The sequence below is a fragment of the Callithrix jacchus genome, chromosome 18 (genome assembly GCF_049354715.1).
Source record: "Callithrix jacchus isolate 240 chromosome 18, calJac240_pri, whole genome shotgun sequence".
In the NCBI taxonomy this organism is placed as follows: domain Eukaryota; kingdom Metazoa; phylum Chordata; class Mammalia; order Primates; family Cebidae; genus Callithrix; species Callithrix jacchus.
The window spans coordinates 17,574,375-17,646,463 of NC_133519.1; the positions used below are offsets into that span (position 1 = coordinate 17,574,375).

Here is a 72,089-nt window from a genome sequence, read left to right on the forward strand (position 1 = left end):
AGGCTGAGCAGTTCAGCCAACGCCAGCAGATGCGCTCTCTCTCGACTTCTCGTGGGAGAAAAATAACCCCCTACTTGCCTAAGCCTTTGAAAATCATGTTTTATGCTGGAACGTTTAAGAGTGATTGGGTCATAAGAATTCTGCCCTCATGATGAATGGATTGGTTCATTCATGGATGAGTGGATCAGAGTTTTGGTCTATCACAGACGGTCAACTGCTCAAACTGTGTTCAAACAAGTAGGCATTAAGCTGCTTCTTTGAACAGGATAGGTGAACAGCATAAACAATCCAGCTGTTTCTGTACCTCACTTACATTCTCTGTCTGTCACTTTCCTTTTTTGGTCCATAAATATTATCTGACCATCTGACAGTCCCAGAGTAGCTCTGTACCTATTCTGGTTCTGGGAGCTGATTGTCAATTGTTCCTTGCTCAGTTAAATTCTATTACGTGTAATTTGTCTACAGTTTTCTTTTACGATGGGTTAGTGGATTAATGGATGATTATGGGAGTAGAACTGATTGCTTTATAAGAGAAAGAGAGAGCTGAGCAAGTACACTAGTGTGCTCACTCAGGCTCCTTAGACTAAGACTCCCCTTTCTCCCTAGGGTATCTAAAGCCCCCACATCCTCCCAGCTTCATAGCTGGTTGTCCTTCCTGCCTTTACTCTCATAGCAAGTCCTTCACCAAGTGAGGCGGCTGCAGGGAGAATCGCCATGTGATAGCCTGCGCCACCTCAGGACCTGATACAGGATCCCACCAGCAAGAAGGCTCTCACTCCATGTGCCTCATCAACCTTGGACTTCTAAGCCTCCATAAGAGAATAAATTTCTCTTCTCCACAAATTACCTAGTTTCAGGTGTTCTGTTAAGAGTAACATCCTGACAAGAGGAAGGCGGGCGTCTTAGTTCATTTTCTGCTGCTTTTAACACTATGGACTGATGAGGGAGATCAAATATATGGGTAACTAGTGTCCCCAAAAAGGAGATCAAAAGTAAGGAGAGGAGAAGATACAGCAATCAGTACCATCAATTTCTTCCCCCAGTGCCATTTCTTTTCTTACGGATAGAACCCTGGCTGGTTCAGGTGTCAGGAAGAGACACCTGGTGTTAGGGTTGAGGTGTGCATGTAACACTCGTCTGACTAATGATAAGAAAAAGTTTACTCAGTGCTGCTTTGAGCACTTGCAAATGCCAGCACCACCCTAAGTGTATTAACTCATTGTCTGGTTCAACAACTGTATGCAGGAAGGCATTCTAGTTACACCCATTTTCATGGATAAAGACACTGAGGTGCTGAGAGGCTAAGTCCCTGTTCAAGAGCCTGCACAGTCAGAAAGTGAGTTAGGGTTGTAACCCAGACAGCTTGGCCCCAAAGCCAAATATCTTACCGTTAAGCTATAAGCCTCACATTAATTTGCCCAGAGGTCAATTCATCTAAAACCAATTTGTCGAAAGACAGTTTGCCAGAGAATCCATTTCACGAATGAGCAAATCACTGAATGACCAATTTGCTAAATTTATAAAATATTTATTTGTATCAATTATTGATAAAGTTTGGAATGATTTGAATCAGATACATTATAAGATCTTTGGGAAGAAAAGGTTCTGGCCTCAGACTTCTCTGGCTGCCATTCATCCCACCTTCTTGCTGTCAGTCTCCTTCTCCCTCTGATCCTCAATTTCCCACTTTCAGGAATCAGCAACTCTACCTTCTTATGAACTGACTTGTCTGTCTTTCTCTTAGCAGGGAGCTGGGTAGAGAAAATTCAAAGTGCTTAAGGTGCTTTTAGAAAGAAACAGTGAAAACCTGTCAACTAAAATGACACAGAAATATTTAAAAGCTGTTAAAACCATTCCATACAGTGTGAGTTGCTTCAAGCTTTATTCATAAAGGACAGACTTTTTGGTAAATGGATAGCTTTGAATCTGATGACTTGATCAGTTACTGACTTGGTGCCTGGGAAGTTGCCTCACTTCTGTCCTACAGCACCGCTAACACAGGCATGTCAAACCGGAAAGTCCCAGCTCCATAGCTGTCAGGAACACATCTGACTTTCAAGCAGAGGTATGGGATTATGTTTTTGTGGAATCCACTTGAAATAGTTCATTAGCAGGAACTCAGTAAATACTCACTATAGTAGCAAACACCCAGGGAATAAGGTTTTTGATTTTAATAATAAGCAGATAATATGCATTGATTGGAGATATCAATAATGCTGAAAGGTAATTTTTTTTCAGTTAAAAAAAAAAAACAACCAATTTTACAGATCTATTAGTCGTTACCTGGCAACATTTTGGGTAAGAATAAGGTTATCTGTCTTGAACTAGTGAACAAAGACTTTAATCGAATGTTGTACAGTAAATGTATGTAAATTACCATTCTTCGTATTAAAGTTTTTTTTGAAAGTTTATAGAACCTGATGTAAAGCTTGTTTTTTATCTTAATCTCAAATCAATTATTTAGTTTCAGAAAACAAAAACACCCATCACATTACGTTACATTTGTAGGGTTGAATGTTAGTGTAAATAATCATTGGTTCCTTGTTTTACTGTTTTGTTTTTATTTGTATTATATACATTTTTTTGGTTTATAATAAAAAACCTATAGGCATAAGACATTTATACATAGTTTTATGTTTGTAGGTCTTTAAGTAACATTTTCGTAAAAATAATTTAAATCAACAGTAACGAAAATGCTTTTCTTTAAAAGAATGTTTTTTACTATAGAAAATTTTTATTGAATTACTGTAAGAAATAAACATAAATCCTTAATAAGTAGATTCTTAATAAACAAAACACAAGTACCAAACTGACAGAGTAAAGCATAAAAACTACAGGAGAATGCCACTTACAAATAATGATGGACAATTCACAGATAAAAATATGATCCAACGGTAGCACATTAAAGAAATAATCCACCAACTGAGGCGTATCCCAATGTTAGGAGAGGTTCAATAATAGGAAATCTATTAATGTATTATTAATACATAAAAAAGCAAAGAAAAGGCCGGGCGCGGTGGCTCAAGCCTGCAATCCCAGCACTTTGGGAGGCCGAGGCGGGTGGATCAGGAGGTCAAGAGATTGAGACCATTCTGGTCAACATGGTGAAACCCCGTCTCTACTAAAAATACAAAAAATTAGCTGGGCATGGTGGCGCGCGCCTGTAGTCCCAGCTACTCAGGAGGCTGAGGCAGGAGAATTGCCTGAACCGAGATTGCGCCATTGCACTCCAGCCTGGGTAACAAGAGCGAAACTCCGTCTCAAAAGAAAAGCAAAAAAAAAAAAAAAAAAAAAGCAAAACGTGTTACATTTACAAATGTCGAAAGGGAGAGAATAACATTTGACATTTTGTTTTTGATAAGACTTTTGATAAAATTAGATTAAGTACATACTTTCTTTTTTAAGTTCCAGGGTACATGTGCACCTGCAGGTTAGTTACATAAGTAAATGTGTGCCATGGTGGTTTGCTGTACCTGTCAACTCATACATCACCTACCTATTAGGCCCAGCATGCATTAGCTATTTTTGCTAATGTTCTTCCTCCCTCAACCCCATTCCCTGACAGATTTTAATTTTCTACATATGGCTAGCCAGTTCTCCCAGCACCATTTATTAAATAGGGAATCCTTTCCCTATTGCTTGTTTTTGTCAGATTTGTCAAAGATTAGATGGTTGTAGATGTGTGGTCTTATTTATCAGTTCTCTATTCTGTTCCATTGGTCTGTGTGTCTGTTTTTGTACCAGTACCAATCGGTTTTGGTTATTGTAGCCTTGTAGTATAGTTTGAAGTCTGGTAGTGTGATGTGTCCAGTTTTGTTCTTTTTGCTTAGGATTGTCTTGGCTATATGAGCCTTTTTTTGTTCCATGTGAATTTTAAAATGGTTTCTTCTAGTTCTGTAAAGAACGACAATCCCAAAGTGCTGGGATTACAGGCATGAGCCACCATGCCTGGCCCTTCCTAGCTTTTTGATGTGAGCATTTAGTGCTATAAATTTTCCTCTGAACTCTGCTTTAGCTGTGTTCCAGAGATATTGGTACCCTGTCTCTTTGTTCTCATTGGTTTCAAATAACTTCTTGATTCCTGCCTTAATTTCATTCTTTACCCAGGTGTCATCCAGGAGAAGTTGCTCGATTTTCATGTAGTTGTGTGGTTTTGAGTGAGTTTCTTAAATTTGAGTTCTAATTTGATTGTGCTGTGATCTCAGAGACGGTTTGTTATGATTTCAGTTCCTTTGCATTAGGTGATTAGTGATTTACTTCCAATTAGGTGATCAGAGTGAGACTGTGTCTCAAAAAAGAGAAAAAAAAAAGATCTGCTTGCTTAATGAATGGCTTGCTTAATGGTGTCAAGATGAGAAGGTGCGTTCCATTTGGGAGGGTGCCACTTTTGTCGAAGAAGGTAAAAATAAATCAGCTCAGGGGTGTCAGTAGTGTGTGGCACGTTTGATGGTACAAATGTAGAATAGTATGTGCAGTTTGACACTGCCATTCAAAAACGGTATTCTAAGCTCTCCAACTGACTGAATGGACCCTTCTCACCCTTGCTTGACCAAGGAAACCTGCAAAACTAGGTCAGGCTCTGAGGGGAAGGGAGGTGGGACACGTCTCATTATATACCCTCCCTCTAGTGTTTTGACACAACTGACTAGCATTCTCATTAAAACAGAGATCATAAAACGGACAAAACAGACTTTTTGTAGCAATAAGATACCAAATTCCAACCTGACTCTGGTATAGCCTCACATGACAGATAGCAGGGTGTGAAGAAAATCAGTCTTTTGTCCCAGTACATTCTTTGAAATGGCCCTGCAAAGTCCTCTCTTGTGAAGGAAATTTGCATTTTGTAGAGACTCTCCTTTCCTTTCTAGGTCTTTTCCCAATCCAGGAAGGTTGAGTCTGACACATTTTAAGGTCCAAAAAGTGGCATTTACCATCTCCGAAGCCTACTAAGAGGTTTCATCTGTACAGCAAGAATCTTGGCCTCCACAACCCACCCTTACCTTAACTCAAGCATTTTTTGTTGCTGACTTCAACTCTTTAGGCAAGGCTTAACTTTTGCAACCAATCACCAATCAGAAATCCACCTATGACCTATAAGCTCCCCCACTTTCAGACGTCCCATCTATTTAGGCCAAACCAAGACACACCTTACATGTATTGATTTGAGTCTTTGCCTGTAACTTGTCTCCCTCTAAATATTTTACAAAGTTTGGCTTTTTTTTAATTTCCGCAACAGCAACCTGAGTCTCCATGACCAGAGTTATTATTTGGGCTCCATCATGTAGGCATGCTTAATTGTCCACATGGCTAACTTCAGGCATTCTGGAAGTCATCTGATAGCAGGTGAACCAGAGTTTCCACTTTAAATCACATTATTGGTCTTTTGGCATGGCCAGCTATCCTAAGTCTATCTGGTGTGGACAGCATCCACCCTAAATCATATTATTAGGTGGTCCAGTGATCCAAGGCCTCCAATGAATCAGAGTAATTCCTATCAGGCATGACATTGCAAGGAATGGAAGATTATCTCCCAGCCAAGTGCAAAACCGGACTTCACTTTGGGCAAGGTTAAATCCTTTTTCTATACACACCTTGAACTAATTATTATCTCAGTGTAAACCAAAAATAAAATACAAAGCCCTCCACTGAAGCCGCCTTTGCAAAAATCATCACTGAGTAAATTATGTCAGTGAAAGAGATCAGACCTAACCTACCCCATCTTCCTTCTAATCTGTAAACTGTCTTTGTTAATTCCTGGGCATAGGCCAAATTAGCCTTGAGAAGGAATTCAGTTTATAGTTTAAACTCTTAAACAAAATGGATAATAGCCCTTTCCTGAAAATCCCCTTTTTGCCTGGAGACCAGTCTGCCTTCATAGGACTAGCAACTTAGCTGCAAGATTTATTTATCATGGTTTAGGGGCCAGGCAGCCTCTGGTTGCAAGACTCGGAAGCTCCCCAAATTGCTCCTGGGAATAATGTCACTGTTGTAAAACCTAAGATCAGTGCTTGAGATATTTTGCAGACCCTGCATTTCCAGGCAGCAGATGACACCACCCAGACTGATGATCTGGCTCAACCAGTTCTGGGATCCCACCCAGGAACAGAAGTCAGCAAGAACTCACTTTGACCCCTTATGATTTTATCTTCAACCCAACCAATCAGCACTCCCCACTTTCCGAGCCCATACTGGCCAAATTATCCTTAAAAACTCTGATCCCCGAATGCTCAGGGAGACTGACTGATTAATAATAAAATTGCGGTCTCTTGCACAGCTGGCTCTGTATGAATTACTCTTTGGCCAGTGCAATTCCTCTGTCTTGATAAATTGGCCCTGTGTAGGCAGCGGGCAAGATGAACCCAATGGGCGATTACACCACCCCAAACCATCTGAATGGACTGCTTTCTCTAGGCCAGAGCACTCCAAATTTGACCTCAAAAACTACTTCAGGCCATGACAAGCAGTGAGGGTCAGACATGCCACATAATGCCCTCCTCTGTTTTGGAATTCAGAAAAAGCCGATCAGCATTTTTGTAGACCTTAAGTCTGATAAGAGACATTTACAATCTCTTCTCTCCAAAGCCTGCCACCTGGAAATTTCATCTGCATGATACAGCTTTGGTCTCCACAACCTGTTATCCTAACCTGGACATTCCTTTCTATTGACAGTAACTCAACCCATTGCCAATCAGAAATTTGCTGAATCTACCTAGAACCTGGAGGTCCCTGCTTTGAGTTGTCCTGCCTTTTTAAATCAAATCAACGTATATCTTAAATGTCTCATGTCTCCCTAACTGGGTATATACCCACAGGACTATAAATCGTTCTACTATAAGGACACATGCACACGAATGTTCATTGCAGCACTGTTTACAATAGCAAAGACCTGGAACCAACTCAAATGCCCATCGATGATAGACTGGACTGGGAAAATGTGGCACATATACACCATGGGATATTATGCAGCAATCAGAAATGATGAGTTCGTGTCGTTTGTAGGGACATGGATGAATCTGGAGAACATCATTCTCAGCAAACTGACACAAGAACAGAAAATGAAATACTGCATATTCTCACTCATAGGTGGCGGGTGTTGAACAATGAGAACACATGGACACAGGGAGGGGAGCACTACACACTGGGGTCTATTGGGGGGAATAGGGGAGGGACAGTCGGGGGGGAGCTGGGGATAAATGCCAGATGTGGGTGAAGGGGAGGAAGGCAGCAAATCACACTGCCACGTGTGTACCTGTGCAGCTACCTTGCATGTTCTGCACATGTACCCAAAACCTAAAATGCAATAAAAAAAATGAAGCTGCACCCTGAGCACTTTGGGCACATGTTCTCAGGGGCTCCTAAGGGCTGTGTCACTCATATTTGGCTCAAATATTTTACTGAGTTTGACTCTTTTTGTTGACACCAGTCATTGCTGAGACAAACCAAGTGCATGCCGGGGCATATTTTCAATAAACAGCTGAATAATCCATTGCAACCACCCATTATTTGGTTATTTTCTGAAATTTTCTCTCTAATATGTTTTAATTTAAATATTAGTATTAGCATTAGTATTATTTACCAGAAAATAGGCAGTCGGTTCTAGAGGAGAGAAGGAAGAACAGATATTCACGGAGCATCTTGAGAGAGAGTTTTAATTGTAAGCCTGCAGAATGAGGAGATAGGAGCAAATCTCAACTATACCTCCCTGAAAAGTTTGGCGGTAGGGATTTTAAGGGGTTTGGAATGGGCCGAGGCATAGGGATCATTGATTGCTCTGAGTGCAGAATGAAGTCATGGCATGGGGAGATGAAGAAACCGCATTCTAATGCTGATTTACTGTCTCTGTTTTTTTTTTTTTTTGAGACAGAGTTTCACTCTTTGCCCAGGCTGAAGTGCAGAGGTGCGATCTCAACTCACTGCAACTTCTGCTCCCCAGGTTCAAGCAATTCTCCTGCCTCAGCCTCCTAAGTAGCTGGGATTACAGAAACCCTCCAACACACCTGGCTAATTTTTGTATTTTTAGTAGAGATGGGGTTTTGCCATGATGGACAGGCTGGTGTTAAACTCCTGAGCTAAAGAGATCTGCCCATCTTGGCCTTCTGAAGTGCTGTGATTACAGGCGTGAGCGGCGCCCAGCCTCTTTGGGAGTCTTAAAACTGGTTGGTGTTGGCTGGATATCAGAATCTTAAAATGTCTTAATTATTAATGAAAGCCTTATGATTCTAACAACAGTGATTCTATCTGTAGGAACAAAAAGAATGCGAATGGTCAGCATCTAGGGCTACGCGACTTTCACTTACAAGGAAGCTGGTCAAAGTGCACCTGAGTAATGCTTCATTGTGACTACATTTCTGTCCAGAACCCCATACATCATTCTTATTAACGCCGTGAGGATGTGGTTTTGTTGACAGGTGTGCGCCCTGCCACTTACCATCGGTGTGTACTTGAGTGAGTTACTTAATCTCTCTGGACATCTAGGATGCTGTATCACCTAGAAGGTACAGCTAAGGCTTAGACAACAGGGCTATTTTGAGGATTGATTTAATGAATATTGTGGATTAATTTAAATAAGTCATATAAAGCCACAGGATACAGCAAATATTCAGTAATTACATTCTTTGTGTAACCTAGTACTCATCTGGCACTTCTTATGGTTTGGGTTTCAAATAAAATAGACATGACCACCCACCCCATATCACAGAGACATCCAGAGCCTTTCCCAGGATTTCTCTGAATTCCAGGGATTTAGGTTCTCAGGGTCACTAAGTCCTGCAGACCTCTTATTCTTCCTAGACTCCATCGTATCTGGATCAACATTTCTCTCCCACGCGGCACTTCCCCGCTGCTGCACACACGCTCTGCTGCCGCAGATCCAGATCTGTCTTCCTTTAATTCCCCAAAACATTACCAGCAAGCACTGCTCGTGGTGGCAGAGAGCCCAGTTACCCGGAGTGAGCAGTGGGAGGGACTTCAGGCCCTACCTCCTCAGAGGAAAGAACTGGACTGAGGGGCATGACGCAGGGAAAGGGACTGAGGCAAGTTTCAGAGTCAGAGTGGGAGTTTACTGAAAAAAGCTTTAGAACAGGAAAGAAAGGAAAATTCACCTGGAAGAGACGGGAGTGGGCACCTGAAGATCCGAGAGAGAGAAAGGGAGCACAAAAGGGGCCTTTAACCTCGATCCTGGGACTTTATAGGCTGGGCTCTTTCCCATGACTGTTCCCCTAGGGCGGGCTTGCTGCGCGGGCCGTGCTCTCCTTACCCTTTGGAACTGAGCTCACCGCAGTGTGTGTGGGGAGTTATATGCATGCACGTCTGAGGCTTTCTTCCTTTTTTTACTGCAGTGGACCTGGAATATTATCCTTCCCTCATTTTTGTCTCTTAACAAGCAAGCCCAGAAAGTTGCTTCTCCCTGGGGCCTGCATTCAATCAACACTTTTAATGTTAACAGGTATGGACCATCAGATTTTCTCTCCCTGGCTGCTGAAATACTATTTTTAGAAAGGCAGTGTGATAATTGTGGAACCATCACCTGACACTCCTAGCTGGTGGGGCAAGAGCCCTCTCCTGCCCTGCTCCTGCCTCTCTAAGTACCTGTAACAGCACCAAGAAGTTATCGAAGTAAACTCTTACACAGGACATGTGGTTGGTGTGTGTGAAAGTGCATTTGATATGCCTGAGAAAGGAAAAAAAACCTCTTATCTGAGGAATGCAAGTCCTTTTACGTTATCAGGCACGGAGAAACATTAGAATAAGATGCCATTCACGTCCCACTCCCCACCTTAAGCTATGTATTCATCTCTTGAAACTGCTTGTTATTGGCACAAGTAGCCATAAATTAACCCAACAATGCCACACCAGACACTGTAACTCATACCTTATAGGTAAACGGTGCATGAGCAATCACTGAACAATGGTATTTCTGTAAACCATGGAGAATTTCTGACAAGTAACTTTGGATCAGCCCATCCCTGTCGACCCTTTTGACTTTAAAAAGCTGCTTGTTACAAAGGCTGAACAGAGCGCACGTCCAGCGTTGCTTGGGTCTGAGTCTTTCAGGCCGCTGTCCTCACTTTGTCTTAGGTACAGGCTTTCAATGACATGTTGTGCCTCGGCCTCCTCCTCTTAGGTTGACATGCCTCAGTACAGAACGGAAGGGGTGCTGGAAGACAGATCAGTCTTCTGGATGTTTTTTGTCAGTTCCTGGTGTTTCGCCAGCTTGGAGTGTATATTGTCTGACTCTCTCTTCCTGTCTCCAGACTAAGCTATGTCTCCAGTTCCCTCTCTCCATGCTTCTCCTCCCTACTCTCACGAAATGATTTCCATTGCGAACAGTTCCCCGTAAAGGAGACCTTTCAGGAGGTCAAACAAGAATTAACTTGTGTGAGCCAAAAATAAAATTCTAAGCCACCAAATGACTGAATGGACCCCACCCCCCAGCCAAGGGGATTCCAAAAAATTCTGAAAAACTAGTTTAGGCCATGATGGGAAGTGGGGGTCAGATATGCCTCATTGTACTCCTCTCCATTGGGAATGCAGCCACAACTAACCAGCATCAACCTTAAAACAGAGATCTTAAGAGTGACAAACTGACTCTGTAGCAATAAGAAACATAGGGCCGGGTGCGGTGGCTCACGCCTGTAATCCCAGCACTTTGGGAGGCTGAGGCGGGTGGATCATGAGGTCAAGAGATCGAGATCATCCTGGTCAACGTGGCGAAACCCCATCTCTATTAAAAATACAAAAAATTAGTTGGGCATGGTGTGTGCCTGTAATCCCAGCTACTCAGAAGGCTGAGGCAGGAGAATTGCCTGAACCCAGGAGGCGGAGGTTGCGGTGAGCTGAGATCGCGCCATTGCACTCCAGCCTGGGTAACAAGAGCGAAACTCTGTCTCAAAAAAAAAAAAAAAAGAAACATAACAAAATGACAGATAGCAGGCCCTGAAAGAAATAAAAATATCTTATCCCAAAGTATATTTCTTTGATGCACTTTGAAATGGCCCTGTAATGCTGTTCCTTATGGGGGAAACTTACATTCTCTAGAGAACCCCCTTCGCTTTCCAGGTGTCTTGCTGATCCTGAAGAGATTAGCCGAGAGTCTAGCACCTTTCATAGGTCTGAATAGGAAACACTTGCCATTTATTAGCTCCAAGGGTGGCTACCTATGAGATTTCCTCAACATAATAAGAACCTTGGTCTCCACAACCCGTTTTCTTAACCCAGATACTCCTTGCTATTGTTTCCAGGTCTTCAGATAATAATCTAAGTCTTTCAACCAGTTGTCAATCAGAAAAAATCTTTGAATTCACCTATGACCTGTAAGCCCTTGCTTCGAGTTGTTTCACCTTTCTGGACCAAGCCAATGTACTGAACCAATATACCTCACATGTACTGATTGGTGTCTGCCTGCAACTTCTGTTCCCCTAAAATGTTTACAATCCAGCTGTACTCCAACCACTTTGGGCCTTGTTTTCAGGACCTTCTCTGGCTGTGTAATGGGTCGTGGGCCTCACATTTGGCTCGGAATAAACCTCTTCAAATATTTTTCAAAGTTTGACTTTTTTTTTTTTTTTTTTGGTCAATTATTGCTAGTTCCATCCTGGAATACTGTGTAAGGCCTCCTAGGCTCAAACTTTTCTTCTTGTCTTACCTTGCCCCTTCCTGCTGTTTCCTCTGGAACAGGCGGGGGGCGGCCTGCCATGGGGTCCTGCTCTGGGGACCCGCCTCTCGCTGGGTCCCCCAACTCCTGGGATTCATCTGCCTCCTCTTCAGTGACTGGTGGGGTCCCTGGGAAGGGAGGGCATTGGGTGGGGCTGGGCTAGCTGGGTGCAGACCACTGGGTGGGCTGTTTGGGTTCTGATGTCTTTGGGGAACAAAAGGAAAAGAGCGCTCTGTTATGATTGACGAATGCAGTGTATTTGCTTGGAAATGGCCTTTTGGTGATGAGGAGGCTGGGGACCCTGAGCCAGGGCAGACTTGGCTGCATTAAGGGCACATTACTAGGGAGGTGCCACATCTGCTTCGTTAGCAGGGAAGGTAAGAGAGCCTGGAGTGTCCCTGCATCTGCTGCAGGGAGCCAGAGAAGAAAGTCCCTGCCATTACGGGCTCCAGACAGAGACGTGGAGACAGTGAAGACAGCACCAGGGAGAAGAGTTTCAGTGTCATGCATGAGTTGAGAGAAACCTACTGCCGGTTTTCCCTTGTGATGACAGGAAGGAAGTGTCAGAAAAGTGGACACAACTCTGTTACGTGTGAGAGTTACAGTTTATATTATTTAAACAAAATTTTAATTCCACCTGGATTACAACCAGATCCTGCCTGGCTTGTTTTCTCTTCTTCAAGATTAGCGTCTCTGTAGATCAGAGAACTCTTGCTGCCTTCCTTCTCTCTCTCTCTTTCTCTGAGTCTTTTTTCATCTTCCTCCCTGCTGTGCTCACCATCCAGTTTCTGGGACAGATCCTCGCTGGCAGCCTGAGGGCTGAGCCTTGTTTCCTCTTTCAGGAAGTGGGGTCTGTCGGGGCTGCCTATTCAACCCTCAGCTAACCGGAAGTCCCTGCTCTGCTCAGCCACTCCAGGTGGCTGCTTCTCCTTCCCAGGAGAGGGCCAGGCCTACTCAGTGCCCTGCATCCTATCCCGCATCTTCTGCCTTCACCTTGTGACTATCAACAAGGTGACTTGTTCCCGTTATGTCTGCGGCTCCTCTTGGACCAGACTTTCTCTGCACTTGGCTACTTCAGTGACACTCCCTACAAATTCTTCTTTCCAGTATTCTGATTTTTTTTTTCAATCTTTACTGAATTATTTTCATTAGCATGAAAACATAAAATAATCCTACAAACTCACACTTTCTCCAGTACTGTACAATTTTTAGCATCATTTGGTACCAATTTTTCTTGAAGCAATAATCTGTATTTCCTGGTTCCAACCCCCTCCTTTCCTGCCTTTATTTCTTTTATAAATCGAGATCTAATTCACAAACCATAAAATTCATGAGTATAAAGGGTACGATGCAGTTCTTTTTTTTTTTTTTTTTTTTTTGAGACGGAGTTTCGCTCTTGTTACCCAGGCTGGAGTGCAATGGCGCAATCTCGGCTCACCGCAACCTCTGCCTCCTGGGTTCAAGCAATTCTCCTGCCTCAGCCTCCTGAGTAGCTGGGACTACAGGCACGCACCACCATGCCCAGCTAATTTTTTGTATTTTTAGTAGAGACGGGGTTTCACCATGTTGACCAAGATGGTCTCGATCTCTTGACCTCATGATCCACCCGCCTCGGCTTCCCAAAGTGCTGGGATTACAGGCGTGAGCCACCGCGCCCAGCCGCAGTTCTTTTCAGTATATTTGCAAGGCTGTACAATCATTATCACTATTTAATTTCAGAACGTTTTCATCATCCCAAAAGGAACCCCACCTCCATTAGTAGTCGCTTTCACCTTCCCTCTCCTACATCACCTGGCAACTATTCATCTCCTTTTTGTGTCTGTGGATCTGCCTTTGGTGGACACTTCGTATAAACAGAATCACACAATATGTGACCTCTCAGGTATCATAATATTCTTCAGATTTATTCATGTTGCAGCACGTATCAGTGCTTCATTCCTTTTTGTGGATGAATAATATTCTGTTGTATAGATATACCACAACTTGTTTCTTGAATTTTTAAAATTGTTGTTTTGAATAAAGACGAGGTCTCACTAAGGTGCCCAGGTTGGTTGTGAACTCCTGGGCTCATGTGAACCTCCCACCTTGGCTTCCCAAAGTGCTGGGATTACAGGAATGAGCCACCATACCCAGTCTACAACTGTTTCTTCAGGGATCAGTTGGTGAAATCTGGATTGTATCTAATTTTAGGCTATTACAGATAACTCTGCTATGAGCATTCATGTACATGTACATTTTGCACAGACGTAGGTTTTATTTGTTTTCATTTTTCTTAGATATATACCTAGGATGGAATTGCTGGGTCATGTAGCCATCATCACTCTCACAGTCTTGCAGTAGCCTCACAGTCTTCTTGCTTCTGTTTTTAGCCTCTTAAATTTATTCTCAAAATAGAATCTAGAGTAATTCTTAGAAAAATATAGGTTATCCATATTACTTAGTCCTTAGCTCATGGCTATAATCTACATGTAGGTTATCTCATATTACTTACTCCTTAGCTCATGGCTGTAACCTACATGTAGGTTATCTCATATTACTTACTCCTTAGCTCATGGCTATAATCTACATGATTCCTTCCATGGCTTCCGTTTTACCTGCAAGGCCCTGCACCCTCTCACCAGATCCCCCACATTCTCCTCTGCCCTGATTACACTCTGCTATTATTTCGACAGACAAGGCATGTTCCTGCCTCAGGGCCTTTGCTTCTATCTGGAACTTTCTTTCTCCAGGTATTTGCTTGTCTCATTTCCTGACTTTCTTCAGGTTTTTGCACAAACGTTTTCTTAGTGTAGTCTACCTGACCACCGTATTTAAAATTGTAACCTCCTCCTGGTGCCCTTCTCCCTCCTCCTGGATCTACGTTCATTCACAGCACTTATTATAGGAAGATGAAGCCGAGTGTACTTAGTCTGGGTTGTTCACCTAAGACCTGAAACTATAAAAATTCTAGAAGATAACATTGAAAAAAACCCTTCTTGACATTGGCTTAGGCAAGGATTTAATAACCAAGAACCCAAATGCAAATGCAATAAAAACAGAGATAAATAGCTGGGACCTAATTAAACTAAAGAGCTTTTGCATGGCAAAAGGAACAGTCAGCAGAATAAACAGAGAACCCACAGAGCGGGAGAAAAATCTTCACCATCTGTACATCTGACAAAGAACTACTATCCAGAACCTCAATGAACTCAAACAAATCAGTAACAAAACAAACAAACAAACACATCAAAAAGTGGGTAAAGGACATGAATGAACAATTCTCAAAAGAAGACATACAAAAGGCCAACAAACATATGAAAAAATCCTCAACATCACTAACGATCAGTGAAATGCTAATCAAAACCACAGTGCGATACCACCTTACTCCTGCAAGAATGGCCATGATAGAAAACAAATCAATAAAAGGTGGATTTCGGCATGGATGTGCTGAACAGGGAGCCCTTCTCCACTGCTGGGGGGACTAGTACAGTCACTACGGCAAACAGTGTGGAGATTCCTTAAAGATCTAAAAGTAGAATTACCATTTGATCTAGCAATCTCTCTACTGGGTATCTACCCAGAAGAAAAGAAGTCCTTATTAGAGAAAGAAAGTTGCATGCTCATGTTTATAGCAGCACAATTCACAACTGCAAAATCGTGAAACCAACCCAAATGCCCATCAGTCAATGAGTGGATAAAAAAAAACTGTGACAAATATATAAATGATGGAATAGTACACAGCCATAAAAAGGAATGAATTAACAGCATTTGCAGTGAGCTGGATGAGATTGGAGACTATTATTCTAAGTGAAGTAACTCAGGAATGGAAAACCAAACATTGTATGTTCTCACTGACATGTGGGAGCTAAGCTATGAGGATGCAAAGGCATAAGAATGATACAGTGGACTTTAGGGACTTAGTGGGAAGAGTGGGAGAGGAGTGAGGGATAAAAGACCACAAATAGGGTGCAGTGTACACTGCTTGGGTGATGGGTGCATCAAAATCTCACAAATCACCACTAAAGGCCTACTCATATACCCAAATATCACTTGCATCCCAATAACTTATGGAAAACAAAATAATGCACACACAAAAAACCAAAAATAAATGAGCCCCAATGAGGGCTCAAAGAGTGAGCTGTAAATCCTAGTATGTAGATATCATTGTTATTTTCAGGAAACTGCAATAGTGGTGAGCCAGTGAACCCATCCAACACCTGGGATGAGTGACAGAGCTGGGATTCAGACTAAAGCCTGGCTCCTCACTACCACATTATGTAGTCTTTCCACATGACGGTGGACTGTTTGGGTATAAAAAGGATAAATTACATCTTAGCATATGTAAATGGGAAGGTGTCCATGAAATATTATGTGTTATGAAACAGCATGTAGAATATCCTGGTATTATAAATTATACTCACATCTGTTTTCGTGGGCATAAAGGAGGTCTAAAAGTTGTAAAACCGTCCACAGTGGCTATCTTCTGGGATCTGCCTCTTTCTGTGTATCGTTAGATTGTCTGTAACTGTTAGAAAAAAGATCTATTAAAATTTTTGGGAAAGGCGGTGTTGTGTTGAAATGACCCATTCATAGTCTTTACTGAAATCACTGCAAAATATCTCTGGGTCTGTCTAAACAGTACCAGCAGAGTGGAAAATGTGGTCTAACTGCTCCAAATGGGAAATTCCCATGAATGGCTCACAAGACTGGCTGCTCATTAGACCACCTGCAGAACTCTTAAAAACAAATGCCTGGGCCCTATCCCCAAACTAGGTATCATCTGTAATTGTTTTAAATGTCAGAAGATAGATCTGACACACAGGCAAGATTGAGAAGTGAAAGCACTGGCCTATTGGAAGTATTTGTGAAATTCAAATGGCCACATTCTTGGCAAGGAGAAGTTTGTCTTCCAAGGTCGTCCTTGGTGTGTCCAGTAAATGTTGGTTGAGTCAAGGACAGAGTGAATGATGAAAGCCCACAGATTGGCATTTCTGTAATATATTTACCATGATTGAGAGTCTGAGCCTCAGACTGTGAGTCTGATCCCCAGAAGCTGTATCTCATCTAGTTTTCACAACTAATGAAACTTGGAGAAACAAAATCTTGCTAACAAATGTCATAAGACACAGATTAACAAAACCACATTACTTATTTATTAATTTACAGTAAGAAGTATACTTGTTGGCCGGGCGCGGTGGCTCAAGCCTGTAATCCCAGCACTTTGGGAGGCCGAGGCGGGTGGATCACGAGGTCAAAAGATCGAGACCATCCTGGTCAACATGGTGAAACCCCGTCTCTACTAAAAATTACAAAAAATTAGCTGGGCATGGTGGCGTGTGCCTGTAATCCCAGCTACTCAGGAGGCTGAGGCAGGAGAATTGCCTGAACCCAGGAGGCGGAGGTTGCGGTGAGCCGAGATCGCGCCATTGCACTCCAGCCTGGGTAACAAGAGCGAAACTCCGTCTCAAAAGAAAAGAAGTATACTTGTCAGCTGGGCAGTAAGAAATTCTCATTAGCCTGACGAGAATGTCCTGTTCCCAAAGGCAGGCCACATGGGAAACCAAGACATCGATGGGCTACTTGGGGAGCTGCGAGTCAGGGCAGGTGAGAAGATGCAGGTGGTGTTGATTCCATCAGCTTTCTAGACTCTGAGCTCTCGATTCTATTGTAGGATTTACCTGCCTGGGGCCTGGAATTCTCTTTCAGCTATCTCTGTTATTCACCTTTCTTTACGCTCCATTTCTGACTAACCCCCGACCCTGACCCTGAGATCGATATATTGTTTCTTTGGTCATGTTCCTCTGTGAGACTGAGCTGAGCCTTGGTGTGTGAGCTGGAATCTCTATACCTATTCTGTGATCGAAGTACGTGGCTTTATATTTACTTCCCAGAAACAAAATAACCCACTCACTTTATCTCCCTCATTTCCAAGTTCTAGCAGAGGGTGTGGAGGGAGAGGACATCCCTCAGTATGCTGCGTCTCACCAGCTGAACCACCAAACTGCACTGGTAGACAGACTCTGAGACAAACTGGACGGTCGAATGGGATTCGATAACTCACGATGTCGGAATCTTCACCTAGTTTATCATTTAGCATTTCAGCAAGATCCTCTCATATTTAAAACAGAAAAACAAAAACAGTCAAACTCTAGAAAAATGTAATATGTAATGTCTGTTCAAGTTAAGAATCATCATGAAATGACCCATTTCTAGAAAAATTACTAAAATTGATTTATCACACAAAAACAACACAGAAGTTATAAAACTTATGTAAGTATCCTATTACTGGTGCATTGCTTCAAATCTTTGAAGAGTTGGTAGTTTTTGCCAACAAATATGTTTTAAAAGTTGTCAGAAGATAGAAAGGTTTATTTGTATCTCGGAAAACCTGAGAAATCACACACACACAAAAGGAATAAAGTCCCATCGAATTTTCTGGGTCATTGTGTCCAGATTTATGGTCAAACGTTGTTCTGGATGTTTCTGTTGGATGTTTGGGGATGAGATTAGCATTTAAATCAGTGGACTTTGAATAGAACAGATTGTCTTCCGCATTGTTGGGAGGCCTCATTCAGTCAACTAAAGCCCTTGATAAAACAAGGCTGATCACCCTGAGCAAGAAAAGTCTAGGAGATTGCCTTCAGACTCGTCCGCAACACCACCTCTTCTGGCCTTCTAGCCCACTGCCTTTACACTCAAACATCAAGCATTTCCTGACTCTGCAGCCTCATGGCCTCCCATGACATATTTTGAACTCACCAAGCCTGTGTGTGTGTGTGTGTGTGTGTGTGTCTACTCTTGATTCTGTTTCTCTAGAGAACCTAATACAGGGATTTTTTAAAATCTAAGACTGTGTTATTGGAAGAAACTTCTTCAGGAGTTCTACCTTCTCCTGCACTTCAAGCACCCCTACCAAGTGGCTGTGCCTCTGTGTATGCTCCACCACTGACAGGAAACTCACTGTGTCCCAAAGGTTTTCTTTTTTTGTTATTTTGGATGACTCAGGCTATAGAAAGCTGTCTTTAATATGAGTCAAAACCCTCCTCCCTCTGTCTTCTTCTTCTGATACTAGTATACTTATACATATACATACACTTCCAACTGAAGGTCACTTCTTACAAATGGGAGTCCTCATTCACTGAATGGCTCCTCAAGGGCTATTCAGAGCAGAGCACAGATAAGTGCCTGGTATCACTGTTCTTTCCTTGTTTGAAAACCCTGATTTTTCTCCCTCTACGTAGTTTCCTGGTGCATGTGCCAACTGTGGTGTCTGGAGCTCCTAACCTTGAATCTTCCTAGGGGCTGTGATATGGTTTGGCTGTGTCCGCACCCAACTCTGATCTTGAATTGTAGTTCTCATATCCCCATGTGTCATGGGAGGGACCCGGTGGGAGGTAATTCAATCATCGGCGTGGTTACCCCCATGCTGTTGAGTCTTTTCTGCCTGATGTGAATGTGATTCCCTGTGGTATGGATCACATCTGACTTCCTGGCATGTCCCCAGGGCCTTGCTCCTAGTAGAGGCTTGGTTGAGTGCATTAATTAATAAGTAAGAAGAACCGATTTGACAGGTCCTGCCCTTGAAGCCATGGCATAATTCATTCTCTGCCCCCAGTGAAGGCAAGGAACTGTCCAATTTAAGTTAAGCAGGAGGGAGGCAGGTCAGATACAAGGAAGAACTTTCAGACTCAGTAAGCTGTTACACTAACAGGCAGCAGCAAACCAAACAAAGCCTGCCACTTCGAAAGGAGAGAGGAGGTAGCTTCTGTGGTGCCTTCCCCTGGTCGAGCACTGATCTGAGAGATGAGCAGAATGAGGACGGAGAGTTCAGTAAGCTCCCTGGGCCTGATCAGAGGCCTAGGATGGTGGCTGCGGGGCAGGTCAGGGCTCAGATGAGGCTCGGATGCAGTTCATGGTCACAGCTCTGCAGTAGGAGCAAGTGAGGGAGCCTGGATGACACCCTGGCTGGGATTGTTTAGGGTGCTGCTCCCAAGAAGGAGAAACCATGGATCCAGCACTTCCTAGGTGCCAGACATGGCACTAGATGCTTGTGACTTTATAGTGTTTCATCAGAGCAGCAGCATAGTGAGGGAAGTCTTGCTAGCCCCGGTTTATAGAAGAAGCTGTGGCTTACATTTGAAATTTGAACACAGGTCTACTTCAGTTTTACTATACTCGGTTACTTTTCTAGAATCAATGGGGTAGAAGGGTTTCATTTAAAAAGGAAAGTTCTGTGGTTCTCTCATTTGTTCTTACTGAGAAAATGCTCCTTTTTCCTGTTTCAGATGCCCTAGGTGTCGGCAGCTGTACAGCTGACATTTCTGGGTCACATGGCTCTGGAGTGAAGGATTCTGAAGCCCACATTCTTGTAAAGAGAATGCAAGGGGGTTCTTTCTTGTTTCATGTGATCAAAAAGCCAGAATTAGCTCTAGGAGCCAAGCTGGAGGAGGTCTTGTGCAGCACTGAGCCTTAGTCAGACTACACAGTTGTGCTGCCAGTCCCCAAGGGTGGCAACTCTCAACCTGCTTCAGCTTCCAGGATAATTTCTTTTTTTTTTTTTTTTTTGAGACGGAGTTTCGCTCTTGTTACCCAGGCTGGAGTGCAATGGCGCAATCTCGGCTCACCGCAACCTCCGCTCCCTGGGTTCAGGCAATTCTTCTGCCTCAGCCTCCTGAGTAGCTGGGATTACAGGCACGCGCCACCGTGCCCAGCTAATTTTTTGTAATTTTTAGTAGAGACGGGGTTTCACCATGTTGACCAGGATGGTCTCGATCTGTTGACCTCGTGATCCACCTGCCTCGGCCTCCCAAAGTGCTGGGATTACAGACTTGAGCTACCGCGCCCGGCCTCCAGGATAATTTCAAGCAGAGGGTCCGTATACCCAGCATGGCATCCCTAAGCATTGAGAACCTGGTCCCCGAGGACAGTGGGCAGTACCAGGCTCAGGTCAGCTTACCTGAAGAGAGAGTGCTTACCCAGGCTTCACTTCTCACCATTTTTGGAAAGTGGCAGCCCATGCTATCATCATCTTGACACACCTCCTACTCTACCCTCCCCAGTTCAGACACGGACTAGGCCTTGCAGGGCTGAGCACACCTCAGCTGGCTTCCTCTACTGCTGTTGCCCCCTCTTTTCCTTCTGCATTGCAGCATGATGAGCTCAGGCCAACCCTCTCTCTCTCCAACTCTCTCTCTCTCTCACACACACACACACACACGCACACACACACGCACGCGTGCACACAGATACGCACACGCACACGTGCACGCGCGCACACACACACACACACACACACACACACTCTTTGACTTGCTGCAGCATCCTGTTTTCCTATTTTGCCTGCCAGAAGCTGAACATTTCTGTTCTTTCCATTTCTTCTATATCAAGTCCTAATCTCCCCAAGGCGCAAGTTTGGCTCAAGCCTATTAGGTAAAGACCATGTATTCAATACATTCAGAAAAGTCAAAAAGAACAAACCATCAATAATTTAAAAAATATTACTCCATTGATGTGTAAAAAGAAATATCACTTAAACATTTAAAATAACTCAACCTTTAAAAGTACAATAAAAAAAGAGAGAGAGCAAAATAAAAAAAAATCACTCAGTAACCTAACCTAGCACAGAGCTGTTCAATAGCATTTTCAGCCGGGCGCGGTGGCTCAAGCCTGTAATCCCAGCACTTTGGGAGGCCGAGGCGGGTGGATCACGAGGTCAAGAGATCGAGACCATCCTGGTCAACATGGTGAAACCCCGTCTCTACTAAAAATACAAAAAATTAGCTGGGCATGGTGGCGCGTGCCTGTAATCCCAGCTACTCAGGAGGCTGAGGCAGGGGAATTGCATGAACCCAGGAGGCGGAGGTTGCGGTGAGCCGAGATCGCGCCATTGCACTCCAGCATGGGTAAGGAGAGCGAAACTCTGTCTCAAAAAAAAAAAAAATAATAACATTTTCAATAGTGATAGAAATGTTCTACATCTGTGCTGCACCAGTACAGTAGCCACCAGCCATCTATATATTTAAAATGGGACTAACAGAATGAGAAACTGAATGTTTAATTTTAGTTTATTTAAAATTAGCCATTCTTTCATTCTATACCTAATACATTCAATTCAATGTAGTTAATGTCTTTGAGACCCCATTCCTCATCTTAAGAACAAACCTCATAGCTCAGGACCTTCCTACATGGGAGACAAGATACGGAGCTACACAAATAAGAGAACAGTGGCCAAACCTGTAAGTCTCCCTTGGAACCCACAAGTAAACTGCAGAAGCTAGAAGGTATGTGCCGCACTCCAACAACATGAACAGCTCCACTTCGGGTAAGAGGGGATGTGATGGGAGTGCACAGCTTCGCCTCTTCCTAGGTCGGTACGTAAACTGCGGTCATGTGGCAAACTTTTACATTTTTCTTTTGTTTTCTTCTTCCTTTTAACTGTTTTCATAGCAATTTCTTCCAATAGGAAATTGTAATTTTTCTGTGGTCGTATCTATTGAACCCTTGTCTTTATTATTTCTGGCTTTGGAGATGAGCTTAAAAAACTATTTTCCACTCATGACTATGAAAATATTAATCAATTACTTTCATCATATTTATTCTTTTCTTTTTTAGAATAAATATTATACATACTTATTCTAATTTTTCTAATCAGTGATGTGGTCAAAACACTCACGTGTTCTCACAGAAATTTTCTTTCTTTCATTTTTTCTTTCTCTTTCATTTTCTTCTTCTTCTTCTTCTTCTTCTTCATCTTCTTCTTCTTCCTCCTCCTCCTCCTCCTTCCTCTTGTGATTATACCGAGCCCACCCAGATAGTCCAGGATAATTTGCATCTCAAGACCCTTGCACTTGATGACACCTGCAAAGTCCCTTTTCTGTAAGGCTATACTGGCATAGGGCCCAGGAATCAGTGCACAGCCACAATCTCAGAAAGAAAATGAGAGTGGAAAATGAAGACAGATCATCTTGGTCTAAACCCAGGGATATTCTAGAAAACAGAGATTAGAGACATAAGAAAGAAACTAATAAAGGAAACTAAGGAGAGAGAAAAGAATGGTGCGGGGTGATTGGAGGTGCAGACAGTTCCAAGGAAGGATATATTCATTGCTGCTGACACATCAAGGAAAATGAGGACTGATCGTTGACCATTGGCTTTAGCAACATGGACTCTCCCGCTGATCTGGACCTGAGCAGTTTTAATGGAGAAGTGGAGGCAATGCATGACAGGAAGAATTCAAGACGGAAAAGACTTTTCCAAAAAAAGGCATACCAATGGTTAATGTGCAACGTGCAAAGATGTTCAATGATATGAGTCATTTGGGAAATGGAAATCAAAAGCACAATGAGTTACCACTTCACACACACTCAGAAGGCAATAATCAAAGAAATGGACAATAACAAGACTTGGGAAGGATGTGGAGACGTCCTCCCACATTGCTGGTGGGGTGTAAAAATGATGAAGGTGAAGGTGAAAAGATGGAAATGAAATAGCGAGAGGAAGGTGGACTACAAGAAGCTTCTGACAGATAACCCAAGGGAACAAACTGACTGACAAAGGACCGAAATGAGTGATAAGGAGTCAAAAATGAGCGAAATTATGCTTCTCTGAGGATGCAAACCGTATCTCCACTACTTACACTCAGGAGAACATGCAGGAAGTAGTTAGCTTCTCTGGGTTTCAGCTTTCTCATGTGTACAGTGCAGACATATGCCTCACAGAATTGTAGAACTCGGAATGAGAGACTTAGGCAAAGCCTACTGAATGACACTATGAATAATATCATCAGTGGAAGGTGATTTGAGGATGTAATGCTGTATCCCTCACATGGACATGAGGGAGCTTGAATAAAGATCAAGGAAGAAAATTTCTCTTCTCTGAATGCCTTGTCTACATTTGATGGCACTGTACCTTATTCCATGTCTCCCACCCAATCAGGGTCCTACTGCCCCTTAAGGGGTAATTTCTTTTTCAATCATTAGTTGTTCCAGCACCAAGGATCCCAGCCTGAGTTGAGGCTCGTGAGTTGGAGGCCAATATCCTTGGGAGATTGACAACAGGAGGATACTCCCATCTGAATACTCCAGGATTCCAAGGGTGTCTTAGTCTATTGGCTACTATAACAAAATACTTTAGATGCATAAATCACTTGGCAATTTATATATAATAGAAATTTATTTCTCACAGTCTTGAGGCTGAGAAGTCTAATATCAAGGTGCCGGCAGATTCGGCATCCGGTAAGGCAGATTCAGTGTCTCTTCAGCTCAGTTTCAGCTCCATAGTCGGATCTTACCGTGGCATCATCACATGGCAGAGGGGGAACACTGTGCACTCCGTGGAGAAAGGGGAGAACACCAAGTCCTCATATGATGGAAGGTGGGGACACAGGGCCCTTACGTGGTGGAAGTGGGAACCAGGGAACACCGTGTCCTCACATTATGAAAGCGGGCAACACCGTGTCCGCACATGATGGAAGGCAGGAGCGCCATGTCCTCACATGGTGGAAGGGGCAACACTCTGTCCTCACATGGTGGAAGGGGCAACACTCTGTCCTCACATGGTGGAAGGGGCAACACTCTGTCCTCACATGGTGGAAGGGGCAACACTCTGTCCTCACATGGTGGAAGGAGAGACACTCTGTCCTCACATGGTGGAAGGGGCAACACTCTGTCCTCACATGGTGGAAGGGGCAACACTCTGTCCTCACATGATGGAAGGGGCAACACTGTCCTCACATGATGAAAGGGGCAACACTCTGTCCTCACATGGTGGAAGGGGCAACACTCTGTCCTCACATGGTGGAAGGGGCAACACTCTGTCCTCACATGGTGGAAGGGGCAACACTCTGTCCTCACATGGTGGAAGGGGCAACACTCTGTCCTCATATGATGGAAGGGGCAACACTCTGTCCTCACATGGTGGAAGGGGAAACACTCTGTCCTCACATGGTGGAAGGGGCAACACTGTCCTCACATGATGGAAGGGGCAACACTCTGTCCTCACATGGTGGAAGGGGCAACACTCTGTCCTCACATGGTGGAAGGGGCAACACTCTGTCCTCATATGATGGAAGGGGCAACACTCTGTCCTCACATGGTGGAAGGGGAAACACTCTGTCCTCACATGGTGGAAGGGGCAACACTGTCCTCACATGATGGAAGGGGCAACACTCTGTCCTCACATGGTGGAAGGGGCAACACTGTCCTCACATGATGGAAGGGGCGACACTCTGTCCTCACAAGATGGAAGGAGAGACACCATGTTCTCATATGGTGGCAGTGGGGAACATCGGGTCCTCATAGGGTGGAAGGTGGTAAGACTACGTCCTCCCATGGTAAAAGGCAGGAGCACCATGTCCTCACATGGTGGAAGGGGGAAACACAATGTCTTTGCATGATCAAAGGTGGGAACACTGTGCCCTCACGTAGTGGAAGTGACAGAAGGGCAAAAGGGGTGACGCTGTCCTCAAACCATTTTATAAAAGTACTAGCCCCATTCATGGCCCCTAATCACCTCCTACATGCCCACTCTCCTTCATGCTTCTGTATTGGGGATTAGGTTCCAACAAGAAACATCCAAACCAGAGCAAGGGTCTTCAGTCACCCTCGTCATGAGGGGAAGAGTTAGGAGCTCTGGAATCAGCCAGGGGTGGATCTCAGGCTTTGCTTTGCCACCAACTAGTTATGAATGCTGTTGGTCAATATCAACTCTAGCAGGTTCTTAGAATTAGAAGGATAATATGAGTGAAATGTGTATAACGTCATGTTTTAAACGAGAAGAAAATATAAAAACATTTACTGGATCCTTGGAATGCAGAGGACTTTTAAGTTTGATATCATTGGAAGAAATCATAAGAAGAGCAAAACATTTAGCATTTTAAAATTAAAAATGTATTTAAAAATAATTAAAAAGAATAATATTTGCAAAGTGCCTGGGACAAAAACTGGTTCAAAACAGCCTGAAAAGCCTTGTTCTTCTTTTGTGTTTGTTTGTTTGTGCCTTCGATGAGGTGGGAAGGTCTGTTGGATGATCACATCTTCCGCTGCCCCAGGGCTAACGTGCACTGATACCTCGTCAAGTCCAGCCACCTGGGAAGCCAGTGAGGAGACTGGCACTGTCAGCTTTACGCTCAGCCTAAACTGGAAGATGGCAAAAATGAAGCCCTACTATGGCTCCTCTCCCTCCTGCCTCACTCGTCCACCGTCCGGCAGGCACCTAGCATTATGTCCTAGTGCTCAATCTCTTAGCAGGGACTCTGTTCAGATCTTTGTTTTCTGTGGGTGGCAATGAGGAAATGAGTTCACCTGAGCCGTGGGGGAAACTAAGAGACCCAAGGATCTAGGCCACCAGACGTGCCACAGCACCTTGTGGCGCTAGAGTTAGCCTAGCTCTGCATAAAAGCCGGGACTCAAACAGGAGGCAGAGGCTGCAAGAAGCTGAAGACCCCTCAGGAGGGAAGAAACACTCACATACTGTGGTGGAAGCATGGCCGGGTTCACAATAAGTGGTGGATAAGGGAGTAAGGAAGTCTCCAATTAGGACCTCAGGCTGAGTATAGTCAAGGAGGTCATTGTGTCCATCCGTTTCCAGGTAGAGCCACGCCAGAGAGTCTGTCAGCAGCTCTTGTGCTGCATCTCCCTCTGCTGACCCCATGGGATGGGAAAAGGTTGGCCCAGACCCTTTGCTCCAAGAAGTGCTTGTCTCCTCAGCCCTCTTCTCCCACAGCCCCACATCCTCCTGAGAGAGCCCAGGTTAGCCCTGCAGGAAGACTCATGATCATCCCAGGACAAACTGTGGCAGGGATCCTACATAGTGTCCAAGGTGTTCAGAAAAGTCAGATGTGGGAAGAGATCATGTTTAAACCTTTGAGATCCAGAGTTCCATGGAACAAGCATCTTGGGAAGGGCTTTGAGTAGCACAGTGGATTTCAGCAGGTGGGAGTGAGGGTGAGAAACAGGGAGAGGGAAATTTCATTTCGGGCAGAGGGATGCAAGTTAGCAAAGAAGTGGATGACCTAGGGTTTGGGGCCAGCATAGCTACTGGGGCACGGAGGGTCAGAATAAGAAGAGGCTGGAGAGGGCTGGGTCAGACCTTCTCAACAGCTTCACCCATCAGAGCCCAAGTAGTCCTCTCCAAGGGGGCGTGGAAGAATACCACAGCTCTGTTCTTATAGCTAAGTGCTCTATCCTAGGCAAAGGAAAGAGCTGAAGCTGTTTTCCTAAGACAACCCCAAACTGTGGCCTGTTAGGGTCATTCTCTGAGACACAGAGGCTAGGAAGCTTTTGAGATAACACAAATTTCTCTTTCTACTCTATAGGAAGTTGAGTTTGGATCCACAGGCTAAGACTGAAGATTAGGTTCAGATTAGCACAGGAGAAAAGAAAGGTGGCTTTAGTTCAGTTGTATCATATGTACTAGACACCTGCCCCAACATTCATGTACACACACACTGCCTGATGCCCCCAAGGGAGCCCTATATAAAATCTGCAGAGAAAGCCTCAGCCTGTTCCTTTGTGGGCTCCTACCCACCCATGCTGTCCTCCAACTCAGCATCCAGAAGCCAAGTCCTACCTCCCTCCTCTCTGCACCGTTCCCACGCCTGGGCTTGTGTCCTCAGAAGTACACACACCAGTGACACGGCAGAGGTGGCTGGGATTTTCCACCTGCTCAGTCAGACAGGGCCCCCTTGGGAAGGTTCTTGGAGGAGAGGGGTCAGGAACCATGTCAATGATAGGGAAAGAATCTTTGCCCAACTGTGAGTGCATCTTGGGGAGGTGTCTCAGAATGTGAACAGGTCATGGGTACACTGTAGAACTATGGCTGTGAGATCAGCGTACAGACAAGGGGCAGCTCAAACTGGACCAGCACTAAGAAAGGCAGAGGTGTGCAGGCTTCAGGCTCAGAGTGTAGGTGTCCTGGGAGTGCCAGATCCTTTTGCTTCCTCCATTCGAATGATCTTAATGGCCGTGCCTGGACAGTGATAATGAACCTCACTGTAGACAGCAGTGAGCGGCTCCTCTTTTTCCAGATATTGTTCACCAATGCCCTGGAATACAAGACAGAGGGTGGTCAGATCAGCTGAGGGATAGAATGAATCTGCAGGCACCCACAGAGCCAGTACCCACTGCCGTGCACTGCTTAAGAATTCCTCTAAAGTGTAAATTTTCTTAGTAAATGCTGGTGATTGTCCAGACATAGATAAATAGGCGGTGGGGTCAGAAATGGCAGGTCCTGGAATTGGAAGCCCAAGGCTGGGCAGAGAGACCTGGGAGTTTCCAGGGTGGCCCTTGCCCTGGCACTCACCTTGTCCTTGTCCTTCTGAGACACTGGCAGCCTGAGATCTTCATAGTGGTTGGCATCATCATCCACCCCATGGTTCTCCTGCAGTTCTCCACCTGAGGAAATCAAAGCTTGAATCTGTGTCTTAGAAACCTGTATCTCTCCCCGCTGCCTTGAACCCCGAGGCCAAAAACACGCCCATCATCCCTCTGCAGAGTCCACTCCCGGGGAGAAAAATTCAGGAGAAAGGAAGCTGAGGTTCTAGTGAGGGAGGGGAGGTGTCTGGATGTGGAAGGAGAAATGCAACTTGCCTCTTCTTATCTTCATCTTCTTTTTCTTCTTACATGTCTTCAAAAGATACAGCCCAGTTCCCAGGACCAACATCACACCCACAACATCCCCTAGGAGGCCTGGCAGCAGTCTAACCGTGTCCTGTTTGTGTGGATCTGTTTCTGTCACATGGGGAGAGTAGAAAACATTAAGGCAGGACATAACTTGACACACCCATTGCCAAGACGAAACAGGGAGAAAGCAGGGGGAGAAGTGGAAAGGGGCCTGGTGCAGAAGCCGCAGAGGGAGGAGCTTGGCAGGTCTATTCATTCAACCGGTTAGGAGCTGCTGCTTGATGCCAGGGATGCTGAGATGCACAACACGATGTCCACAGCAGCCCAGGACACAGGAGGGAAGACGAAAAATGCCAACTGCCAGACAGAGGGATCAGGGCTGCAATAGAGGTTTCCACCTTGTACAAGGTCTTCAGGGAGAGCCTCCCAGAGGAGGTGCTGGCTAAACCGAGGTTTGAGGGGGAAGCATGAGATTATCAGATATTTAGGGTGGGGCATTCCAGGAAATAGGAGCACCAAGGTCAGGAAATGGGTGTCAAGACACCAGCGCTGGGAGTTACTGGCACCCCACGGCAGCAGAAGAGGGTCAGGGCAGGGAGAAGCTGTGGCAAGGAGAGTCAGAGGGAGGCAGAAGTCAGTGCCCAGAGGGCCTTGTGGTCATGCTAAATGCTGAACACTCCAGGATGGGGGTGAGTGGAGGAGGTGGCAGCTCATTTAAAGTGATGCTGACACATCAGATCCCCCAGCAGCTCCTGGAGGAAGGATTGGAGGGGACAGGCTGCACATAGGGTATCAGGTCATTTATTCGTTCAGTGAACACTGAATGTGAGCAGACATTGGTAGGAGCTGTGCTTGGCACAGGGATCAAAGCAAAACATCAAGGTGTTGCAGTCGACAGGGCAGCACATTATACTGCTCAGTGTGGGGTGCCATGGACAGCTCCCTCAGGAGGTGGGCCTGAGGGCAGAACCAGATACATCATTTTCAGGGCACTGTGCAATGCAAATTCAAATTCCCTTGATTAAAACCTAAAACCTTCAAGGAAGAAATGGCAGAGTTTTAACCAATTGTGGAATCCTGTGAAGTGTGGGACCCTGTGTGACGGCATCTGTCTTGTGCCCATGAAGCCGGTCATAGCTTAGAGGAATACTTGGAAAGGAATAAAAGAGGAAGTGCCGGCCATTGGGTGTGGGAGGGCTGATGATCAGAAGCCCAGAAGCTTACAAAAAGCAGGACATATTTGGGGAAATAAAAGCAAGCAGTTTGGTGGGAAGTGTATAGGTGAGGCCAGACACATGGGCAGAGGAGCATCTGAGCTCTGAATTCCATGGGGGAGTAACTGGAGGCCAGATCCCACAGATGACACAGGAAACAACCTAATTTGACCCACTTTCCCCAAAGCCCACTCTGGATATTCGGTGGAGGATGGATGGGGTGGGAGAGCTCCCGGAAGGCTGCTGTCTGCATCGGCAGGAGCATGGTGGGGGTGCAGCGAGGAAGATATGGATCGGAGGGATGTTTACAAGTAGAACTAAGGTGGATGTGACTCCCACACTGCTGTGTGTGGTGAGCAGGTGGAAGGCGGTGCTAACGCACATGGCGGAGAAGGGAGCCCAGAACCCTCAGACCCTAGTGCTAGCTGAGCTCGGCAGCTCCTTTTATCCTGCAGGCCACACTCACCACTCACCTTGGACACACACTTCCCTAAGATCTAAGACTGCAGCTTTCTTATCCACCTGGTTGCTGACCACACAGGTGAGGTGGGTGTTGCACTGGCACAGGGGCAGGCTCACAGCCAGGGTCCAGGGGTTCAGGGCGGGTCTTGGTGTTTCTCTCTGCTCCAGCTCTCTGAGGAGGCCCTTGCTCTCCCAGGTCACTTTCAGGTCCTCGGTGGCCCCTGGAGCTCTGCACTGCAGGGTTATGTTACACAAGCCTGGTGTGATAGAGAGTAACTTGGCCAGGATTCCAGGATGAGGCACAGGCTCTGGAGAAGGAGACAGATGAGTGGAATCTCACATGTATGGAATGCTAACAGCCACTAGCAGGTGAAAAAAGGTAAAATAACAAGTTCCCTTCTGGAGTTCCCAGAAAGGACACAGCCCTGCCACCACCTTCATTTTAGCTCACGGAGACTGTGTCAGACCTCTGGCCTACAGCACAGTGAGATAATAAATTTTTCTTGCTTTCAGCCAAAAATTTTTGGCAATTCGTTACATCAGTGATAAAAAACTATACAAATTAAGTAACATTAATCATATATAGGACCATTAATGTTACTGGAAAAATTGCTATTTTCCCAAATTTCCATTTCCCCTCCCAAAACACTGAAACAGTTTCATTCCCTGGTGTGAATCTTAGCTCTGCTATCTCTGGGGACCTCGTGTGCCTTATTTTTGGTGGAGAAAATCGACTCTGAAGGCTGGTGTCTGAATGGAACCTTGCATGGGGCCTACGTGACACTCTAGGGACAAAAAACCCAGAGAAGCCAGAGGATGAGGGAGGGGTGTCACTCACCATAGACAGTGAGGTAGAAAACCTGGGCATATGTTCTTCCCTGAGTTGAGTGGATCATGGCCACGTACTGCCCACTGTCTTCAGGGGCCAGGTTCTCAATCCTCAGAGACCACATGCTGGGCACATGGACCCTCTGCTTGAACTTGTCCTGGAGGCTCAACCAGGTTGGAGAGTCGGCTCCCCTGTGGATTTCCAGCACCTGTGTGTGATTTATTGCAGTGCCTAAACCCCATGAAACCTCCTGCAGCTCGGCTCCTACAACTACTCTGAGCTTCTCGATCACATTAAACAAGACAGAACCACCTCGGATCCCCTTCAGATGAGTGGGTTTTCTAGAATCATCCAAGACAGAGCCATGTGCTTCAGAAATGTAGGCTTCAGTGCTGCAGACACCTAGGGCATGGAAACAGGAAACGTGAGTATTTGCTCATCAGGAACAAATGAGAGAAACACAGAACTTTGGTTCAGAGTCACAGAAATCCATCCAAATCTTCCCTTGATTCTGGGAGGGCTGCCTAGTATAATGGATTTGAAGCAATTCTGGAATCAAGTTCTGGTTCTAGTGGAGAGCGATATTGAACAGATTCCCGAACCCCCCTGATCTTCAGTTTTCTTACCTGCCCCATCATGACAGTAAGGATCAAATGAGATCCTAGATCAAAAGCACCTGGCACATTTTCTGACATATGCTAAGTGCATAACTGCAGGATGCAGCTTCTAATGTGGCTCCCAAGGACGCCTCCCCACTGTGTGCACAGCCCTGTGGAATGCCCTCCCCTGGAGTATGGGCGGCACTGATTACTTGCAAATGCAGCAAAAGTGATGGAGTGTCCCTTCTGTCTGGCTCACACCCTCTGTCTCCATCACTCTCTCCTGCTCAGGCTGATGAAGTCAGCTACCACGTTGTGAGCTGCTCTGTGGAGAGGCCCACATAGCAGGGAGCTGGGGACAGCCTCAGTCAATACCTTCATTCCAGTCTTTGTGTACCTAAGCCACAGGACCTAGCTGAACCACACGTGGATTCTGATCTCCATAAACTGTGAGGCAAGACCCCTTATTGTGTTAAGGCCCTGAGTTCTAGGGTAACAGCTCACACAACAATACATAACTATGGCAAAGATGAAGGTTGCTTTCCTTTGCCTTTTCTTCTAGGAGGGGAACGAGTCAGGATAGGATAGGGGCTGGATAGGATGGGAAGTGAATTAGACAGGTTGTCTTGTGGCAACAAACAATTACGAAAGTCAGAGCCTAAGAACAAGAGAAGTTTGTATATTACTCACACTACATGTCCCACAAGAGATAGTGAAGGACGGGTCATGTCACTCATGGGTGAGGGCTCCACACCTTGTAGAAGCTCCATATGGAACCCACAGCCTCCTCACAGCCTCCTCAGCCCCCACGGTAGGGAAAGGAGGAAACAAGAGAGGCACCCATGGGCGTTCACTGCACTGCAGAAGTGGTGTAATCTCTGCCCATATTTTCTGGACAGAACTAGTCAGGAGACCCTGCTAACTGCCAGGGGCTGAAAGTGTGGGGGAGCAGATGGACTGTTTGGTGGCACTGTGTCCCTGCCACCAAGAAAGCACCTCCCTATGCAATGCCCATGAGGTCCCTGATTAGTCTCTCTCAGTTGCTGTCTCCCACGGAGCCCTGACCAGTGGGCGCAGCTGCCTCAGCTCCGCCCCCCTCTGAGCCCTTTATTGCCCACCAGAAACAACCACAATGAACCCAGAGACTTCTGTACTTCCTGGGGACGAGGGTGGGACCAATCTGGACCAGGTCCATCTGGGTTTGTTGCTGGGTGGCAGGGTACCCAGTGTTCTCTCTAATGAGTAAATTCCTCCCCATTTCAAGCCTGCACCATTCTGCTGTCCTTAAACCCATCCCTGGCTCTCACTGAGAGCAAGTAGCTCATGCCAATCCTTAGATATGGAAGCGTTTCAAATATTTGTTTCCAGTTATACACTAGCTTAGTTCACCAGCCCCTCCTTTGGGCTAGGCCTCACCCCTCCCTTCAGCTCTCTCCAGGGACTAGGCCCCACCCGAGGCTCAGCACCCCTTAGCACCAGAGCCACAGGCCCTTAGGATCCACATTAGCGGGTTAATGGGTTTGTCACTCCATTTTTGCATTGCTATAAGGAAATACCTAACACTAGGTAATTTATAAAGAAAAGATATCTAATTGGCTCACAGTTCTGCAGGCTGTACAGAAGTGTAGAGCCAGCATCTTCTCCTGGTGGGAGCCTCAGGAAGCTCACAGTCATGTGGAAGGCAAAGGAGAGCCAGCATATTACATGGTCAGAGCAAGAGCAAGAGAGACAGGGAGGAAGATGGCTGAATAGGAACAGCTCTGGTCTGCAGCTCCCAGTGAGATCAATGCAGAAGGCGGGTGATTTCTGCATTTCTAACTGAGGCACCCAGCTCATCTCACTGAGAGTGGTTAGACAATGATTGCAGCCCATGGAGGGTGATCTGCAAGCACAAGGGTTCAGGGAACTCCCTCCCCTAGCCAAGGGAAGCCATGAGGGACCCTGCTATGCAGGATGGTGTTTCCGGCCCGGATACTATGCTTTTCCCATCATTGTCACAACCTGCAGACCAGGAGATTCCCTCGGGTTCCTATGCCACCAGAGCCCTGGGTTTCAAGCACAAAACTGGGCACCCATTTGGTCATATTTTTTCATATCCCAGCTGCAGGAGTTTTTTTTTTTTTTATATCCCAGTGGCACCTGGAACAGCAGCAAGACAGAATGGTTCACTCCCTTAGAAAGGGGACTAAAGCCAGGGAGCCAAGTGGCCTAGCTCGGAGGATCCCACCTCCACAGAGCCCAGCAAGCTAAGATCCACTGGCTTGAGATTCTTGCTGCCAGCACAGCAATCTGAAGTCGACCTGGGACACTCAAGCTTGGTGTGGGGAGGGGTGTCTGCCATGACTGAGGCTTGAGCAGATGTTTTTTCCCCAAAGCCACTGGAAAGTTCAAGCTAGGCATATCCCACTGTAGCTTGACAAAGCTGCTATAGCCAGACTGCCTCTCTAGATTCCTCCTCTTTGGGCTGGGCATCTCTGAAAGAAAGACAGCAGCTCCAGTCAGAGGCTTTTAGATAAAATGCCCATCTCCCTGGGGCACAGCACCTGAAGAAATGGGCAGCTGTGGGCGCAGCTTGAGCAGACTTAAATGTTCCTGCCTGCCACCTCTGAGGAGAGCAGTGGATCTCCCAGCACAGTGCTTGAGCTCTGCCAAAGGACAGATGGTCTCTTCAAGTTGGTCCCTGACCACCATGCCTCCTGACTGGGAGACACCTCGCAGCAGGGGTTGACAGACACCTCATACAGGAGAGCTCCAGCTGGCATCTGGTGGGTGCCCTTCTGAGATGAAGCTTACAGAGGAAGGAACAGGAAGCAATATTTGCTGTTACTGTTCTGCAACCTCTGTTGGTGAGTCACAGGCAAAGAGAATCTGGAACCTCCATTGGTGATACCCAGGCAAAGAGAGTATCCAGCAAACTCCATCAGACCTGCAGCAGAGGGGCCTGACTGTTAGAAGAAAAAACTAACAAACAGAAAACGATAGCATCAACCTCAACAAAAAGGACATCCATACAGAATCCCCACCTGAAAGTCACCAACATCAAAGACGAAAGGTAGATAAATCCACAAAAATTAAAAAAAATGTCTGAAAATTCCAAGAACCAGAATGCCTCTTCTCCTCCAAGTGATTGTAACTCCTCACCAGCAAGAGAACAAAACTGGAAGGAAATGAGTTTGACAAATTGACAGAAGTGGGCTTCAGAAGGTGGGTAATAATAAATTCCTCCAAGCTAAAGGAGCATGTTCTAACCCAATGCATGGAAGCTAAGAACCTGGAGAAAAGGTTAGAGGAATTGCTGACTAGAATAGCATTTAGAGAAGAATATAATGACCTGATGGAGCTGCAAAACACAGCATGAGAACTTCATGAAGCATTCGTAAGTATAAATGGCTGAATTGATCAAGCAGAAGAAAGGATACTAGAGACTGAAGATCAACTTAATGAAATGAAGCATGAAGACAATATTAGATAAAAAGAGTGAAAAGGAATGAACATAGCCTCCAAGTAATATAGGTCTATGTGAAAAGACCAAACCTGTGTTTGATCAGTGTACCTGAAAGTGACGGGGAGAATGGAACCAAGTTGGAAAACACTCTTCAGGGTATTATGCAGAAGAATTTCCCCAACCAAGCAAGACAGGCCAACATTCAAATTCAGGAAATACAGAGAACACCATAAAAATACTCCTTGAGAAGAACAACCTCAAGACACATAATCATCAGATTCACCAAGGTTGAAATGAAGGAAAAAATGTTAAGGGCAGCTAAAGAGGAAGGTTGGGTTACCCACAAAGGGAAGCCCATCAGACTAATAGTGGATCTCTCTGCAGAAACCCTACAAGTCAGAAGAGAGTGGGGGCCAATATTTAACATTATTAAAGGAAAGAGTTTTCAACCCAGAATTGCATATCCTGCCAAACTAAGCTTCAAAAGTGAAAGAAAAATAAAATCCTTTACAGACAAGCAAAAGCTGAGAGATTTTGTCACCACCCAGCCTGCCTTAAAAGAGCTCCTGAAGGAAACACTAAATAGGGAAAGGAACAACTAGTACCAGTCACTCCAAAAACATACCAAACTGTAAAGACCATCAACATTGTGAAGAAACTGCACCAACTAATGGGCAAAACAACCAGCTGGCATCATAATGGCAGGATCAAATTAACACATAACAATATTAACCTTAAATGTAAATGGGATAAATGGCCCAATTAAAAGACATAGACTGGCAAATTGGATAAAGAGTCAAGACCCATTGGTGTGCTGTATTCAGAGACACATCTCATGTGCAAAGACACACATAGGCTCAAAGTAAAAGGATGGAGGAAGATTTACCAAGCAAATGGAAAGAAAAAAAAAAGGAAGGGTTGCAATCCTAGTCTCTGATAAAACACACTTTAAACCAATGAAGATCAAAAGAGACTAAGAAGGGCATTACTTAGTGGTAACAAGATCAATGCAACAAGAAGAGCTAACTATCCTAAATCTATATGCACCCAATACAAGAACATCCAGATTCATAAAGCAACTTCTTAGAGACCTACAAAGAGACTTAGACTCCCACACAATTATAGTGGGAGACTATAACACCCCACTGTCATTATTAGACAGATCAATGATACAGAAAATTAACAAGAATATTCAGGATTTGAACTCAGCTCTGGACCAAGCAGCCCTGACAGACATCTACAGAGCTCTCCACCCCAAATCAACAGAATATACATTCTTCTCATTACCACATCAAACTTATTCTAAAATCGACAACATAATTGGAAATAAAACCCTCCCCAGCAAATGCAAAAGAATGGAAATCGAAACAGTCTCTCAGATCACAGTTCAATCAAATTAGAACTCAGGATTAAGAAACTCACTCAAAACTGCACAACTACATGGAAAATGAACAACCTGCTCCTGAATGACTACTGGATAAAGAACAAAATTAAGGCAGAAATAAATACGTCCTTTGAAACCAATGAGAACAAAGACACAATGTACCAGAAACTCTGGGACACGGCTAAAGCAGTGTTCAGAGGGAAATTTATAGCAGTAAATGCCCACAGGAGAGAGCAGAAAAGATCTAAAATCAACACCCTAACATCACAGTTAAAAGAACTAGAGAAACAAGAGCAAACAAATTCAAAAGTTAGTGGAAGACAAGAAATAACTAACATCAAAGCAGAACCGAAGGAGACAGATATGCAAAAAAGAAACCTTCAAAAAAATCAGTGAATACAGGAGGCGGTTCTTTCAAAAGGTTAACAAAATAGACGACTAACCAGACTAACAAAGAATAAAAGAAAAAAGAATCAAATACACACAATAAAAATGATAAAGAGGATATCACCTCTGAGCCCATAGAAGTACACACTGCCATCAGAGAATACTATAAACACCTCTATGCAAATAAACTGGAAAATCTAGAATAAATAGATACATTCCTGGACACGTACACCCTCCCAAGACTAAATCAGTAAGAAGTCGAATCCCAGAATAGACCAATAACAAGATCTGAAATGGAGGCAGTAATTAATAGCCTACCAACCAAAATAATAATAATAATTAATAATAATAATGAAAAGCCCAGGATCAGACAGATTCACAGCCGAATTCTACAGATGTACAAAGAGGAGTTGGTATCATTCTTTCTGAAACTATTCCAAATAATAGAAAAAGAAGGACTCCTCCCTAACTCATTTTATGAGGCCAGCATCATTCTGATACCAAAACTTGGCAGAGACATAACAAAAATAAAATAAAATTTTAGGCCAATATCCCTGATGAACATCAATGAGAAAATCCTGAATAAAATCTTGGCAAACCAAATCCAGCAACACATCCAAAAGCTTATCCACCACAATCAAGTCAGCTTCATCCCTGGGAGACAAGGGTGGCTGAACATATGCAAATCAATAAATGTAATCTATCACACAAACAGAACCAATGACAAAAAACACACAGTTATCTCAATAGATGCAGAAAAGGCCTTCAATAAAATTCAACACTCCTTCGTGCTAATAACTCTCAATAAACTAGGTATTGATGGAACGTATTTTGAAATAATAAGAGCTATTTATGACAAACCCACAGCTAATATCATACTGAATTAGCATAAACTGGAAGCATTCCCTTTGAAAATCAGCACAAGACAAAAATGTCCTCTCTCACCATACCATTTCAAGATAGTATTGGAAGTTCTGGCCAGGGCAATCAGGCAAAAAAAGAAATAAAGCGTATTCAAATAGGAAGAGAGGAAGTTAAATAGTCTCTGCAGATGACATGATTGTATATTTAGGAAACCCCATTGTCTCAGCCCAAAAATCTTTAAGCTGATAAACTTCAGCAAAGTCTCAGGATACATAGTTAATGTGCAAAAATCACAAGCATTCCTATACACCAGTAATAGACAAACAGAGAGCCAAATCATGAGTGAACTCCCATTCACAACTGCTATAAAGAGAATAAAATACTTAGGAATACAACTCACAAGGTATATGAAGGACCTCTTCAAGGAGAACTACAAACCACTGCTCAAAGAAGTAAGAGACGACACAAACAAATAGAAAAACATGCCATGCTCATGGATAGAAAGAATCAATGTTGTGAAAATGGCCATACTGCCCAAAGTAATTTATAGATTCAATGCTGTCCTCAGCAAGCTACAATTGATTTTTTTTCACAGAATTAGAAAAAACTACTTGAAATGACACCATACATCTACAACCATCTGATCTTCAACAAATCTGACAAAAACAAGCAATGGGAAAAGGATTTCCTGTTTAATAAATGGTGTTAGGAAAACTGGCTAGCCATGTGCAGAAAACCGAGACTGAACCCCTTCCTTACACCTTACACAAAAATTAACTCAAGATGATTAAAGATTCAAATGTAAGACCTTAAAAACCCCAGAAGAAAACCTAGGCCATAACATTCAGGACATAGGCACAGGCAAAGACTTCATGATTAAAACACCAAAAGAAATGGCAACAAAAGCCAAAATGGACAAATCTGATCTAATTCAACCAAAGAGCTTCTTCACAGCAAAAGAAATTATCACCAGAGATCAGAGTGAACAGCCAACCTACAGAATGGGAGAAAAGTTTTGCAATCTACCCATCTGGCAAAGGGTCAATATCCAGAATCTACAAAGAACTTAAAAAACTTTACAAGAAAAAAACAATTCCATCAAAAAGTTGGCGAAGGAGATGAGCAGGCACTTATCAAAAGAAGACATTCATGCTGCCCACAAACATGAAAAAAAAGCTCGTCACTGGTCATCAAAAAAACAGTGAGAATGTGGTTTTGAAAAATGTGGTTTTGAAATGCCAGTCAAAACCACAGTGAGATACCATCTCACGCTAGTTAGAATGGCGATCATTCAAAGTCAGGAAACAACAGACACTGGAGAGAATGTGGAGAAATAGGAAGGCTTTTACACTGTTGGTGGCAGTGTAAATTAGTTCAACGATTGTGGAAGACAGTGTGGCAATTCCTCAAGGATCTAGAACCAGAAATACCATTTGACCCAGAAATCTTATTACTGGGTATATACCCAAAGGATTATAAATTATTCTACTATAAAGACACATGCACACGTATGCATTGTAGCACTGTTCATAATAGCAAGGACTTGGAACCAACCCAAATGTCTGTCAATGATAGACTGGACAAAAAAAAAAAAAAAATGTGGCACATATACACCATGGAAGACCCTGCAGCTATAAAAAGGATGAGTTTCTGTCCTTTGCAGGGACATGGATGAAGCTGGAAATTATCATTCTCAGCAAACTAACACAGGAACACCTCCCTCCCTCCCTCCCTCCCTTCCTTCCTCCCTCCCTCCCTCCCTTCCTCACTCCCTCCCTCACTTCCTTCCCTCTTTCTTTCCTTCCTTCCTTCCTTCCTTCCTTCCTTCCTTCCTTCCTTCCTTCCTTCCTTCCTTCCTTCCTTCCTTCCTTCCTTCCTTTCTTCCTTCTCTTTCTTTCTTTAGTAATCCTCCAACTCCAGTGCCTATAGAGAAAACTCTATACAGTTAGACATATGTCCAGGTAAAGAACATTGTATCCCCTGTTGATAAAAAGGGGATCTAACCCCTTTCTATTGCAAAGCTCATTGTTCCTTCAAGACCTCCTGTGTTACAAGTGCTCTCTAATCCGTTAGATTTCATATAATTCCCTGCAAGTTCAATTCGTGTCTGGGATATAAAAGCAAAAAATTATAACAAGAACAGCTTCCATCAAAATTCATATGCACTAGATCTTATTATTTTCTCATTTTAAAATTCAATTTTATTATACATGCAACCATATAATTGTTCCTAAAATAATGGATGTGATATACAGCCTAGATTAGGACAGTTTTTCTTTCAGTTCACTTTTTGCTTAACTTTTTTCTCTACTTTCTCCCTCTGTGTTCTCCTCAATTTTATGCCCTCCTGTAGCCCATGTTGACAATCTACTGATTCCTTCCCCATTTTTTAGCATAGTCTTAGAAACATGTAGGTTATAAACACCTAATTTTTGGTGGCTGCCTTTCCTTTTATAAAGGGAAGATCCTATTGGGTTTAGTTTCCTGAATCTTGCTGATGGAAATCTATTCACCTTACTTCATGGAAGTTGACCATTCCTTCCGGACAACTAGAACATTTGTTTTTGTAAGCCTCCATCATACGCCATGGTACAGAGACTCTGCCACTTGTTCACATGCTCCTGAATTGACAGGCACCTCCTGTTTCTTTCCAGGGTTTTCCTAGAACAGTGCTGTGATAAACACGGTTTCATCTGAGGGTCTGAGCAGCATTTCCGAGTGGAGGAAAAGGCAACTCGCGGGGATGTGAAGGGCGCCTGCTATAGACACATTTTACCCAAAGATATGTTCTTTTTAACTTTTAAAGTGAACACGAATGCAAGCTACAAACACAATTTTGGGATTGAGACTCCTAAGGGCTTTCTCCTTTGTGATGATTTGCTTGGAGATCCGCCGCAGGCCCAGGCAGTGGGTGAGGGTTCTTTCAGTGCAGCCAAGACAGCCCTGGCTCAGAGTTCCCAGCCTCCTCACCACCAAAAGCACTGTTCATTCCTTCCACCTCGGCACCCAGACCAAACATGTTGCATTTGTAAATCATAACAGAGTGTTTTTCTCTTTTGTTGCCCAAAGACATCAGAAGCTGAACAGCTCACCCGGTGGTCAGGGCCCAGCTAGCCCAGCCCCGTCCATTGCCTTCCCTTCCCAGGGACCTGCCACTCACTGAGGAAGAGGCTGATGAATACCAGGAGCTCAGAGGCCCAGCAGAAGAACCAGTTCTTGGAGTGGGACTCCATGGCAGGCTGCCTGCTGGCCTGTTCAGCTGTAGCAGAAACAGAAGAGGGGACGAGGTAAGAAATGAGGACAAGCTTCAGCGCAGGAGCCCTTCACACTCTTCCCCGCTTCAAGGGCAGGGCCAGCAAGTTACTACTGCAGATACTGGGGAGACAGCCCACAAGTCTAGAGAAAGCCATTCAGCTCTTTCATTCCCTCCCAGTCCCTACAGGATCGCATTCAGTGGATGTGTAATTGCAGAAGAAATAAAGGTACAACCTCATTCTGTGATGCTCCTTGCAGTGCATTAGACAGGGCCCTTTCTCTCGGGCACAGCCAGCTTGGTATTCTCTCACACACCCTTCCCTGACACTTACCTGCTTCCCTGAGTTCACAGCTGTGCCCCAGGTGGCCCTGGTCACCAATGTCAGCCTACGGTCAGGCACAGAAGTCAACCACTTACAGCAAGGCTGGACTATGCCCTTCCTAAACTTGGTGACTTTCCTTTGTCCCTACCCCATATCATAAGTTAAATTTCTGGGCCGGGGGTGGTGGCTCATGCCTGTAATCCCAGCACTTTGGGAGGCCGAGGTGGGTGGATCACGAGGTCAAGAGATTGAGACCATCCTGGTCAACATGGTGAAACCCCATCTCTACTAAAAATACAAAAAATTAGCTGGACATGGTGGCGTGTGCCTGTAATCCCAGCTACTCAGGAGGCTGAGGCAGGAGAATTGCTTGAACCCAGGAGGTGGAGGTTGCGGTGAGCCGAGATCGCGCCATTGCACTCCAGCCGGGGTAAGAAGAGCAAAACTCCGTCTCGAAAAAAAAAAAAAAAAAAAAAGTTAAATTTCTTTTTTGATTTTTCAAAAACTTCAGCTCTCAGTTGCCTGGGTAAGAAACTGTAAGCAAAAGAAGTCTCCTTTGGAGAGTGTTAACGCCCCACATCTCCCATGCAAATATCAGCATTTACCTGCGCAGGCGGCTATATGGTTTCTCAGCTGCTAGTGGTCATCACCTCTCTATACACTCAGGGTAAGGAAAATCCCCTACAGAAGCTGACAGGCTCTTGGCTGCATCACAACTAGGAGTTTCCCTTTCAGCCTGTGTCAGCTCTGCTCCTGGTATTTCAAAGGGGTGGGGCAGAGAACGGAACACTCCCTCTGCCACAGCCTCAGCAGCCTGAAACTCACCACTACCTGCTGAGGCTCAGGTCGTGTCCTCTTCTCTCCTGACCTGGATACCCCAGGACATTCAAGAACTCCCCCTCCCGTTACCCTGAGGGAGGAGCACCATCTTCTTAACCCCAAGGCACTGCCTCCTTCTCCCCAAGTAGTCTTCCCTGGTGGCTGCCCAAGCAGAACACCCCAAGTCTGGAGCTGCAGGCCTGACCTATGACCACCTCAAGGTAGTCAGGTTCCTGGGTATTAAACCCATTTAATGGCTGTGAAGCCCAACCCCCACAGGGATTATGTGACATATGAAAGGTCACACAGCTAATCAAGAGACAGGGTCTGGACTCCCGACCATAAGCTCATGACTCATCACTGCCATCACAGCCACTCTCCCATCCCACGATGTGGCCCCAAGCCGTCAACTCGAGTGCACTCTGCGCTCACCCAGAACTGCCCTGCAAATTTCCAGGAGAAAGAATATTCAAGATTGGCTTGATTCTCACTACCCTATGTGGTAATGAGGAAGTTACTATAAAAGGCAGCCCATGAGTTCTAGAGTTAGACACTCCTTCCGATGTGGAATCTAAATCTGGGCAGCTCGTCTCAGGGCAATGGGGATGAAGCCTCATATGCACCCGCCCCATGTCTACAGCTCTCCAGAATCAACTTCTTTGAGAAGTGCTTGAGAATGAACACTATTCGTAAGGAAGGGAAATGCAAAAGACAAGCCTTCAGAGAGGAAAGCAGCCCTGTGGCTGGAAGCCAGGAACCCTGGAGAGAGGCAGCAAATGAACATTCCACGCTGGCAAAACACCAGGGATGTTTTGAAAACCCAGACCTCTAACCTCATTTTGACATCCCAGCCAGCCTGTGCTAAGGTATAAACACGTATGTGGGCACAAACCGCAACCACAGGAATTTCAGTAAGTTAATTACACACAACTGCCTAATGCTGGTAATGTTTTGGTGAATTAAAGGAAGGCAGCAGCAGAATGTGTGTGTCACCAAGTGCCAGATAGGAGATAAGTGGAGACTTCTGGGTAGTCCGATATACTATCGTCCACGTCCCCGGCATTTGCGTTGGTGCGCTGGAAGAAGCAAACACATCTTCCATTCTTTACAAACTGGTTTTGGAAGATAAAGACCTTCTTCCCTTGGGTCCCCAGGCTTATAGCATTGCTTCTGGGGTCTAAGTTCAGTGGGGTTGGAGACAGGTTATGCGGCTTTGACTGGGTCCTAATATGGTCCATGATTGGTGGAACTGTTTCAGGGGCTCAGTTGTCTGTAGATTCTGTCTGATCCTTGGGTGGATTGGACTTCATCTAAAATCTTGTTCAATAGGGCTACACTGGGTCAAGAATTCACATTGGGTCTGCGGGTGGTGGTTCTGTTCACATGAACACGATGAGAGTAGCTCTTTCTGAGTCCCTCGACATGTAAAGAGGTTTTGAGGACTTTGACAATGGCAGCCAACATCATCTGTGGGGTCTGAAGGTCTCTGAAGGCCAGTGGGGGAGAAAGCACCCACTCCTTGAGGGAGCTGGCACCAAGTGAGGGTCCCGGCAAGAACAGGACGTTCTTACCAAATCCTAGCAGGAGTGAGGGCCTCTGCTTCATTCCTAGCGTGGTCTTTCCTCTGACTGGTATTTTGGTTGGCGAGGCACTTGGGATCACGCCACATGCTTAACCCCACCCCAGAGACTGCCACCCTGGGCAAACATATGTTCAGTTACCCCACAGTTTTCTAGTGCTTATTTGAAAAAATTGCCTTTTTCATAACCTGTTTTTTCTAGTCATTTGGACACAAATACATAATATATTCAGCTTATCAATTTGCTTAGATTTAATGACATTTCTTTCTGACAAGTGAAGAATCCACTGGGGCCTGGAGGGAAGTGTTATAAATATACTCTTTTAAAATTTTCTTCCATCGTAAACGGGTTTCAGTGGTTCATACTTTAAAATGCAGAAATAAGTTGACTAAAAGAATTCGTGTGTATCTATCCTCGGGCATTTCCTATCCTCAAGGACATTTTTTTTGAGACAGTGTCTCCCTCTGTTGCTCAGATTGGAGTGCAGTGGTGCTATCGGGGCTTACCGATGCCTCGACCTCCCTGGCTCAAGCGATCCTCCCACCTCAGCCTACCAAGTAACTAGGGCCACAGGTGTGCACCACCATGCCCAGATGATATTTAGATTTTTTTCTGGTAGAGATGAGGTCTCATTGTGTTGCCTATGCTGGTTTCAAACTCCTGGACTCAAGCCATCCTCCTGCCTCTGCCTCCCAAAGTGCTGGGAATGCAGGTGTGAGCCCTGAGCCAGTCCAATAGTTTTATTTTGAAAGAAAAATTGGAAAACGCAGAGCCACGAGGGGGCGTCCTGGACTTTGGTGTGGTGGCAAAGCCAGCACCTTCATAATGGAGGATGTCCTAGATGCGGGGTTCAGAATGAAATAGGAGCGTAGGCTGAGCATCTGTAGGGGAGCTCACTGGGCACGCACAGGGCCTCATTTACACGCAGACACTCCCAGAAGTGCCCCATTGTGATGAGCTCACAGGCTCAGGCAAGTTCAGCAGTCTGTCCAGGGTCACTCGGGTAGTAAGTGGAAAATGAGATTCAGACCCAATTCTGTACGGTTCGAAAGCCCAGGCTTTCCCAGGCCAGCCGACTAAGGCTTTGGTCCGTCGGGGAGGACTTGGTATTCGGAAGGCACTGGTCAGCATGGAAGCGAAGCCGGTGGGCGCGTGTCCTTGGGAGGAAGGTCACAGGCATCCTCCCACCAGGGAGGTGTTTGCAGCCCGGGTCCCGGAGTCTTGGGGTGTTCCTGAATGTGGGGAAACTGTCCCTCACCCTGACCATCTCAGAGTCTGTGTCCAGAAGAGCCCTTGTTATTTGCAAGATACTCTCTTATTAATGGGGAGTATCTTGGTTTACTGCTTTCTAGATCATTGTCAACATAATTTTGTCACCATAAATGTATCACCGGGAGTCTGTTACTAAATAGTATAAGAATTCAGAGTTTTTAAACCTGAAGTACTGAGGATAAGACTGTAGACTTTGAGGTTCTTCCCATGAGGGGTAAAGGGTTTGGTGGGAAATTAGGTTACATATCTGAAAAATAAAGTTCAAAAGATGTGGCCAAGGGAACTACCGAGGGGTCGGGAATCAGGAAGTTGATGGTTATCAGGCTGGGGAGAGGGGCTGGAAGAAGGTCAGGAGCAAGATAACAGCAAACACTTACTGAATGAATGTTAAATCTAATGAGATGACAATTGTCTCCATTTTACATGTCAGGAAACTGAAGCTTAGAGACGTTACATATCTTGATTAGGGTCAAACAGCTAATATTTTGCAAGGCTGGGGCCTGAACCTGGTTTTCTGGATGCCAGTGTCCAGTCACTTTCCCTCATGTCAAATGGCCTCTCAGAAACCCAACACCTCTAAGTGCTTCCCTGTTTTCCTCAAACCCAGGAACTGCTGGTCTTTTGGGCAATTCTGAGCGCAGCCACTAAGTGGCGACATTGCCCAACTATGGCTCAGCTCTGTCTCTCCTGGGAAGAACCGGGGAGGGAGGGAGGAGGAGCTGCCTTGTTGGGTGTTAGGCTGTGTGTGAGGCTTTATCTATTTAGATTCTCCCAGCAACCCTGCAGAGGAAGTATTATCCCATTTCCCAGATGAGGCCATTGAGGAACTGCTGGATGACAGAGCTTAGTGGCAGAAGCAGGAATGAATCAAAGTCCAGCTGGATTCCAAGTCCTGCCTCCAAGCACTCTGGGCTCCCAAAGGAAAAGTCATTTTATGCCCTCAAAATTTAGTCTGGTAGGGAGGTAGAAGGCGGAACTCCCATAAGCTTGGGTTTGGACAGCCTAGTGAAGAAGATGGGTGGGTGAGGAGTAACCATGCCTTTCCTTTGGTTACTGGAGGGAAGAATTAAGTTTTAAGGTGGAAGTTAAATACTGTTAAAAATTACTCCGGTGTTGGGACAACTGGATTTTGACATGCGGAAGAATGAAATAGGACCGCTGTCTCACACCATGTGCAAAAACCAACTCAAAATCAATTAAAGACTTAAATATAAGAAATGAAATTATAAAACTACTAGAAGAAAACAAAAGCAAAAAGAAATTAATAGGTTTATATGAAACTAAAAGGCATCTGCTCAGCCATGGAAACAATTAACAGAGTGAATGAAGAAACAATCTATGGAACGGGAGAAAATATTTGCAAACCATGCGTCTGATAAGGGATTACCCAAAATATATAAGGAACTCAAACAGCCCAATAATAAGAAAACAAAGAATCCGATTAAAAAGTTGGCAAAGGATCCGAATAGACATTTCTCGGAGGAAAACATATGAATGGCCAATGAATACATGAAAAAATGCTCAAAGTCCCTCATCAGCGGGGAAATGCAAATCGACACCAGTGAGATGTCACCCCACAGCTATTAGAATGACTGTTATTCAAAAGATGAAAGATAGCAAGTTTTAGTGAGGATGTGGAAAAGCAGAACCCGAGTACGCTTTTGGTGGGGATGTAAATTAGTAGAGCCATTATGGAAAACAGCACGGAGCTTCCTCAAAAAATTAAAAACAGAACTACCGTATGATCCGGCAATCCCACTTCTGGGTATATGTCCACAGGAAATGAAATTAGCACGTTGATAAGGTATCTGCACTTCCCATTTACTGCAGCACTATTCACAACAGCCAAGACAGGGAGTTAACCTGGGTGTGCGTCAGCTGATGAACGGATGTAGAAAATGTGGTCTGTAAACACTGGAATACTATTCAGCCACTAGAAAGAAGGAAGTTCTGTCATTTATCGCAACATGGATGAACTTGGAGGACATGATGTTAAGTGAAATAAGCCAGCATAAAAATAAAAATACCTCATGACCTCACTTATTTATGAAATCTAAAAAGTTGAAGTCACAGAAGTAGACAGTAGAATGGTGATTACCAGAGGCAGGGGAATGGGAGGAGATGCTGGGCAAAGGGAACACAATTTCAGTTAGATCAGAAGAATAAGCCCAAGAGATCTACTGTAAAACATGGTGATGATGGCTAATAGTAACACACTGTCTTCTTGGAAATTTACGAAAAAGTAAGTTTTAAGTGTTCTCATCATACAACAAAAGATAAGTATGTGAGGTAATGTATATGTTAATTAGTTAGATGTAGCCATCTATAATGTCCATGTATTTACCAACATGTTGTATGCAATATTTATACATGAGTGTGTCAATTAAATAAAAAATAACATTTTAAAAATAGAAAAATAAATAACTCGTATGAAACTCTTGGAGTTTCTCCTGCTTTAGAAGAGACTGCATTTTCTTCCTGATGAAATGGCTGTCTGGTGTTGAGGGGCCATGCTGTGTGAAAAATGTGTCCTTCACATTTAAAGGTTAGATCCACCCACAGACAGTGTGTGCTGGAGCCAGCTGGAACCCACTTGTGAGCCGGTTTTGTGCATCTTCTCCCAAATCTTTATTCACAATCATCATGTTGGTAGCTGGAAATCAGCCAAAGTGGGGTATTTACACCACAGAAATTGGCAAATGCTTGAAACCAGGGCTCTTTGCTCCTTGAGAGCTGGCGTTTGAACAGAAACCAGCATACCATGGGCACCCAGAAATGTGGGTGGGAACAGAGAGATGGACCTAGGGAATCATGGATTTACAAATCCCAAATCATTTCACTCCAAGGCTCTAGGTATTTGAATGAAGTCAATTCTACTGGGGTAGAAGTGCTATACAATTTTTTTTTTTTTTGAGACAGAGTCTCACTCCATCATCAGGTGCCAGGCTAGGGTGCAGTGGTGCGACCTCAGCTCACTGCAACCTCTGCCTCCCGAGTTCAAGCAATTCTCCTGCCTCAGCCTCCCGAGTAGCTGGGAATACAAGCGTGCACCACCATGCCCAGCTAATTTTTTTGTATTTTTAGTAGAGATGGGGTTTCACCATGTTGGCCAGGATGGTCTTGATCTTTTGACCTCGTGATCTGCCTGCTTCGGCCTCTCAAAGTTCTGGCATTAGAGGCGTGAGCCACCGTGCCCGGCCTGCTGTACAATTTAAACTGTTACTTTTCTCTTTCATTTTTCTTTGCTGAGGGTTAAAAACTGCATTTCAGAAGTTCAACCTGCACCTGAGGCACCTCCCTTGAAAAGCAAGATGGCTGATGCTGGAGTGTGTCTTGGGGCCCAACCCTGAGCTGGAGCCCTGCTGGCTGCTAAGGAGGTGGGCACTCATGGAACAACAGCACACACCTGACTGCTCAGGGCCGCCTGAGGACGTTTAAAGGAGAAGAGCCTCCTTTATTTTTCGACAGAACATGTGGCTTGGGCTCTTGTGGGCTGAGGTGTCTGTCAGAACGGGAGGAGCTGGGTGAGGTTGTGCTCTCTGTGAAGCCACCTAGGGGCTCAGTGACAGCAGCAGATGGTGACGGGGCAGGAAGTGAAGTCTCCTCCAGTGCCAGAGGCTCAGGTGTGCTCAGCAAATCCGTGCTGCGTGACAGGCGGTTCAGGCTGCCTCCTGGAGCTTAGATGGAAGCTGCTTGTCTTGTTCCTGCGTGTTCCTGACACCCCCAGGATATTCACAGGCAGGGTTGGGACGGGGGTGGGGCAGCACGACCCCCCTCTCTTGGGTGCCCGCCCCGCATCAGCATGAGCCTCAGGGTTATGGGCTGAATTGTGTCCCTGCAGAATTCAACTGGGGATGGAAGTCCTAAGCACCAGTACCTCCAAATGTGACTGTATTTGAGATGGGGCCTTTAAAGATGTGATGAAGGTAAACTGTGGTTCTAATCCAATACACCTGGTGTCCTTATAAGAGCAAGAGACTGGGAGTTGGGCAGGTGCACGTGAAGACCAGGCTAAGACATAAGGAGAAGACGGAGGCCTCCCAAGAAACCCAGTCTGCCGGCACTTTACCCTTGTTCTTCCAGACTCCAGAACTGTGAGGAAACTAACATACGTTGTGAAGCTTCCCAGTGCATGTTCTTTGCCATGGCAGCCTGAGCTGAGCTGACTAATATACTGAGAGTGAGGGCCTGCCCACCTCACCTGTTCATGGGGCCTGGTCCTGCATCAGCACGGGGAGGGCAGAGCCAGGGCAGCTGGTTACATCACAGATGATTGACAACTTGCTATGAGCGCTGGGAGAGCCCAGAGCCCCTAATTCATCTGGGGCCGGTCAGGGCCAGCTACCCAGGGCCACATAATCTGCATGTTGAAGGGGCAGCAGACATTTGATAGGGGATGGCAGGGAAGGGTCTTAGGGACTGGGTGCAGGTGGGCAGGCTGAAGGCTGATAGAGCAGCCTTCTGTGGCCCATAAAGAATGAGCTGACCCCCATAAATGGGGAGTTGTTTCCCCAGTGAATAGCTCCTGCTGGGCTCTCCCTCCCCTCTGTGCCACGTTAGGAAGGGTGTAAAGGTGTGTGCTCATTCTGGGGGCTGCAAGTGGAATCTCTCAAGACCACATGCATCCCTAGGTGGGTGGGGAACCTAAGTCCTGAGTCTCTAGTGAGTTGAAGGTTGTGTTGGATGACGTGGTCTGTCTTCTCTTGCTGTATAAGACAGATGCTGGGAAATGAGGAACCAGGAAATGAAAGTTGACTCTTATGATAAAGGAAGGCTTCTATCTTGTGATAAAGAAAGGCGCTGTTTGCTGTGGTTGGGTGTGAATGTCACCAACACACTGAGGCAGGACAGTAGCCCTGGGTGGGAGCTGGGCCCCAGCACAGGCCTGAGCCTTGTCTCCCAGGCTGTGAAAACAGCTGAAGTTTCTCAGGTCAGCACTTGTGCAGGGCTGGGCTGGGCATGAGGTAGCGCAGGTCTGTTTGTGACTCTCAAGGTGCAGAGGAAGGTGGCTGTAGTGGGTCCCGGGCCACCAGGGGGCCCAGAGGCTCTGGAGATGCAGCCATAGGCCTTGGTTCCTCGGCCTGGGGTTGGTGAGATGCTGCCTGGGACAGGCCTGGCCTCCCTCTCCCTTGGTTTAGTTTCTCAAGGTCTGAGGCCATCATAGTGTGGGAGACTCATTTCACTGAGAGAGAACTTGGATTTGGAAAGACGATTGGTTTGGGAGGCCAGGGACCTGGTCCTAGGCCTGGCTCTGCCAGTTACTGACTTTCTGCACCTTGGGTTTACCACTTCATCTCTGCAACCTCGGTTTCCTCATCTGTCAAATGAGAAGGTGATCATGATGATACCCCATGCCCCTCACAGGCGACGTGCCCCCATGTGTCCATGGGTCAGATCCCTCCCATTCTTACCCCATGGAGCTTGGCCCAGGGCAGGCTCCTGTCTCATTGCCATGACCCAGGAACAGGACCTTCCCTCATCCACCTTTGAGATCCCCTCCCCATCAGAATAGTTAGTCTCAGGCTACCCACCTTCACAAAATAGAGATGGTTTCCAATTGTCTCATACAGAACAATGAGGCTTTCTCTTTTGATATTATATCAAATAAAGAAGACATACTAGTAGATCATATTACAAATATTTTTTAAACCTTACAAACAAAAGTAAATAAATAAAAATACAATGAAATGTGATCCCTCCATGGGTTCCTCTGTGGCTCTCCTGAGATCATGCACATATGGAACATTTTTTCTCTGCTCAGTCAGTAGTGTTGAGTTGAGATGAAAGTCACCCGAGGGAGTGTTCCCATCTCCCCTCCTGCTCAGCCTCACCTTGACCTCTTGTGGTGGTCCGTGTCTGTAAGGTGCAGCTCAGAGCCCCGGCCACAGAAGACGGTCACCACCTCCTTAAAAATGAGTCTGTTTCAAGATCCTGGAGCCTTTCTCTGAAGAGGCCAGAGTTGTTCTGGCTCTTCTGGTCAACCTCAGGCCGTGGGCTTGGAAATGTGGTGTTAGGATTTGAGAATGGAGACAGAGAGCATGGGGTCGGAGAGGAAAGAGCCTGCCCAAATGGCCTCAGTGTGCCCCACGGCTGGAGCCCATGACAGACGCAGGCCCTGGGTGTGCTCCTAACAGGGGACATTCTTCAGTGTTTGTTAGTGATGAACAGTTCCTGCCTTTGTGTCACTTCCCCACTAATTTCCATCTCTTCTGAACTCTCATGCTGTGTTACTAACCATTGGTGGTTGTGAAGGCCCCTCACACTCAGCCCCCTCAGACTAACCCTCCCCTTTCCTCCCTGGAATTGCTAAAGGCCCAGCACCCTCCCATCTTGAGAGCTGGATGTCCTTCTTGCCTTTACCCTCGTAACTGATCCTCTGCCCATTGATCCCGCTGCGGCAGCGTCTCTTCCTCTATCCCGTCCCCTCCGCCTCCATCACTGCCCTCACTTGGTCCCTCATCTCTTGTCTGAATTGTTACAGCGTCTTCTCTCTGGCCTTATGGCTCAAGTATCTCCCAGAAAGCCAGGCTGCACTTATCAAGTCACCTAAAGCATCCTCTGATCCTGCCTCACCCCTGTTCAAACAAAGTCAGTGATTTCCAGTTATGCACAGAATGTGTTTTAGATGCTTCAGCCTGGCATTTAGTATAATTTACAGCCTGGCTGCTCAGAGTGTGGTCCTCAGATCAATGACATGGATATCATTCAGGACCTTGTAATAAATGCAGAATCTCAGCTCCCCTTCAGACTTAGGAAATCAGAATGTACTTTTTTGGAAAATTGCCAAGTGAATTATATACACGTTCAAGTTTGACAAATGCTGCCTTACAGTTCGATTTCTTCTTTTTTATTTTTAATTTAATTTAATTTTTAAATTTTTATTATGCTTTAGGTTCCAGGGTCCATGTGCAGAACATGCAGGTTTGTTGCATAGGTATACACGTGCCTTGGTGGTTTGCTGCATCCATCCCCCTGTCATCTACATTAGGTATTTCTGCTAACGTTATCCCTCCCCAATTGCCCTGCACCCTGCTATCCCTCTCCTAGCCACCCCCCGCCTCCTGACAGTCCCCAGTGTGTGATGTTCCCCTTCCTGTGTCCATGTGTTCTCATTGTTCAACACCCACTTATAAGTAAGAACATGGAGGCTTAGAAGTCCAAGGTTGATGAGGCGCATGGAGTGAGAGCCTTCTTGCTGGTGGGATCCTGTATCAGGTCCTGAGGTGGCGCAGGCTATCACATGGCGATTCTCCCTGCAGCAGCCTCACTTGGTGAAGGACTTGCTATGAGAGTAAAGGCAGGAAGGACAACCAGCTATGAAGCTGGGAGGATGTGGGGGCTTTAGATACCCTAGGAAAGAAGGAGAACCTTAGTCTAAGGGGCCTGAGTGAGCACGCTAGTGTACTTGCTCAAATCTCTCTTCCTCTTGTAAAGCCATCAGTTCCACTCCCAGGATCATCCATTAATCTATTAACCTATCATAAAAGAAAAACTTTAGACAAATTACATTGAACAGAATTTAACTGAGCAAAGAACTGTTGAGAATTAGGTAGGCTCCAAAACCAGAATACCTTCAGAGCAATCCCTGAGCTGCCAGATGGTAGATTAATATTTATGGACCAAAAAAGGAAAGTGACAGACAGAGACTGGAAGTAAGGTACAGAAACAGCTTGATTGGTTCAGCTGTAACCTATCCTGTTCAAATAAGCGAACTCCCTCCACAACTGCTCCCAAATTTCTTATCCATTAAGTTGTAAACCTCATATCAATTTGCCCAAAGGTCAATTCATCCAAAACTAATTTGTTGAAAGACAGTTTACCAGAGAATCCACTTCACGAATGAGCAAATCACTGAATGACCAATTTGCTAAATGTATAAAATATTTATTTCTATCAATTATTGATAAAGTTTGGAATGATTTGAATCAGATACGTTACAAGGACCTTTGGGAAGAAAAGGTTCTGGCTTCAGGTTTCTTTCCTGAAAGTCATTCGCTCCTCCTCTCCCCATCATTCTACTCCTCTCTCTGCCTCTCAATCCCCCACTTTCAGGAATTAGCAACTCTAGCTTCTTATAAACTGACTGGTCTTTATTTCTCTTAGCAGGGAGTCGGGTAGAGAAAAATTAAACATTGCTTAAGTCACTCTTAGGAAGAAACAATGAAAATCAGTTGACTAAAATGACACAGAAATCTTTAAAATCATTTTAAACCGTCCTATACAGTATGAATTGCTTCAAGCCCTATTCATAGTTAAAAGAAAGAAGTTTCTGATAAATGGCTTTGATAATTTTGATGACTTGTTCGTTCACTCAGTTGGCACCTGGCACGTTGGCTCACTTGTGTCCCATAGCGCCTCTAAAACAGGCATGTCAAACAAAAGCCCTTGCTCCATAACTGTCAGGGATATCTGACTTTTAAGCAGAGGTATGGATTCTGTTTTTGTGGTAACAACTTGCAATAGTTCATTAGCAATACTGCAGTAAATGCTCACTATGGTATGCTTCCAGTCTAAACCACCCAGTCTCACTGGCATCAGTGGCAGGGGAAAATGGCCCACTGGAGCTGCAGTGATGGCAGCCACTCCTTCCTTCTGGGAACTCGGTCTTCCGCCTGTTGCACTGGCCAGCAGGAGTTCCAAGGCAGTGAGTTTTAGTTTGTGGGGTGTTGTGGGAGCGAGACTGCTCGGCTCCCAAACATTAGTCCCCTTCCAACAGAAGTGAATGGATCTCCTGCCTCCCCAGAGTTCCCAGAGCTGGATACACAAATACTCCCGTGTCTCAGTGCCGGCTTGAGTCGCCACCTACCTGAGTAGCCACCATGAATCTGCACAGCTCTGTGCTTGGGACCCAAGGCCCTAGTAGAGTGAGCATGTGAGGTGAGGGCACCTCCCGATCCCCTTGCAAGGATCCATGGGAAACGCATGGTTTTCAGGGAGGTGTAGTACAATCCCGCACCGCCTCTCTTGGCTGGGGTAGGGAGCTCCCCTTTCCCCACGCAGCTCCCAGGTTGGCCATCACTCCACCCTGATTTTCCTCACTCTTTGTGGGTCATGCCAACAACCCAGTCAGTCCCAATGAAAGAACCTTGGTGCCTCAATTGAAGATGCAGGATTCACTCACCATTTTCATCATTCTCAGTGGGAGCCACAGAACAGAGCTGTTTCTGTTTGGCCATTTTGGCTGGTCTCAGGGTCTTCTTTTTTCCTAATCAATGTGCTGCCTTGTAACACAATAAAATTCAAGAAGGCTGAGAATTCAACCTGCTTTGAAATCCAACAACCCATAGGACCATAATATCTAATTTTTGACTATAGGAAATAAGAAATTATTTTATCATAAGCATAGAAAGTCCCTGGTTTTAAAAACGTTTCTTAACCTGAAAAATTTTAACCTTGAACTTGTCTTCAGCAGAATGGAATACCGTAGAAGTCTCGTATTCAGTATGCCTCCTCCCCCTAATTCTTAATAACAGTAACCACGTCAATCTGGACGCATCTTATCGTGAAAAGGTACTTTGTTCCACGTGACTACAGGTGAGAATTTAAGCACATGTTTACAATTGAGTGCCATAAACTACCACGGTCTCATGATACCATCATAATGCTTGTAACCGCCTCAGAGTCCTTTTATTACAAAATATAACTTTTAAATAAATTAAATAAAAATATAAGGTCCACCCAGGTCAGAGAGAATTTCATATTACGTTTTTCTTTACAGTCTATTGCCAGCAACTAATTTTATATCGCTTTGCATTAGTCAAAGTTTTTTGTTAGGACAACCACATTGGCCTTAGCTATTCTACAGACAAAAAGGTGTACTTAGGGCCGGGTGCGGTGGCTCACGCCTATAATCCCAGCACTTTGGGAGGCCGAGGCAGGTGGATCACAAGGTCAAGAGATCGAGACCATCCTGGTCAACAAGGTGAAACCCCGTCTCTACTAAAAATACAAAAATTAGCTGGGCATGATGGTGCGCACCTGTAATCCCAGCTACTCAGGAGGCTGAGGCAGGAGAATTGCTTGAACCCAGGAGGCAGAGGTTGCGATGAGCCGAGATTGCACTCCAGCCTGGGTAACAAGAGCGAAACTCCGTCTCAGAAAAAAAAGGTGTACTAAGGGATACATTTTATATGTTTTTTTATTGTAGAAAACTAGCCCGTTACATGGCAAGAATGATGCCATCCTGAAGCAAAACCATTAGGATGATGGATGTTGGACTCCTGCATCTGCAGCTCATAAATAAGCAGTGCCTATAGCCTCTCATGAAGATGTCTATCTAACCAAAACGCTTGCTGTAGAAAGTATCTTAGTGCAAGGAAGGTGCAGGGATTCATCATCTTGCAGCTGCCTGAGACATCAGTTCCTTTTGTAACTCCCTATTCAATGTTTATTTTTATTTATTTAAATTGCATTTTAGGTTTTGGGGTACATGTGAAGAACATGCAAGATAGTTGCATAGGTACACACGTGGCAGTGTGATTTGCTGCCTTCCTCCCCTTCACCTATATCTGGCATTTCTCCCCATGCTATCTCTCCCCAACTCCCCACTTTCTTTTTTTTGTTGTTTTTTCTTTAAGAAAGTAGATTTGTCAGCCTCTTTCTTAAACCTCTGAGCACCCCGGGCCTTTGGGGGTAGGTTTACCATAACTGCTCACCACAGAATATTTGGTAGGGCTGAAAAAGCAAACTCAAGCCAGAGATCCCAGAAATGCCTTCCACAGCCACACTGCAGAATTGGGCTGTGGAGAGAGCTGCTGCCTGTGCCAAAGACTGGAAACTGCAAGGTCAGGAGCCGCTGGTCACGACCATGCCATTACTCCTCGCATTCCATGCCCCAACACACATACCCTGCACCTTGCCTCAACCCCCATGTTACTCAGTTTCAGTGAAAATCTTGCGTATGGGAAATGACTCAGTTGAAATACATCTGGAAAATGTAGTTTTGAGCTTTTCATCCCCTGCAGTACAGGAAGGCATCTGATATGGTTTGAGTCTGTGTCCTTGCTCAAATCTCATGTCAAATTGTAGACTCCAAGGTCAGCGGTGGGGCCTGCTGACAGGCAATTGAATCCTGGGAGAAGATATTACCTTTACTGCTGTTCTGGGTATTGTGAGATCTGGTTTTTCAAAATTGTGTAGGACCTCTCCGCTCTCCCTCTCCCTTTTGCTCTGGCTATGTAGTGTGTGCCTGCTTCCCCTTCACCTTCTGTCTTGACTGTAAGTTTCCTGAGGCCTCCCCAGCCATACTTCCTGCAGAGCCTGTGAAACTGTGAGCTAATTAAACCTCTCTGCCTTGTTAATTACCCAGTCTCAGGTATTTCTTTGTAGGAGTGTGAGAATGAACTAATACAGCATCCTAGGTCACGAGCGTAATGGGTGTTGGATGAGCCCCTTCAGGACATCTGCCAATTTGTCCTCAGAAATATACTTGAGCTTGGGTTGACCCTTCTCCAGAGTTTTACACAATGAAGTCCACCATTCTTCTGTAAATGTCCATCTTTACTGTCCCATTGTCATCCACTTCCTTTCCCTCCCATACTAACCATTCTCACCTGCACCCACACCTGCTGTCTGGGCTCTGTTCTGCCATGGTTTTCAGGAAAAAAACCCTGTGGATTCTAGAAGGTGCTCAGTCATTGACTTTGCTGCAAATCTGGGTCTATCTCGAGGAGGCATCATGTCTCGTTGCCCACACACAGGCTTCCCCTCTTAGGCACTGTCATACTTGCCTCCTTCCACAGCCTGAGTTCTGCCTGACAGGGGACTACCCTCCTGTATGCAATGCTATCTGGGCTTGGTGATTTAGTCCACCTTCACTAATTAGTTCTCTAAGTGAGCAGCCTGGCCAGACTTTTCAGCTCCTCCAGCCTTCCCCTTGAACTCTGGTGAGTGAGTTAATTAGTCTGTCCTCACACTGCTATGAAGAAATACCCGAGACTGGGTCATCTATAACGGAAATAGGTTTAATTGACTCAGAGCTCCACATTGCTGAGAAGGCCTCAGGAAACTCACAATCATGGCAGAAATCAAAGGAGAAGCAGGCACCTTCTTCACAGGGTGGCAGAATGGAGTGAATGCAAGCAGGGAACATGCCAGATGCTTATACAACCATCAGATCTCATGAGACTCACGATTACAAGAAAAACATTGAGGAAACTGCCTCTATGATTCAATTACCTCCACCTGTTCATGTCGTTGACACATAGGGAGTATAGGGACTTCAATTCAAGATAGGTTTTGGATAGAGACACAAAAGCAAACCATATCAGTGAAACTTTTCTACCTCAGTGAGCACGGGAGGATCAGAGATGGAGGGAAAAAGAACTGAAAAAGTGATAACAAAAATGGGTATTTCAGTAATTTTTCTTAAGCCCAAGTAAACCAGTTGAAATGACTCCAACATTTTCTATGAAATAAAGCATACATTTATATCGTTATATAATGACACCACAATTACAGTGTTATATTGTGTTTTTCTTCTAATTTTTTTTAATTTTAATTTTTTTTTTTCTTAAGAGGCCAGGATTCTAATTTTGGTTCTTTTTTTTTTTAGAAGAAAGAGAAAGAAAAAGAGGGAAAAGAGGAAAAGAAAGAGGGAAAAAGAGAAAAAGAGGGAAAAAGAAATATTACTTCATTCCTAAAATGGGTATCAATAATGGCCGATCAATATTTTGTGTGTTTAAAGTGGATAATGTATATTTTGTGTGTTTAAAATGGAGAGCTCTATTGAGTTTATTTGTTCTGGATCTGAGTTCAAGTCCTGGTTATCGTTATCAATTTTCTGTCTCGTTGAATCTAAATCTCATTATGGGTCTTATGTATCTGGGTGTTAAGATCTCTTATTATTACATTAATCCTTTTACCCTTGTATCCTTGTAGCTTTGAAATCTATTTTACTAATTGTGAGAATTGCAACTCCTACTTTTTATTTATTTATTTTTGCTCTCCATTTAATTGGTAAGTTTTTTTCCAACTCTTTATTTTGAGTCTTTGTATATCTTTAGATATACCGTTAGATTTTGTCTGTATCTTTTGATTGGGGGATTTAGTCGATTGAAATTTAGGGTTACTGCCATTTGATATTAACAGGCTATTTTATCCTTTCATTGATGTAAATTCTTCTTTATGTTAATGCTTTTTACTTTTTGGTGTATTTTTAGAAAGGGTCATACTGGTTGTTCCTTTCTGTGTATAATGCTTCTTTTAGAAGTTCTTGTAAAGCAGGCCTGGTGGTAATAAAATCTCTGAGTACTTGCTTGTTCCTAAAAGATTTTATTTTTCCTTCAATTGTAAAGCTTAAATTGGCAGGATATGAAATTCTGGGCTGAAAGTTCTGTTCTTTAAGTATATTGAATATTGGTCCCCACTCTCTTCTAGCTTGTAGGGTTTCCGCTGAGAGATCTGCTGTAAGCCTAATAGGCTTCCCTTTATGGGTAACCTGATCTTTCCCTCTGGCTGCCCTTAATATTTTCTCCTTCGTTTCGATCCTGGTGAATCTAACGATTATGTGCCTTGGGGTTGGTCTTCTTGAGGAATATCTTTGTGGTGTTCTCTGTATTGCCTGGGGTTGAATAGTGTCCTGCTTTGCTAAATTTGGAAAATTTTCCTGGATAATATCCTGAAGAATATTTTCCAGCTTGAATTCATTCTCTCCATCACATTCAGGTACACCAATCAAACATATATTAGGTCTTTTCACATAGTCCCATATTTCTTGAAGACTTTGCTCATTCCTTTTTATCCTTTTTTCTCTATTCTTGTCTTGTAGTTTTATTTCATTAAATTGGTCTTCAACCTCTGATATCCTTTCTTCTGCTTGATCCATTTGGCTATTTAAGCTTGTACATATTTCACTAAGTTCTCGTGTTGTATTTTTCAACTCCATAAGTTCATTTGTATTTCTCTCTATATTGTCTATTCTTTTCATCATTTCATCGAACCTTTTTTCAAAGTTCTTAGTTTCTTTACATTGGGTTAGAACAAGTTCCTTTAACTCCCAGAAGTTTCTTATCATCCACCTTTTAAAGCCTACTTCAGATAATGGAACACAGTCCTTTTCCATCAGGGCTTGTTCTGTTACTGATGAGTCCTCTTCCATCAGGGCTTGTTCGGTTGCTGATGAGTCCTTTTCCATCAGGGCTTATTCTGCTGCTGATGAGTCCTTTTCCATCAGGGCTTGTTCCGTTGCTGATGAGTCCTTTTCCATCAGGGCTTGTTCCGTTGCTGATGAGTCCTTTTCCATCAGGGCTTGTTCGGTTGCTGATGAGTCCTTTTCCATCAGGGCTTGTTCCATTGCTGATGGGTTCTGATTTTGAGTATACTCGGCCTTCTTAGGCTGTTTTTTTCCCTTCATTGTAGATGAACCGCCTTTCTAATTAGATTTCTGAGTCGACGTCCGACTTATTGATTCCCGGTGCTGGGATCTGAGCAACCCACTGTGGCAGCCTAAATAGCAGCGATAAAACTGATGGTGCTCTTGTGCCCGGGAATCTCTGGTCTGGCTTCCCTCTTGAGTCCGCAACAAGTGGCTCTGACTTCCGGGAGCTCCAAACTCCGGTCAGTAGGGGAAGCAGTCCCGTTTGCTCTGCACGAAGAGCTGCTGCGCCGAGGCGCTGGCAAAACCGCTGCGGCAGCCACAAGAGTCGCGCTGGCGACCCGTGGGGCTCCTCCACTGGGAATCGGCTGATCCATGAGTGACGAAAATTTGTCTAAAAGTGTGGCGTCGTCTTGTTCTCTGAGCTTTCACTGGGAACTACAATCCTGAGCTGTTAGTGATCGGCCATCTTGGATCTTCTCCATATTGTGTTTTTCTACGTACTTACTACCATGCATGAGTTTTGTACCTGTAGATAATTTTTCATTGCTCACTAATGTCCTTTTCTTTCAGATTGAAGAACTCCCTTTAGCATTTCTTGTAAGACAGGTCTGGTGTTGATGAAATCCTTCAGCTTTTATTCCTCTGGGAAAACCTATATCTTCTTCATGTTCAGGTAGTATACATGATAATTACTTCTGCTTCTATTACCTATGAGAGAAGAAAAATCCATCATTTCTTGTGCCAAGTGCACAGACAGAAAGGAAACATGGCACACTGCAATGTAGTGTGATAAGGGGGAGTGAAGAACATTAAAAAGCATCTCCCATGGACTTTCTCTCTCTTTAAGTGTAATGTGTTTGGTTTATATATCTGGGTGCTCTAGTATTGGGTGTATAGATTTACAATTGTTATGTGCTCTTTTTTGAATTGATTCCTTTATTGTTATATAATGACCCTGTTTGCCTTTTTTTTAAAAGACAGAATTGATTTCTGTGTTCCAGGCAGGATCTCAGTTCATTGAAATCTCTGCCTCCTGGGTTCAATCAGTTCTCATCCCTCACCCTCCAGAGTAGCTGGAATTACAGACATGTGACACCACTCCTTGCTAATTTTTATATTTTTAATAGAGATTAGGTTTTTCCATGTTGGCCAGGTGGTCTCCAACTCCTGGCCTCAACTTATCTGTCTGCCTTGGCCTCCCAAAGTGCTGGAATTATAGGTGTGAACCACCACAGCACCTGGCCCATCTCTTTATTTTCAGTCTGTGTGTGTCTTTACAGCTGAAGTATTTTTCTTGTAGGCAACAGATCATTGGGTCTTTTTTTTAAAAACAAATACCCATTCAGCCACTCTATGTCTTTTGATTGGAGGTTTAGTTTATTTTCATTCAATGTCATTGTGTGATAAGTAAGGTTGTACTTCTGCCTTTCTGTTATTTGTTTTCTGGTCTTTTTTTCTCCCTTCTCTCTTTCTTTTAGTAAAGGTGATTTTCTCTAGTAATATATTTTATTTTTATTTTTTGCTTTTTTTTGTGTGTAGCATAGTATGCTTTTAGATTTAAGGTACTATGAGGCCTGCAAATACTATTTTATAATCCATTATTTTAAACTGGTGACAACTTAACATGAATTACATAAACAAAAAAGCAAAAAGAAAACTAATAAATTTTAACTTCATCTCTTTGCTTTTTAACTTTCTGTTGTTTCTATCTTATTGTAATTCTATGTCTTGAAAAGTTATAGTTATTATTTTTTATCAGTTCATCTTTTTGTCTTTTAACTTAAAATATTTGTAGTTTACACACCACAATTACAGTGTTATATTGTGTTTTTCTACGTACTTACTACCATGCATGAGTTTTGCACCATTGCTCACTAATGTCCTTTTCTTTCAGACTGAAGAACTCCCTTTAGCATTTCTTGTAAGACAGGTCTGGTGTTGATGAAATCCTTCAGCTTTTATTCCTCTGGGAAAACCTTTATATCTTCTTCGTGTTTGAAGGAGTTCTTTGAAGGACTTCTTTTTTGTGTAAAATCTGCTTGGTATTCTTTAACCTTCTTGTACTTGAATATTGGTATCTTTTTCTAGGTTTGAAAAAGTCTCTGTTATTACCCCTTTGAATAAACTCTCTACCCCATCTCTACCTCCTCTTTAAGGCCAATAACTCTTAGATTTGCCCTTTTGAGGCTATTTTCTAGATCGAGGCATGCTTCATTCTTTTTTATTCTTTTTTTTCTTTTGTCTCCTGTGACTGTGCATTTTTAAATAGTCTGTCATTGACTGCATTAATTCTTTTGTTTAATCAATTCTGCTATTAAGAGTCTTTGATGCATTCTCGTGCTCGCTTCGGCAACACATATACTAAAATTGGAATGATACAGAGAAGATAAGCATGGCCCCTGCGTAAGGATGACACGCAAATTCGTGAAGCGTTGCATATTTAAAAAAAAAAAAAAAAAAGAGTCTGATGCATTCTCACTATGCCAATTGCATTTTTCAGCTCTAGAATTTATGCTTGATTCTTTATAATTATTTCAATCTTGTTGTTAAATTTATCTCATAGGAATCTGAATTCCTTCTATGTTATCTTGAATTTCTTTCAGTTTCCTCAAAATAACTATTTTGAATTCTCTGTCAGGTCATGTATCTGTCTCTCTGGGATTTGCCCTTGGTGCATTATTGAGTTCATTTGGTGAGGTCATGTTTTCCTGAATGGTCTTGATGCTTGTGGATGTTCGTCAGTGTTTGTGCATTGTAGAGTTAGGTATTTATTGTGTTCTCCACAGTCTGAGCTTCTTTATACCCATTCTTCTTGGGAAGGATTTCCAGCTATTCAAAGAGACATGGGTTTTGCAATATAAATTTTTGGTTATTGCAACCATATCTACATTAGGGGGGACCCCAAGCTTAGTAACCCTGTAGTTTGTAAAAGCACTGCCTTGATGATACTGAATAACATCTGGAAGAATTCTCCAGATTACCGGGCAGAGACTCTTGCCACCATGCCTGGCTATTTTTTTGTTTTGTTTTGTTTTAGAGATGAGGTTTTGTCATGTTTCCCAGGCTGGTCTCAAACTTCTGGGCTCATGCAATTCTCCCACCTTGGCCTCCCAGAGTTTTGGGATTATAGGCATGAGGCACCACACCTGGCCAAGAAGTGGCTGGAATGTTGGTAGACTGTAATGAGGAGGTGTAGAGGGTGATAATAGTCAGATATATCCTCAAAGGACTGCTATTGAATATTTTGTGAAAAAATTGTGACCTGGATACAAGAGAAAAGTAAATAAGTCTTGAAAACCTGTCTATCCTAAACTATGTGAATATGATTAAATGATTGTCAACCTCTAGAGTGGTTCAGGGGAGGCAGAGTGAGAGATGGGTTTCAGTTAAAGTTAACTTTTATGATACATACAAAGAAACCATTCCATTCTTGTGAATTGTGTGTATTTTCCCTCAATTACATTCTATTTGGTTGTAAGAAAAGTATTATGTATTTTGATACATTGTTCTTAAATTCTGCACATTTAATTACATTCTTCTATATAAATGTTATATACTACAATACTATTAATGTTTATATTAAGTTGGAATTAGTACAATCTAGATGTTTATTAATTGTCAATTAAATCACCATGACAGCCTTGTAGAAAATAACGGCAAAATATTTCAAAGAAGACAAGGAGATTAAAATGGTAACATGGAAAATAGTTGTTGAACACAAAAAAGGTAGCAATGGAGAAATAAAGAAACAAAAAACACATAAAATATACAGATAACATATAGGAAAATGGTGATGTAAATCTTATCAATAGTTACGTAAAAGGGAAATGAATTAAACATTCCAATAAAGACCGATAGATTGTTAGAACAGATAAAATGAAAAGATGAATTTATATGATGCCTACTGAGTTACAGATAGATGGAAATAAGAGGATGGAAAAAGATATGCCATTAAGCAATAACCAAGACAGCTGGAGTGACTTTAATAATATTATTCAAAAAAGAACACATTAAAATTGGTTATTAGAGGCAAATAAGTATATTGTATAATAATAATAAGATCAGGCCAGGCGCGGTGGCTCACGCCTATAATTCCAGCACTTTGAGAGGCTGAGGCAGGCAGATCATGAGGCCAGGAGTTCAAGACCAGCCTGGCAAACATAGTGAAACCCTGTCTCTACTGAAAATACAAAAATTAGCCAGGTATGGTGGTACGTGCCTGTAGTCTCAGCTACTCGGGAGGCTGCGGCAGGAGAATTGCTTGAATCCAGAAGGTGGAGGTTGCAGTGAGCTAAGATCATGCCACTGCACTCAACAGAGTGAGACTTCGTCTCAAATAATAATGATAATAATAATAATAGGGTCAATCCATTAAGAAGATATAACAATTATAGACATATATGCAGCTAGCAACAGAGACCTAAAGTATGAGGCAAAAATGGATATAATGGAAATTACAAATAGACAATTCAACAATTTTAGTTGGAGACTCTAATATTAAAATTTCAATAATGGACAGAAAATCTAGACAGTTGTTCATCAAGTAAATAGGAGACAATAGAACACTAAAAACTAATTAGACCTGACACACATCTATTGAGCGTCTTCTAACTATCGAGCAGATTACAAATTCTTCTCAAGTGTTTATGAAACATACTTTGGAAAAGACAATATATTAGGTCATAAACAAGCTTCAATTAACTTAATAAGCACGAAGTTACACAGAATATGTTTTCTGAAGGCAAAAGAATGAAATTAGCAATCAACAGCAGCGCAGATTTGGAAAAATCACAAATCTGGGAAATATAGAAATGCACTCAACACACCAAAACTTAATGTGATATGTTGAAAGCATTAAATAGAGGCAAATTTATAGCTACAAATACCCATATTAAAATAGAAAGATCTCAAAACAGTAACATAACTTGGAGACTTAAGAAACTAGAAAAAGAACAGAAAATCCAATCCAAAGTAAATAGAAGAAAAAAATAAGAAAGATCAAGTATTCAATTGTATGATTATACCATGTTTTGTTTATCCATTTATTGGTTGATAACTTTCCATTGTTTTCTCTTCTTGACTATTTTAAATAATGCCATGTGTTTCTATGAACATGTTTACGGTTTTGTTGGCTGTTTAACTTGGTGTGGAATTTCTGGGTTACATGGTACCTCTATTATTATCATTTTGAGGAACTTCCAAACTGTTTTCCAATGTGGCTGAACCATTTTACATTCCCTCCAGCAATAAATGATGATTTATTATTGTTATTATTTTGAGAAAATAAGAGTCTTGCTCTGTCGCCAGGCTGGAGTGCTGTGGCTTGATCTTGGCTCACTGCAACCTCTGCCTCCCAGGTTCAAGAGAGTCTCCTGCCTCAGCCTCTTGAATAGCAGGGATTACAGGTGTCTGCCACCACGCCCAGCTAAGTTTTGCATTTTTAGTAGAGACAGGGTTTCACCATGCTGGCCAGGTTGGTTTAGATCTCCTGACCTTGTGATCTGCCCCCCTAGGCCTCCCAAAGTGATGGCATTACAGGCATGAGCCACTGTGCCCAGCCTTGTTTTTTTTCTCTTATTATTGTCCATTTTCAAAAATGAAGTGGTATCTTATTTCAGATTTGATTTTTTCTCTAATGATTCATACTGAAGCATGTGATTTTATTATTTTATTGGCCATTTATATAAGTCTTTTGATGTCTACTATAATCTTTGGTCATTAAACAAATTGAATTCTTTGTCTCTTTACTGTGAGGTATAAATGTTCTTTATATTTTCTTTCATGTTTATGGTAAAATGGGCAAATATTCTCTCCCATTCTCTGGGTCATCATTCACTTTCTTGATAGTGTTCTTCGATGTGCAAAAGTTTTTAATTTTGTTGAAGTTTAACTTACCTTTTGTTTTTCATTAATTATTTGTGTTTTAGGTGTCTTACTTCACAGATCTTTGTCTAATAAATGAATATTTTTACCTACCTTAAAAAGCTCTTAGTTTTAGCTCTTATAACTAAGTCTTTCATGCATTTTGAGTTAATTTTTGTTTATGGTCTGTGCTAAAGACTTAACTTCATTCTTTTGCATATATATATTCAGTTTTCCCAACATTATTCTTTGACACTATTCAATGCTATTCTTTTCTCCATTAAATTGTCTTAGCATCCTTGTAGAAAATCTATTGTTTATTGATGTGTGGGTGTATTATCAAACTTTCTATTTTATTTCAGGTATCTATCATTATGTCAGTACTACATTGTCTGGATTACTTCAGTGTTGTAGTAAGTTTTGAAACTGTGAAGTGTGAGTCTTTCATATTTGTTTCTAGTTTTCAAAACTTTTGGCTATTCCTATGGAACTACCATAATAATTTCAGGACTAGTTCGTCAATTCCAAAATCTAGTCAGACTTTGGTACGGATTGCATTGAGTTTGTAGATGAATTTGAAAAATACTTCATCTTAACAATCTTAAATCTTGTCATTCATAAGCATAGCATATTTTTCATTTAAGTCCTCTTTATTTCTACAATAGTCTGCCTTTTTTGGTTCACTTGTTTTGCACTTCTCTTGTTAGTTTATTCCTAAAACCTTTTTCTTTTTGATTCTATTGTAATGGAATTGTTTCTTAATTCATCTTTTGATTGCTCATCGTGAGTATATAAAACTATACTGGTTTTCTTACATGTTTATCTTGCATTTTGTAACCATGTTGAACTTGTTTATGAGCTCTAATAGTTTCTTGTAAATTCTTTTGAATTTTCTATATATGAGATCATGTCGTTTTAAATAGAGATAGTTTTCATTCTTCCTTTCAAATATGTGCACATTCTAACTTTTTCTTACTTAATTGTTCTGGCTAGAACCTACAGTACAATTTTGAATACAAATGTTACAAACACACACCCTTGTCTTGTCTGGAATTTTGGGGGAAGACTTTCCATGATTAATCTTTATGTATGATGTTAGTTGCACATTTTACATAAATGTCGTTTATCAGGTTGAAGAAATTCTTCTCACTTCCTACTTACTCTGTTGTTTTTCTTTTTATTTATTTATTTATTTTTTATTGCATTTTAGGTTTTGGGGTACATGTGCAGAACATGCAAGACAGTCGCATAGGTACACATGTGGCAGTGTGTTTTGCTGCCTTCCTCCCCTTCACCCACATTTGGCGTTTCTCCCCAGGCTACTCTGTTGTTTTTCATCATGAAATTGAATTTTGTCACTTTTTTACCTTTACTGCAGTAATCATATATTCTCCCCTCCCCTTTATCTAGTCATATCTTCTATTAAATTGATTGATTTTTGCATGTGGAATCATTCTGTATGCTTGGTAAAATTCCACTTTCTTGTGTTGTATAATCCTTTTTATATGTTGGTGAATTCAGTTTGCTAATATTTTGTTGAGAACGTTTGCATGTATAATCATGAGACATTAGCCTATCATTTACTCTTTATATCTTTGGTTTTGTTATCAGTGTAATTCTAGCTTTATAGAATGAGTTGCAAATATCACTTTCTACTCTATTTTCTGGAAGAATCTGTGAAGAACTGGCCTTGTGTTTTGATTACTAATTCATTCTCTTAATTGTTATAGGTTTATCTAAATTTTCTATTTCTTCTTGAGTCAGTTTTCATAGTTTGTGTCTTTCTAGAAATTTTTCTACTAACTAGTTTATCTAATTCTCATTATACAGTTCCTAGTATCCCTTTAAAATATTTTTTATTTCTAGAGAACATAATACCTTTATTTATAGATTCCTTATTGGTTTAATATCCATTTAATTTCAATGGTATACAAAAACTTTAATTCTACACAGCTGTGTTCCCCTATCTTTGTACTGCTATTCTCATCTAAATCACATCTTTTACCTGTGTACCCATTACATACATACTTTTGTGTTAGGAAAGTTTACTTTAGGTGAGTTAGGAGAAAAAGCTATTATCAATAAATAAAAACATTCCAACGTTGTTTAAATTTACCTATTTAATTACCCGTGCTTGTGCTCTTTATTTGTTCATATAGATTTTATTCACTTTCTTGTGCCTTTCATTTCAGACAGAATGACCCCCCTTTGCATTTGTTATATTGCAGGTCTGCTAGTGACAAAAATTCTCATTTTTTGTTTCTCTGGGCATGTCTTAATTTCTCCTTGATTTATAAAGGATAGTTTTGTAGGACAACAAATTCTTACTTGTAAGCTTTTTTTCTGAACATTTTGCACATATCATCACAGAGCCTGTTGGCATTCATGGAATTAGCTGTTAATCTTATTGGGGATTCCTTGAATAAACAGCATCACTTTTCTACTTAAACACTGAAGATTCTCTGCTTGACTTTGGCTTCTGCTCGTCTCATTGTGATATGCCTAGTTTTGGATGTTTGTGAGTTAATCCTACTTGAAGTTCATTGAATTTTTTGGTTGAATATTTTAGTGTTTCTTTTTAAAATAAAATTAGAGAATAAGGAGATTGAGTGGGGGATGTCCCACTCATATCCTCCCAAAGCAACAACAATTTGGCAGCCTTCCATAGACAAAAGTATAGTTTTGAGTGCATTGGAATCCAGGCAAGATGCAGCAAAACCTTAGGAGAGCCCAAGACTGAAGAGGGTGTTTTGAGAGGGTGTGTTTTACACCCTGGTAGCAGGCTCACTGTACATGTTCCTGGATACAGATCTGGAAAAAACACCATCCCCCAGTAAATCTGGATACAGCTATGTTTGGCTTTGGTCCTGCCACTAGAACCATCTGTCAAGGGACCTGAGAGGAGTCCCACCCATGCTTTGGATAACAGTCCTGTTGACCTTGGTCTTTGAAGCAGTTCTATAACTTGGATCCAGCCCCTTCTGTTCTCATCCCCACTGTGAATATTGATTTCATTCTAAAACACAGTTCATGGTTGCCTAGTTTTGAGCCAAGAGTATTCCTGCCCACCCAGAGAGCCACTGGAAGATATGTTTGTCTACGTACCCTATTGGTACATCTTCCAACCTTAGTCTGATTGCAGATTCTGAAGCAGCCCTGTGACCCAGCTTTATCCCTGCTCATCCATCATCCAGTGGCAGTCTGGCCCAACCAGAAACCTGGTAGAAGGCATGCCTGTCTAGTCCTCCAGAGGTCAGCTTGCAAATTGTGAACTTGTAAGCAGCCCTTCGACTGTGGCTGAGAGTGTTGGAGGGCTGCTTTCACTCTCCACCACGCTGTCACACTGTAAGGCTAGTCCTTCCAGTCCAAGGATCCATCCAGTTATACAGTAGGAGCCCTCTGTAGCCCTGTGACCAAGATCCTAGAGGAAGTCCAATCTACCCAAGGATCAGACAGAATCCATACCCACTTGAGCCCCTGGTAATAGTCCCACCAAACATGGACCATATTTGGACCCAGTCGAAGCCACATAACTTGCTCTAAGGTCGGTTGCCTCGCTGGGAGCTCGGACATGCCCATCCCTCTCCACGCCTGAAAATTACATCACTAAACTCTGCACTCAGCATCTAGCTCTGCCACGCCCACCTCTGCATTCCCACACAAAACTCTGCACTCGGCACCAACGCCCACCTTTGCACTCGGCACCAACGCCCACCTCTGCACTCGGCACCAGAATCTGCACTGGGCACTAAACTCTGCACTTGGCACCTAGCCAGCCATTGGAAAACCTGCCAAAATTTGAAAGAAGTCCCACCAAAACCTGCCCAATGGCACAGCCGGCTCACCGGAAATCCCGCCTACCTAACAAAAGCAGCTCGCCCCATCCACGTCCTGTTTCTCCACAGCCAGTCAGAACGCTTTCCCTCCCTATAAAACCCCACACCTGAGAAGAGTCCGGGGCGACCTCTCTGGCCCCTTTCCCCAGGACCACGGAACCTCGTCTGGGAGTCAAATAAATTGGCATTTAATTTTCTTGTGCTGGCCTCATTTTCCTCATTTTAAACTTGGCAACAAACCTCACAAGACAATAACCCTTACACTTGCATTTAACCCCACAGAGTTTAGACCCCAGAAGCAATGCTATAAGCCTGGGGACCCAAGGGGAGAAGGTCTTTATCTTCCAAAACCAGTTTGTAAAGAATGGAAGATGTGTTTGCTTCTTCCAGCGCACCAACGCAAATGCCGGGGACGTGGACGATAGTTTATCGGACTACCCAGAAGTCTCCACTTATCTCCTATCTGGCACTTGGTGACACACACATTCTGCTGCTGCCTTCCTTTAATTCACCAAAACATTACCAGCATTAGGCAGTTGTGTGTAATTAACTTACTGAAATTCCTGTGGTTGCGGTTTGTGCCCACATACGTGTTTATGCCTTAGCACAGGCTGGCTGGGATGTCAAAATGAGGTTAGAGATCTGGGTTTTCAAAACATCCCTGGTGTTTTGCCAGCGTGGAATGTTCATTTGCTGCCTCTCTCCAGGGTTCCTGGCTTCCAGCCGCAGGGCTGCTTTCCTCTCTGAAGGCTTGTCTTTTGCATTTCCCTTCCTTACGAATAGTGTTCATTCTCAAGCACTTCTCAAAGAAGTTGATTCTGGAGAGCTGTAGACATGGGGCGGGTGCATATGAGGCTTCATCCCCATTGCCCTGAGACGAGCTGCCCAGATTTAGATTCCACATCGGAAGGAGTGTCTAACTCTAGAACTCATGGGCTGCCTTTTATAGTAACTTCCTCATTACCACATAGGGTAGTGAGAATCAAGCCAATCTTGAATATTCTTTCTCCTGGAAATTTGCAGGGCAGTTCTGGGTGAGCGCAGAGTGCACTCGAGTTGACGGCTTGGGGCCACATCGTGGGATGGGAGAGTGGCTGTGATGGCAGTGATGAGTCATGAGCTTATGGTCGGGAGTCCAGACCCTGTCCCTTGATTAGCTGTGTGACCTTTCATATGTCACATAAACCCTCTGGGGTTTGGGTTTCACAGTCATTAAGTGGGTTTAATACCCAGAAATCTGACTACCTTGAGGTGGTCATGGGGTCAGGCCTGCAGCTCTAGCCTTGGGGTATTCTGCTTGGGCAGCCACCAGGGAAGACTACTTGAGGAGAAGGAGATGGTGCCTTGGGGTTAAGAAGTGGTGTCGTTCAAAACATTTCCCCAAGTGTCCTTCCTTGGTTATGAAAGTACAGCATGAGCAGGTCATACTTTGGGGAAAGACAAACAAGACCTTTAGGATTTTATGACACTTCCTGTGGGATACCTTCCTTTGGGGAGTATGGGTGTGGGGATGTCACCATATAGATGTTGGGTGCAGTGTGGGAGCTCATTGTCTGGGAGGGCAGGTGGTCCCAGGTTCTAGGTCTGTGAGGTGGCTGCCCTGGGAAGATGTTGAGATTCACTTGAGATGGTTGGCAAAATATTACAGAAAATATTAAGGATATATTATGGAAAGTTAGTCTCAAAGCTTTTGGAAGGCCAAGAGGTTTTATCGGGGCAGGCCCAAGGGGGCCAGTCCATCAAGTCAGGGAGAGATCGAGATGATCAAAGGCCTTACCCCACACCCATCTGTCCCCACTCTGTTTATTCATGTTAATTTTGTGCTCGGTGGCCTCGCCAGGGAAGATCAAGTTAGTAGCATTTACTCTGGGTCCTGAAACCTAAAGCTTTGGTCAGCTGTAAAACCATTCTTAACATGTGCGTTAACTTAGACCTCTATTATGAAGAAAAGTGTGGATAGACAGAGGGTCTGGGTCGATTGGTTCCATTTTGCCCTGTGAAAGCAGCTGATTATAAGATTTAATAATCAGCTGGTTTAATAATAGTAATCTATTTATCATTAAATAGATTTAATACTAATAGTGGCTAGGGCCTCTTGAAGCACTGTAATGGTGTAAGAGTGCTTTAATTCATCCGTCGTTAAGTCAGGGTCTGCAGGTCAGGCGTTCAGGGCGGTGGGACTCACCTCTCAGGAAGAGGCCACGTGTGTGAGTTGAAAGTGGCTCTCTCCCATGGTCCCTGAACCTTCAGCCTCTTTGGGCCACTGCCCACTATCCGGGAAAGACCTTGGAACGGTCCAATGGCCTTTTCCCAGAAGCTTCAACACCATGACCAACACCCCCCTTCAGAAATATTTGATCCTTGGATGGTCATCTTACCCAAGGGAGAGTTAGTGAAGGTCCTGAGCCAGTTCAGTTCACCTGCTTGCCCTCCAGCCCTCTGCCTGCACCTGGCCACAGAGGTGCATCTACCTGCATAATGGGGGTTCTGTATCGAGTGGCAATGACTGCCCCAAACCTTGACTGTCTCACCTCAGTCTCTCTCTCATCCCCTCCTCCTCGGGGAGGTCTTGAGCCCTGTGAATGGCTTTAACTTGGATAGGGGAGGCTACTTTGGTTGACAATCACTCTCACTTAGTGTGGATTTGTGAGCAGGGAGCCTGGTTCAGGGAAGGCGCAACTGCCAATCACAGCAGTGTCCTAGCACTCACTGCAATTAGGAAGGTGGAAATTTGTCTGGCTTCTGTCCAAGTGGCAAGATCCACCAGGAGCAGCCTCTACTTAGTGGGTATCACTGGTCTCCATTCCCCAGCCAGCACATTACTCCAGGACAGGCTAGACTGCACTCCTCCTTGTTGAGACTCAAAGAACCCTGAAACATCAGCATCCCGTGGGTACATAAAGGAAGGGGGTGGAGCTAGGAGAAGGAGAGCGTGCACTTCTACCCTTTCTGCTACTGACAAGCGTTCACCATGTCTGGGGACCTGCTGGGATGTGGCCTTTGTGTCCTGGCTTGTTTAGAGGGCTCTGGGAGCACAACCTCATCTGGTTCTCCTCAGCAACCTTTTGTGGGCTGGTTCAGGTGTCTGTGCTGTGCCCCAGGATGCTCTGTGGGAGAACATAGGCCTCCTCTTTAACTGGGTGTCAGAAGAGTGTGAGATGTGGGAGGAGGAACTGTGGAGGAGTTGGAGGTGATAGGAGGAGGCTGGTGGCTGCACACTTGCTGCCTCTCCTGCATGACCCTAGGCACAAATGGACAGGGCACTGGCCCACTGACATGGTTTGGATGTTTGTACCCTCAAAATCTCATGTGGAAATGTGATTCCCGATGTTGATGGAGGAACTGGTGAAAGGCGATTGGATCATGGGGACAGGTTCCTCACAAATGGTT

General features: G+C 43.9%; 1 protein-coding gene, 1 long non-coding RNA gene and 1 other non-coding gene across 3 annotated transcripts; 1 reads left to right on the forward strand and 2 right to left on the reverse strand.

The window, feature by feature from the left end:
* Positions 1–25,495: 25,495 nt before the first annotated feature.
* On the reverse strand, positions 25,496–28,060 carry LOC144580158 (uncharacterized). Its single transcript, XR_013529208.1, has 2 exons — positions 27,932–28,060; positions 25,496–27,674 (listed from the first exon to the last, which is right to left on the reverse strand). It is a non-coding gene; the product is annotated as an uncharacterized LOC144580158 (long non-coding RNA).
* Positions 28,061–28,085: 25 nt separating this feature from the next.
* LOC103789032 (SLAM family member 9-like) lies at positions 28,086–41,731 on the reverse strand. The gene is made up of 5 exons (XM_035279719.3): positions 41,619–41,731; positions 40,596–40,694; positions 30,766–31,158; positions 29,939–30,235; positions 28,086–28,359 (listed from the first exon to the last, which is right to left on the reverse strand). The coding sequence occupies exons 2-5, from the start codon at positions 40,666–40,668 to the stop codon at positions 28,169–28,171; spliced, it is 954 nt and encodes a 317-aa protein (XP_035135610.2). The 5' UTR covers positions 40,669–40,694; positions 41,619–41,731; the 3' UTR covers positions 28,086–28,168.
* A 19,607-nt stretch (positions 41,732–61,338) lies between these two features.
* On the forward strand, positions 61,339–61,445 carry LOC118149304 (U6 spliceosomal RNA). The gene has a single exon (XR_004736694.1). It is a non-coding gene; the product is annotated as a U6 spliceosomal RNA (small nuclear RNA).
* The last annotated feature ends 10,644 nt before the right edge of the window (positions 61,446–72,089 follow it).

Excerpts from the sequence above, each read along its gene's own strand:
- LOC103789032 (XM_035279719.3), bottom strand. The coding sequence starts at position 40,668 with ATGGAGTCCCACTCCAAGAACTGGTTCTTCTGCTGGGCCTCTGAGCTC. Across the intron at positions 30,236-30,765 it reads TTTCTACCTCACTGTCTATG|AGCCTGTGCCTCATCCTGGA; the intron begins GTGAGTGACACC and ends CTCCTTCTCCAG. Across the intron at positions 28,360-29,938 it reads TAGGGAAGTGTGTGTCCAAG|AAACAGATCCACACAAACAG; the intron begins GTGAGTGGTGAG and ends CCCATGTGACAG.